This window comes from Gorilla gorilla, chromosome 21 (assembly GCF_029281585.2).
Source record: "Gorilla gorilla gorilla isolate KB3781 chromosome 21, NHGRI_mGorGor1-v2.1_pri, whole genome shotgun sequence".
NCBI lineage: Eukaryota > Metazoa > Chordata > Mammalia > Primates > Hominidae > Gorilla > Gorilla gorilla.
Genome location: NC_073245.2, coordinates 14,097,262 through 14,168,628, shown reverse-complemented (window position 1 = coordinate 14,168,628; position 71,367 = coordinate 14,097,262). Strand labels below are relative to the sequence as shown.

The 71,367-nt window shown below is 48.6% G+C and overlaps 1 protein-coding gene and 1 long non-coding RNA gene across 2 annotated transcripts in view; one reads left to right on the top strand and one right to left on the bottom strand.

The window, feature by feature from the left end:
* Positions 1–13,863: 13,863 nt before the first annotated feature.
* Positions 13,864–42,721, top strand: ADRA1D (adrenoceptor alpha 1D). The gene is made up of 2 exons (XM_031004928.3): positions 13,864–15,601; positions 41,205–42,721. Exons 1-2 carry the CDS (start codon positions 14,488–14,490, stop codon positions 41,810–41,812), a joined length of 1,722 nt encoding a protein of 573 aa, XP_030860788.1. The 5' UTR covers positions 13,864–14,487; the 3' UTR covers positions 41,813–42,721.
* A 27,540-nt stretch (positions 42,722–70,261) lies between these two features.
* LOC101134586 (uncharacterized) overlaps positions 70,262–71,367 on the bottom strand; it is a 2,865-nt gene continuing 1,759 nt past the window's right edge. The window contains exons 2-3 of the long non-coding RNA XR_176928.4: positions 70,837–70,933; positions 70,262–70,689 (exon numbers count right to left, since the gene is read on the bottom strand). This is a non-coding gene — a long non-coding RNA (uncharacterized lncRNA). The remainder of the gene's footprint in view (positions 70,690–70,836; positions 70,934–71,367) is intronic.

Genomic DNA, 71,367 nt, shown 5'->3' with positions numbered 1-71,367 from the left:
AATGATAGTTACTCCTACAGCCAACGTTTCAAGGAGAAGGAAATGCATTAAACAGCACAATGAAAGGAACAAAGCCCCCTTTCATTCCCACCATCTCCTCACACCCCTATCAACCTGAGAGATCTGCAGGTTGCAGCATCTCAATTCTTAACACAATGGCACAGGGGCAGTTCCGGCTTGTCAGAGGAGGGGAGTCTAAGAGCACCTTCCTGTGCAGGTGGGTTTATGCTTTCATCACACAGCAGGGAGAGAGTGCAAGCTGCAATTTCACCCTTGTCCCCTACTATCAAAGCCATGCCACTTCCTCCCCAACCTTAGACTATGCCTAAAAGAACTCCCCCAAGGGACCAGGCGCAGCTGGAGGAAGTTTCTTCATGCCAAAGGAAATGTTTGGAAAGTAGGAAGAGCATGACCTTAAATCAGAGCTGGTCAAAGACAGGGCTAACTGGGCCACGGTCACTGAGTCAGTCCTACATTGGTGACCTACCCTCTGAAAGAAGCTTCTGGCCAACCCCCTTGCCCTACTCTGACCACTCACCTATCCACAGCCCAACTCCTCACCTGAATACAGCCCAGCCCTCCTTCTACCTGCACCCTGACCCTCAGCCTGGCCTCATGCAGATGCCTGATCCCAGGAACAATCTTGATTTTGAGTGTACATCTCACTTTCTTACCCAGATTGTGAACTTTTTGGAACAATGCAACAATACCTCCTCAAGGACTTAACATACAAATCCACAATGGCCAGACTGTATACAACAATAGAGTCTGCAGCAACCAGCCCAGGAAGCCAAACCCCTGCAGTAATCAACCCGGAATCCTAGGCAGGAATTGGTCAATGACTTTCTTTTTCTTTTTCTTTTTTTTTTTTTTTCTTGAGACAGGGTTTCCCTCTGTCACTCAGGCTGGACTGTAGTGGCACAATCTCAGCTCACTGCAACCTCTGCCTCCCAGGCTCAAGCAATCCTCCCACTTCAGCCTCCTAAGTAGCTGGAACTAGAGGCATGCACCACCACGCCCAGCTAATTTTTGTATTTTTCATAGAGATGGGGTTTCACCACATTGCCCGGGCTGGTCTCAAAGCAATCCACTGGCCTCAGGCTCCCAGAGTGCTGGGATTACAGGCGTGAGCCACTGCACCTGGCCAGGAATTGGTCAATGACTTTCAGCTTCCCTATTTTTTGCCCCTGCTTCCAACTCAAGACCAATCAGAAAAAGTCAAATATGCTCCCCAGTCAACCACATAAGATGCCCTTCTTCCAGTTCGCCCACCTCTGGTGTCCCCATGCCAACAACCTCCAGTCACAGCATACCTGAAGCCTTCCCTTTTTTTTTCCACTGTGAAGTTTCCCAGTCTCTGCCTGTTTTTGAGTCCCTTCCAAATGCAAATGATGGCTGACTCCTTTGCAAGTTCTGAGTAAATAGCTTCTGTCTGTTCTCATGTGGGTGGTCTTCATTTATTTCCACAGTTTTCCTGGCGGTCCTGCTGAGATACAGTCTGCACTGCCCATCACCACGGACCTCAGCCTCTGTCCATGTGTGTGCGGTACTTGTAGAGGTTTCTTGTGCCTTGCCACCTGTGGCTTGTCAAATCCACACCAGTGTGGGAAGTCAGCACTAGGCCTGAACTCCACTCTCTTCGCGGTGAGTTCTCAGCTATTTATTATTAGTTTTGCCCCTGATTTTTATTATTCTTCCCATTTGTTTGCGTCTTTGGTACAATCAGACCATTCTTTTTCTTTTCTTTTGTTCTTCCATTTTCTGCTGTGCTGTCAAAATTATTGTTTGTCACAGAACAAGAATCACAGGGTAGAACACAGGCATATATCCCACAGGACTGTTGATCAAGTCAACCTCCTAGACTGGTGAGTTTGTGGTTCTTTCAGACAAACTTTGCTGTGAGTCACCAATAAACTTGGGTAAGGTTTGTCTGCCATCTTTTGTCCAGAGAGAATGTTCTCTCTGGTTTTCTGCAAGAAGTGCAAACTGTCAGGTCTCCCTTTGGAGACCATTAACCATCAGGCTGGGGACCCAAGACACAGGGTACCCAAGGGCTCTCATGGGGTCATCTGAATAAAAATCCTCTCCTCTTCCAGGAAAAAGTCCTGATTCTTACACAGGCCTTCGTTAGAATTCTAATTATCGTGCCTCATCTCTCTGTAAATAGCCTAACTCCATCAAGAGTCATTTGGATCTCCAGTGGCCACTGTGGAGAATGTGTGACTTGAACAAAATTGCTCATTTGAGAGGCGGCTTAAAAACAAAGAGAATAAGATACTTTGATCAGCGTGCAGAGGCCTGCAGATACAATTCTGATTTTAAAATTGCTTCACTGAAAGGTTCTCTGCCCAAAGGTAATGAGCAAGTTGAAAAACTCAACAGTAGACTAGACACATTTTCCTAGTCAATCTCCAGCTCCTTGTCCTCAAGTTCCTTCCCTGGATCCAGTCCTCCCTCTCCCCCGCTTATCCTTCTAATTGCTCTCCCTCTGCACTTCTGCTGACTCCTCCCTCCTCTTCCCTTATCCAGTTCCCAATCCTTTGTCAATAATTCCTAAGACCCTTAAATGCCAGGTGCCTCAAAGATACAACCCCTCCCATGAGCCAGACAGGCAAGCAACTGTAGAATTTAAACCTTGGGCCAGAATTGCATTAATAACCATAAGTACAGATTTTCCTAAACCCAGACAAGACCAGCAACTATTCACAGATAAATTTAGAATTATTTGGGGTGCATGCGACCCAGGGTTATCAGACCTCTATCAATTTTACACACGTTGGTCAGAACCTCAGATGCTAAATCCTACTACAAGTGATTGGACGGACCTGGATCCCTCTTTCCACAATAAACCTCGAGATAAAAAACAGGCCCAAAAAGTAGGGCAAAATCTCCTAAAAGCCCTACCTGAAATATTTCCAATAAAAATCTATTGGACTATAATCTCATCATGCAAAAAAAGAAAACCTAGGCTATGATACCCCATTGTTTGCTCAAACACTAGTCTAGATGTTGCTGTGAAGGTATTTTGTATTAATAGATGTGATTGACATCTCTAATCAGCTGACCTTAAGTAAAAGAGATTACCCTCCATTATGTGAGTGGGCCTCATCCAATCGGCTTAAGAGGCCCTAAGAGCACATACTGAGATTTTCCAGAGAGGAAGGAATTCTGCCTCAAAACTGTAACGGAAATTCTGCCTGAGTTTCCAGCCTGCAGCCTGCCCTACAGATTTCAGACTTGGCAGCCCCCACAATTGAGTGAGTCAATTCCTTAAAATACAGAAAAATAAAGAAAAAAATATCATATATATATATATATATCCCAGAGAAACAGACCCAGACCCAACAGGTATATATATATATATATATATATATATATATATATATATATATATATATACACACACACACATATATATCCTGTTGGTTCTGTTCCGCCAGGAGAGGGACAGTGGGAGAATCCAACTGTTACAGCCCTGCAGATCAAAGAGCTACAGATGGCTCACTTCCAAACTGGTCACCTGTACTAATGAGGATATATTTAGATATCATAAACAGAAGGGACCCTGGAAAAATCATCCCATTTGAAAAAAAAAAAAGTATCTCAATTTAGATGAATGAGGTTTCTCTAAGGAAAGAAAAACTGCTTGATAGCCTGCCTTACCCTTAAACATCTAAGGCAAATTAACTATTATAAATATAGATGGTCAACCTCATTGACTCCTGGTAGATATGGGTGCTACTCTTTCTGCAATGAATGCTGCCACCTTCGTTCAACCTCTTCCTTAAACACACCACACCGGTGGCAGATATGTCAAACAGCCCACAAAATTTCCCTATGTCTTAGCCCTTAAATGTAACCCTTGGGCCCTTCTTAAATGATGGCCCTGAATTAATGACTGCCAAGTGGGGGTGGAAATCTCTTAATTTCTTAATTTCTTAATTTAAGAAATCTCTTAAATCTCTTAATTAAGACATTAAGAAATCTCTTAATTTCTTGGTTCCCATATCCAGGTTGCTGAATCTTGTTAGAAAGCATCACAATTTCCTGGTCTCCAACCTCTCAGCTGGACTTTTGGAACTGTTTAGCAATCATATTTGCCCCTGGACAATCTTACTGGCCCCTTTCTCATTTCCCACAACGGTTATTACAAAATCTTATTATTCTTTTTAATTCCCCTAACTCCTCACCACCCACATCAGGCAGGACACTTCTGGATTTCTGACCCCAACAACCTACAAACATCTTCATCTTCCTACCCTCTGTTCTAGTTTTCTCTCTGAAGCAAACTCCTGCAACTGGGCTTAGAATACCACGCCCTGCTACCTATCGAACATCTTACTCCATCACTCCGCACCTCCTCCTGAACCTTCAACTTCTACCTCCTTATTGAATCTTTTCTCAAAGCTTATAAACACACTCAAACCTCTTCCATCAGAAAAAGTCCACTCCCATTTGTTCTTTCATCTCTTTTTGCATCCGCAACAACTTCCTGCCTCTACTTTCTCACTCCCATTCCCTCCTTGGCCTTCTGTGCTGTACTGGAGGACATCTGAGTTATTTCCAGGTTTAGTATTATGGCTGAAGCTGCTATGAATATTTTTATACATGTCTATGGGGGGACATAAGCTGAATGTCCCCCCCATAGACATTTCTAGATCACAGGCTATATGTATATTAAGCTTTAGTAACTGCTGCCTTGCAAATTTAAAGGCAGTAAATAATTTCCTCAACTGTCAATGTCAAAAAGCCTGAAATTTAAAAAACTCATTTTGCCTTGTATCAGTCAGCTTTTGCTACATAACAAACTCCGTTGATATCTCAATGACATGCAGCTAGAAACATTTATTTCTCGTTCATATGTCTGCAGATTGGTTGGCATAGCTTCACTGCAGATGTCTCATTTTGGTGTCTGACATGAAGATGCAATGGCAACCTGAAATATGGTATTTTTGTGGTGATGGCAGAAGCACAAGAACACGAACCCAATCACACAAGCAAATTCAAGCTCCTGCTTTTGTCACATCTGCCAACAACCCCTTGGCCAAAGCAAGTCATATGGCCAAGCTCCATGTCAAGGGGCAAAGACAATTATTGTTCCCACCATGAGGCTATGGAAGGGGTATGGATGTATAATATTACTACGGAGGAGTGAAATGTGGTCACCAATTATGCCGTCTTCATGCACTTATAGACCAATCTTTGCCTCCGCCACAGTTGCTTTGGAGAAAAAAATCCACCTACATAGTATGCGGCAGCATCTTCCTTGAGGTGAAAATCCAGTGTGCTAGGCTCCAAACTCTCTGCTAAATCCCAAGCCTGATGAGACATGAGCCTATTAACCGAGCCCCATGCTTAAGCAGATTTATTCACCCACTACCAGGCAACGCTATTCCTACACAGGTCCATCTACATGGAGGTAGGGACCGCCCCTAAGGAAGGGATTCCTAGGTAGGGCTCATGGCATACATCAGAGATAAGTTCTATTCCATGGGCCAGTCACCCCCACGTTGACAGCAGGGGCACGTACTCCTCTGATCCAGCTCCATGTTCGAGCCTCTCAAAGCGTTCCTCCTAGGAGAAAGGGCCCCACCCCTGCCCTAGACAGACTATGCTCCTTGGGATGAATGAAAGCCCTCTCCAATCATCTCTTGCAGAAGGGCTGACACCTTGGGACACAGACATATACTGTAACCCTCAGTGACACTCAGAGGTGCACAGTCCTTCAGGCATTCATTTGCTTACTCATTTGTTGATGCATGTTTTCATCCACTAACTCAACAAACATTCACTGAACCACTTCAAGAAGCGAGCACTGCGCTGGCCGCTGAGCATAAAAAGATAAATATGTTACAGCCACTGAAAAACCCAAGAAGTTCACTATCTCCAGATAGGAATAAGACCAGTAAGCAACTAAATTACCAAACACTACTCTACAGAGGAATAAATCAAAGACAATAGGGACACAAAGGAGAAGATAAATGGGAGCTTCACAGACACTTAATCCCCAAAGGGGGCAGGGTTATTATCACCATTTTACAAATAGGAAAATATAAGATCAGAAAGATTAAGTGACTAACTCACAGAGAAGAGAGGAAGGGAGAGTTGTAGGAGCCCAAATGATCAGGCATGGAGAACTCCAAAGTAGAGAAGGCCAGCCTCACTTCCTAACATTTTTCCTGGGACAGTTGGAATTTTTTGCTTTCTCCATCCTTCCATTTCTCCAGGGAATCATTATCAAGGGAAGTCCTTCTTCACTGTCTTCTCCAGAGATTGAATCTTGGCCCAGGAGAAAGGAAATGGAAAATGGCTCTGGGCCATCTTATTCATGAGCTGGAGGGTTGACATCCCAGCAGGAGTTGTCTCAGCCTCCCTAATTGGGATTGGAGTCATGCAACACTGCCTGGCCTCTAAAGTTGATTATAGGTCACTTCCTCTGAATGGACTGGCCTATTTTAATTCTGCGTTAGGAAATCTCCCTCATTAGCACTTGGGGCTCCATTTGGGAGCCAGAGCACTTGTCAGGTTAGCAAAGTTTATCCCTGGAACTTTCTCACCTTTCTTTCCATCACCACCGAATATCCCCATTGGATGACTTCCCTACTCCTCCTAGTTCACCATCCCACAATGGCTAAGCAGATCTAAGGGGCCAGAGGAGATAGTGACCTTGTATGTCACCTCTACTAGGAGATGAATTTAATATAATGAGAAACACACTGGTTCTTGGAGTTAGCAGACCCAGATTCAGGCACTGATAAAGGAAGGTAAGAGATTCCCATTGGCATGAGGTAGATTCTATAGGGAGGGATTGCTTACTCTCTATGAAGGTTAGAACAATGTTAGCTGAGCCCCTGTTGCCCACCTTAATTTTCCTATTGCATTCCCAGAGCTGAGTGAGTCGGAATTGTCACCAACTGTCACCAGCACATTCCCAAATGGCATTCCCAATTCTAGCCCTTTTTTAGCAAGCCATGGTGGAAATGTTCCTGTTGGGCCTGATCTGGAAGAAAGAGCAAACATGAAAAGTCATGGAAGCGTCCACTGGGCCTGGGTACAGTTCTAGTTGGGGGTTCAGGGCAGACAATCTCTCTGCTCTTTTCACAATGCATCTATAAGGCATTTCCTAGCCAAGACCCAAATTGAGTATTCCTAGGACTCTTGCTGTCCTGCAGTATAGACAGGCGGGACGGTTGCCAAACCCATTCCCTATTCCTAGGCACCTGGCTAAGCCACATTTCCCCCTTGCAAGTAAGTGAGGGTATGGGACTAATGGGCTTAGACACAACTGTTGTGCTTGATTTCTAAAATATCCATGTAATTCTCCACACTCTCCCTTTCTTCTTTGGATATCTTTTATAGACAATCCAGAAGAGATCTCCAGGACTCTGGAGCTTTCCAAGTCTCTAGAAAACAATGAATTCACACATCAAAAGGAGCCTAGATCCCTGAGTTGTCCCATAGAGAAGATCTGTCCAGGACAACTGTTCAATCAGGTACTTTCACATTGGCCTTTGAGTAAATGAGAAATGAAGTTTTATTGTGTTAAGTCACTGAAATGTGGGGGTTGCTCATTACAGGTTTTAACATATCCTGACAAATCTCTGCCCTGAGAGTTTTCCACTCCAGTGTGTCTTCCAACTTTGTTCACTATCCTGCTTCCCAGCTTATCTCCTCTCCTGAAGAAAGTAAAAAGAAACAAAAGAATATATCTTAGAAGCAGAAGCAAATACAGCTGCAAAGCAAAGAGCCACCCCAAGGGTCCCCAGAACAGTGGGCTGCTAGCCAGGTTCTGAGTGGGAATTTCATTTCATTGCTACCCGCTACCATTTCTATTAATTTCCAACTCTATTAATTTTAGGCAAATATTAGCACAAATCATCAAATCATAACTGGCTCAAGTTCCCTCCAGCCTCTGCTGACATAGGGATGGAGCTGAGAGGATGGACTACTCAGAAACTCCTTCCTGCAGAAACCACATTCTTTCTCCAGATACTCCCTGACCCATGACCGGTCCTGAGCACCAAACTTTGCTGTCCTGAAGGTATGGGAGGGTAGCACTGAGACCTTACCCTGTCACTCAGTGCCCTTGCTGACCACAGCATGGATCTAGGGAAGAATGGTCTAATTAAGGAAATCAGGAAGGTTTTGGGTCAGTCAGTATTATGGGTTAGGATGTAGCCAGGGTTAGGATCAGGCCATGGTAAGGTAAAAGGTCAGACCAGGGCTAGAGATCAATTCGCAGCTGAAGAATGGAACGGATGTCCATATTCTTCATAGGAGCTGATCCCAGGAACTGGCAGCTTTAACGAAGTCTTCCAATGACATGCATGAATTTGCACCCTTTGGTCTGGCAGTCAGCTCCCACTGCTATTCTAGGATGGGGAGGTACTGGAAAAGGGTTCTTTTAGATTTGGATTTTCTTTGGCGATTTCATTGCAAAGAATCTTCAAGACCCAGATATCAAACCCAGATAAAACTTTTGTCCATGGCAATGCGAAACTCTCCTCCTAACTCTTCTGGGTAGCACTCTCTGCCATTTGAATGCAAGTGCCAGGATGGCAGGGAATTTGCTTTATTTATCATGAGCTGAGCACAGTGGCTCATACCTGTAAAACCAGCACTTTGGAAGGCTGAGGCAGGAGGATAGCTTGAGCTCAGGAGTTGGAGACCAGCCTGGGCAACATAGCAAGGCCCTGTCTCTACAAAAAAAAAAAAAATTTTTAATTATCCGAGCATGGTGGCGCATGCCTGTTGTCCCAGCTACTCGGGAGGCTGAGGCAAGAGGATGGCTTGAGCCTGGGAGGTTGAGTTCAGAGTGAGCTGTGATCATGCCACTGCACTCCAGCCTAGGTAAACAGAGTGGGACCCTATCTCTCTCAAAAGAAAAAAAAAATATATATATATATATATATATCTACATATATATGTATATATATCTCCCCAGTGCCCAGAATAGTTCCTTGGCATATAGCTGGTGCTTAGTTAACTTGTGTTGAATGAACGAATAAAGGCTGCCCAGGCTTGATGAGGTGGGAGGAAACTGGGGGTTGACCAGCTGGTTCCCGCAAACAGGATACATCTGTCATGAATTTCTTCCCCACCACCATTGTCTCCCATTCGGCATCCTGACTCTGACAGTGCCAATCAATCTGTATCATCTTCACGAGCAAGGAGGCGGTCCAGAACTCCTCAATGCCTTCATGACCCCTTGCAGGGTTCCATCAAGCCTCCTCTTTAGGGGCTAGAGTCCAGGGTTTGTCAGCATAGGAGTTAACTTCTCAGTTGTAAGACAAACCACTCCTTTTTCTTTGCTGTCACTCTAAAGAGGTCTCATAAGGGAGAAGAGATAAATGCAGGTGCTTAGTCTTCCATCTAAACTGGGCGCCATACTGCCAAATCACAAAGAACCCACAGACCAACAGGGTCTCCAGGGCTCACTGGGCCGGCAATTTGCCCACAAGGCTTCTGGACTCACAAGGCCATGAGAATGCCTCAGGGAATAGGAGGCAGCATGAGAGGGAGGCCTCGAGGGTCTCAGGACTTTGCCTATGATCCAACCAAAGTTTCTCCACAAATATCTGCTAGTTTATATTGGGCTTCTTTTTTTTTTTTTTTTTTTTTTTTTTTTTTGAGACAGGGTCTCGCTCTGTCACCCAGGCTCAGTTCAGTGCTGCCATCGCGGCTCACTGCAGCCTCAACCTCCCAAGCTCAAGCGATCCTCCCACCTCAGCCTCCAGAGGAGCTGGGACTTCAGCTGCACACCACCATAGCCAGCTTTTTTTTTTTCTTTTTCTTTTTTTCTGGTAGGGACAAGGTCTCACTATATTGCCTGGGCTGGTCTTAAACTCCTGGGCTCAAGAAATCCTCCTGCCTTGGCCTCCCAAAGTGCTGAGATTACAGATGTGAGCTACCATCTCCAGCCTACATTGGGTTTCTATGAAGACTTCACTTAAAGAATTACCTTGCTTTGATCTCTGATCTAGTTCAATCCCATTTGCCACATTTTATAAAGGAGACAACTAGGTCCAAATATTTGCCAAAGACCATATAGGGAGGAAGCACAGAGCCAGAACACCAATGTTTGACTCTTAGGTAAGAGTTCCTACCAAAACTGCTGATGACTTCTCTGCTGCCCCAGGAAAGGCTCTGCATTTAGAAAACATACGGCCTGCTAGGGACTTGACTCTAATGGGGACAGCTGAGAGGATAGTTGATGGAGTAAGGGAGAGGAGTTCACATCATATCACAATACCACAATTGATGCTACCACCAGGCCCAACCATTCTTCCTCTACCACCTGTGGCAAATATTTTAACCAAAGGAATAAACCCAACAGTATCCTTCAGCCGAGAACATTGACAGATCATGCACACGGCAGTTTCAGAAAGCCTTCCAACATTTCTTTTTTTTTTTTTTTTTTTTGAGAGAGTCTCACTCTGTTGCCAGGCTGGAGTGGAGTGGCGCCATCTCAGCTCACTGCAACCTCTGCCTCCCGGGTTCAAGCAATTCTCCTGTCTCAGCCTGCCAAGTAGCTGGGACTACAGGCACACGCCTCCACGCCCAGCTAATTTTTGTATTTTTAGTAGAGATGGGCTTTCACCATGTTGGCCAGATGGTCTTGACCTCTTTACCTCGTGATCCGCCCACCTCAGCCTCCCAAAGTGCTGGGATTACAGACGTGAGCCACCGTGCCCAGCCCCAACATTTCTTTAGAGAAAGATGGTCCCACTTTCACAGGCCAGCCAAAGTAAGGAATGATGAAGGATGGAAGATAACTCTTGACCCAAAGGGTACTTAAGCTCTCCCTGAAATTCGCTTCCTCCAGGAAGCCCTTAAGGATGACTGGAGGGGACAGGCTCCAGACCAAAATGCTTTGGAGGCCGGGCGCCATGGTGGCTCATGCCTGTAACACCAGCACTTTGGGAGGTCAAGGTGGGAGGATCGCTTGAGCCCAGGAGTTTGAGACCAGCCTGGGCAACATAACAAGACCCTGTCACTACAAAAACTAACTAACTAACTAAATAAATAAATAAATAAATAAATAGACAAACAAACAAAATGCTGTAGATATGTGCCTGAGAGTCTTAGTTTCTGGACCTTGAGTTCAGGTAGGAAAGTTCTAGCCATTTTTCCAGAGGATGTCCCTCTGGACAGCATTCTATTCATGTATGAGATGCTAGAACACAAATCTCATGTAAGAATCATTTCAGGAACAAAAGCCTCTGACTCACATTCATTCATTATAATCCAAATAAATCCCAGGGTCCCATGTGGCCCAGTTTCAAAGCAGCATCCATTTTAAAGAAACAACCACCTCATCATGCTTCCTGCAAGTCACCTTCCAAACAACTTACTTTGCGCATTCCCCCACAAAAAAAAAAAAAAGGTAAGAAAAAGGAAAGAGTCCAGTCCCACAAGACTAAGTGTGCTATGAACTTAAAAGCACTGGTGAGTTATCAAAGAAATATTTTTAAAAGAGTAAAATGGTCATATTTAGGAAGGCCCATATAGCAACAGACAAGGAGGCATTATTGGAGTACGAATGAAAATCAGAGTGAGGCGTGATCAGGGCCTGACCTTAGGCAGAGACCTTGGAGAGAAGGGGATGGGTTCACAAAGTCAAGTAGGCAAACACAATCAACACCACTCTAGGACTGGCTAGATTTGGGGCGGAGAGTAAAACAGAAAGAGGAGTTTAGGTTTCTAACTGCAGCAATTGCATAGATGCTGGTTCCATTTTCATAAGTGAATACAGTAAGTTGAAGATTTTAGTGCCAGAGATGGTGAGTTTAACTTAGGAACATGCTTAATTTGAGGTCCTCATGAGGCATCCAAGCAAAGATCTGGGTGTGAATGGTGTGCTTGGGATGATATTGAGCTTTATCCCAGCCCTCCACTGCTAAAACCTCCCTTCAGAGAGAGATAGCTCTTTCTCTTGTTGCCCCTGCCACCAGCACGTTGTCCCCGCCCCTTCCCGGATTTCAGCATCTGATAAGCAGGTACAGGAAACTCACAACGATCTCACAACCACTGTCCTTCCATATTCATTCCCCAAGAGCTTCAGAACCTCTGGAATCATCTTGCAGACCTTATGACGACCACCAAGACCTGAAATGGGGAAAGACTTCCCCGTCTTCTTCCAGGCATTCTATCCCACAAGTCTTCCTACACTGCTGGCAAGGACACCTCCAGCCAGCCTTCTGCTGGCTCTCCACACCAGAATCAGGCACAGATCTCTATGTGACACCAGTCAAGTAGCCCCCAGCACCCCAGCCCCAGCCCCAGGTTTAACTTTGTCTCCTCTTCCCAGTCTTTGAAAACTGGCCAATCCCAGAATCAAATGGATTCCACCAGGGCTGCCCCTATCCCACACTATGTGATAGCAGCCAACCATGGACACTGACTTGCCATTTAACACCCCCCAGAGAGGAGCTCCTGGCCTCCCCTTTCAGTTCCCACTGTCCCTCCCCTCTCAGAAAGGAAGCCCAAACCCAAGATTTTACTTTTGGTCAGCTGCTAGCTAATCCCTAGAAGCCACGTTGCTTTCGTTTCAACTCACTATAGTAAGTTTCCAAAAACCAAAATAAAAGAAGATTTAATGGGGAAGGCCTTGGAAGAGCTGTTTCCAAGCTATGATTATAAAAGCCTTATCTTCCTGGACTGGGCAATGGGGAGGAGGGAGGCCACCCATCTCTAAACATTTCTGCAGTTTTTTACTTTTTCTCCAAAGCAGCTTCTCATCTAGAACTCAGACATCCTGCCCCTGTGTCAACCATAACCAGTGAACACTAGGGCTATGGGTTCTCTGTCCCCTCCCAGACACTTCTGCAAACGGGCCTTCATCTCCCTGGTAGGGCTCAAGCCCTCCTCATTCTGCAGCTATGAGAGGGCATTACCCTCCTTACAGTTAGTGTATCCAGCATGGTGCCTGCCACGTGCCAGCAGCCGGTATTTTTATGTTGGCTAACTGTATGATTTCTTTGTGCCTCTCCCTACCCAGTCCTGCTATTGCTCAAGAAGCTTCTCATACCCTCTCCCACATCTGCACCCGGGGTCCATACCAGCCCCACACCTCCTCGCCTTCCATCCTCCCTGTTAAAAGCCTGCCCTGAACAAGCCCTACTCCGCTGACATACCCAGGCACTGCTCTGGGGCCCTCACTCATATTTACTCAGTTAACCCTCAGGCCAGGAGGTAGACATCACTTCTTACTCTCATTTGACAGATGAGGAACTGAGGCACAAAGAGGTTCCACTGTTAATACGGGGCGGAGCCTGGATGCAGATGCGGAGCCAGACTGTCTCACACCCGCCCCGCTTAACCATCCTGCCAAGTGCCCTTTCCCACCCTCTGGCACTTAAACCCTCCCTCTTAAAAAGGCCAGAACAAGAACAAGGCCCCTTATTTAGGGTAGCTGTAGAAAGGTTTATTCCCGCATCTGATACAGGGAAAAGTAACAGTGGGAAAGTTGGTGTATGTAGACCAGCGTGTCTTGGGCAGGGTCCGAGGGCTGTAGCCACAGCCTCCTGCTCCTGAGCCCATCGTACCCAGCCTCAGCCCAGCACAGGCTTCCGACCCTTCCTGGGCTCTCTTCACGCCATCGCACTGGACAGAGTTGTCTGAAACCCTGCCCTGGCCAGTGGCGTGAGAAAAAGGAGGTGCGGCAGATCAATGCGGGCAGTCCCAGGAGGCAACCCGCAGCGGCACTGCGCCGTCCGGTCCGCAGTCCGCAGATCCCAGGCGCTTGCTGCTCTCTGGCGGCCAAAGCCGGGATCCCGAAGACCCGGGACTCACGCCTTCAACGCACCGCGCGCCCAAGGGCACCAGCGAGTGACCGAGAGACTCGGGGGAGAGGGCGGGAGGAAGAGGGACGCCGCTGAGGGCCAAGGGGGAGGGGGTCCGGGAGAGGAGCGGGAAGGAACGCAAAGGGCACCGCGAGGGGAGAGCGCGGGCTTGGGCACCTGCGGAGAGGCGTGGGTGGCTGCTGCGGGACCCGAGCGCGCGCCAGCGCCGCAGCCCCCCGGACCCCGACACAATCGCTTGTCCTGAGCGAAGGGTCCCTTCTCCCCTGGAGTGTGGCGCCCCTCTCTCGGCCCGGGTCGCCCCCTCCTCCTTCCTGGCGCTGCCCCTCCTCGGTCCCGCCCCCCGCGCCGAGTTGGGAGCGCCGCAGTGGCCGCTGCCTGCACCGCCCGGCCCCGGAGCCGCCGCTTTGCCCGCTTGCCGGGCACGCTCAGAGCGCCGAGCGCGTAGCGGGCCCCGGCTCTTCGGTGCTACTCCACGGCCGGCCTCGGGGAGCCCGGCCGCCGCCCGGGCCAGGCAGCTCCGCTCTCGGACAGCCGCGCTCCGCGTCACAGGAACTTGGGCAGGACCCCGACAGGACCCGTGCGCGGAGCTGCATCTGGAGCCCCGCGGCTATGCCCTGTGCTCCCCTCCCTGCCGGCCGCTCGTTCTGTGCCCCGGCCCGGCCACCGACGGCCGCGCGTTGAGATGACTTTCCGCGATCTCCTGAGCGTCAGTTTCGAGGGACCCCGCCCGGACAGCAGCGCAGGGGGCTCCAGCGCGGGCGGCGGCGGGGGCAGCGCGGGCGGCGCGGCCCCCTCGGAGGGCCCGGCGGTGGGCGGCGTGCCGGGGGGCGCGGGCGGCGGCGGCGGCGGCGTGGTGGGCGCAGGCAGCGGCGAGGACAACCGGAGCTCCGCGGGGGAGCCGGGGAGCGCGGGCGCGGGCGGCGACGTGAATGGCACGGCGGCCGTCGGGGGACTGGTGGTGAGCGCGCAGGGCGTGGGCGTGGGCGTCTTCCTGGCAGCCTTCATCCTTATGGCCGTGGCAGGTAACCTGCTTGTCATCCTCTCAGTGGCCTGCAACCGCCACCTGCAGACCGTCACCAACTATTTCATCGTGAACCTGGCCGTGGCCGACCTGCTGCTGAGCGCCACCGTACTGCCCTTCTCGGCCACCATGGAGGTTCTGGGCTTCTGGGCCTTTGGCCGCGCCTTCTGCGACGTATGGGCCGCCGTGGACGTGCTGTGCTGCACGGCCTCCATCCTCAGCCTCTGCACCATCTCCGTGGACCGGTACGTGGGCGTGCGCCACTCACTCAAGTACCCAGCCATCATGACCGAGCGCAAGGCGGCCGCTATCCTGGCGCTGCTCTGGGTCGTAGCCCTGGTGGTGTCCGTAGGGCCCCTGCTGGGCTGGAAGGAGCCCGTGCCCCCTGACGAGCGCTTCTGCGGTATCACCGAGGAGGCGGGCTACGCTGTCTTCTCCTCCGTGTGCTCCTTCTACCTGCCCATGGCGGTCATCGTGGTCATGTACTGCCGCGTGTACGTGGTCGCGCGCAGCACCACGCGCAGCCTCGAGGCGGGCGTCAAGCGCGAGCGAGGCAAGGCCTCCGAGGTGGTGCTGCGCATCCACTGTCGCGGCGCGGCCACGGGCGCCGACGGGGCGCACGGCATGCGCAGCGCCAAGGGCCACACCTTCCGCAGCTCGCTCTCCGTGCGCCTGCTCAAGTTCTCCCGTGAGAAGAAAGCGGCCAAGACTCTGGCCATCGTCGTGGGTGTCTTCGTGCTCTGCTGGTTCCCTTTCTTCTTTGTCCTGCCGCTCGGTGAGTGACCCCTCTCCCACCGGCCCCTCCTGTTCTCCCTGAGCCTATGGCGGTGCCCTCCTGGCACCCAGACTTGGGCGACCCCCACCTGAACCTAGAAGGTTGACTTAGCAAGTCCTGAGTCTCCTAAGAGGCAGGTGTGCATGCACCATTTTGTGGAGTGCCAAGGAACGGTTCTTCATCCTCGCCAGGTTCGTTTCACAGGCTTCTAACTTTTCTGTCCTTCCCTTCTTCTTTTCCAAGCCTTGGGCTTATGCTGCTGGCCCCTCTAAAAATAAAACGTCTGTGAAAATCTGGGCGGGCATCTGCCCATATGTGGTCGGCAGTGTATGTGTCCCCCTACAGATCCCCCTCCCGGGAGGTGGGTGCACAGAGTGGGTGGGCCTACATGTGTTCATTCATGGGCAGCAAGCCCTGGCCAGTCAGCAGGTACATCAGCAGATGCCAGAAGCCACCCGCTTTTCCCCAGCACTCATTCAGTTTGGAAGCTGGCCCCATTTGGGACCCTCCCCAGCTGTGTTTCTGAGTGCCCTGAGTTTTCATTTCTGAGATCCCCTCTTGGAAAGGAAGGAGGCTGTGTGGCGATGAGAAGCACAGGGATAGGGATAAATTATCAAATGGAAAGTTCATATTGTTAATCGTTATTTCTTGAGCTTACTGAGTCCTTGAGCTCTTCCGGGGAACTTTCCTGCTTCTTTCACAAGCTGCCCTGCAGTCCTGGGAGGTAGGCAGCTGTCTTCAGAGGCCGCCTCCTACTCCTTGAGGCCTCTCTTGGAAGCCCTGGGTCTGGGACTGGAGGCTGGACCAGTGCAAGGAGTAGTGGGGGAACAGCATCTCTGGGGATGAATTTGCCCGGAGTCAGATCCACCCGTGGCTGCAACCTCCACAGGCCCAAGCCGGGCCTTCTCTGCCTTTCCCAGGCCTGGACCCTTCCACACTGCCAGGCTGAGTCAGGAAAGAGACAATGGCCTCCTTCCTGTGCCCCCGAAAGCCCTTTCCACACTGCAGCCACAGTGAACTTTATATATTATAAATTAGATGTGTCACTCTCCTATTAAAAGCCCTCAATGCTTTCCCACTGTCCTGAGAACAAAATCCAAACTCTCTATCATCACCTATGAGAGGGTGACCTTCAAATATATTATTGTCCAAACCAAAATAGGACACTATGAATATTTACACTGGACCACAGGCTGGAACTGGGGCCATGCAGACATGTGGTCCCCCTTCCTACAGTGGAGATCTCAAATGAGAGCCGTCTCCCTCTCTGCCCTCCCCTTCTCTGCCGTCATGGTCTTGCCACTTCCCTCTGCTCTGGGCTTCTCCCCTCTGACCCTTTCTGGTTTCTTGCTGGAGCCCATGCCTGTCCTCAGGCCTTTGCACTTGCTGTTCTCTCTGACTTCACTGTCCTTCCCAATCCCTCCTGGCCAACTCTATCCTTTAGGTCTTGGCTTAAATGTTCCCTCTTCAGAGGGACCTTCTTGGACCCGTGACCCTCAGTCGTGTCCTTGTTTTCTCCCTTGAAGCACAAGGTTCGCCTCCTTCACTGGATCATTGGTTGTAATTACATCTGTGTGCTGCTTGGTTTGTTTCTGGGACTGGCCCAGAAGCTGTGTGAGGGCAGGGCTGTGTCACCTGGGTCATCACTGAGTCCACGGCTCTCAGCATGGGCCTGGTATGTGGGGAGCAAAAGAGAGCACTGCAGTGAGGACCACAGGCTCTGGCGCCAATCCCAGCTCTGCCTCTCTCCCGCTAGCTGTGTAACCATGGGCAAATCCCTTAACCCCTCTCTGCTGGCTTTTTTATCTATAAAATAGAGATGGGGTGATGGTAATCATGCCTATCTATAAGGCCATCGTGGAACTGTAGCTTTTGTAGTGGATACTCAATATAGGGTAAGGAATGAATAAGTAACCCTTGAAAATCATCCGGCCAAAGGTTGTTGCAGGGATGGGGCAAGCAGCGGACCCTAAGCAACACACTAGGAGAAGGAGGCAAGTAAGCAGGGAAGAGAAAGTTGGTGCCCGCCCCTTTAGACACCCAAGCCCATCCCCTTGCCCAGCTGTGCTGGGCTCCTGGGTACCCTCATTCAACCCCTGCCCCTTGGTTCACACTGGGCCCCTGTAGGGAACGCCCAACCTGTGTAGAATGCCAGCTCCCTGTTTTTTTTTCCCTTTTAACTTCCTTTAAAATTTTAGTTTAATGCACAAATAAGGAGAAAACAATAAAACAAGCACCCACATGCCTGTAATCACCTATACTGAACAGATGTTAACATTTCGCCATATTTGCCTCAGACCCTTCCCCTCTCTTTTCGAATAAATAGAACAAGCCATAACTAGATCCCCTCCTCCTGTCCCTTCCTCTTTCTCTCCCTGCCTCGGCAAAGATAAATCTGGAGTTTATCACTCTTATACAGATGTTCATACTCTTACTACAAACATCTGTATCCATAATAATATATTGTTTTGTTTGTCTTTGAGATTTATATGAATGGCACCTTGCCATGCATAGCACCGTTCTTCAATTTGCCATTTCACCCAACATTATGTGGCTGAGATTTATCCACGCTGGGCCATTTTCACAGCAGTACATTTGAGAGTATTCCACAGTGCGTTGATCCTGCTGAATGTTAGGTTTTTCTAACTCTTCCTTGTTCCAATCAACACTGCAAAAGGCCACTGCTTTCTTTGAGGTCCACATCACATGACTCCCTCTTCCAGGAAGTCATCCCTTAATTTCCATGACCTTTGCTCCTTGCTGGCACGCACAGCTCTTTCTCAATCCTTACATTTCTGCTGCGCCTCACATGTGGTGTAGGGAATTGGCGGGTGGAGGAGGCCCTAAATCCTCCTTCCTAATGGTCTGTGCTGCACCAGGCTTCTCAGGGCACCTTTCCGAGTGCCTCAGAGCAGAGCCCAGGGACACTGGTGGAGCTGAATTGAGTTGAATCTGGCAATGATGAGCAAACAGGACAGAGGCCAAACAAGGAAACAAAATATTCCGATCTGCCCCAGTATGGCTTGGAGGGCAGAAGCAGCAGAGAGGGAGGGCAGAGCCCATTTGGAGCAGGAGGGGTCTGGAGGCTGTGCAGGAAGGAGAGGGGGCCAGGAGGTCCTGACACCCCCAGCATGAGGCCCAGGCCTGGGAGGAGGGAGATACCTTTGAAGGAACAGGGAACACTGAGCAGCAATTTTTGGGGGGAATGTGGACCCCCAGGGGCTGGTATATGTTGGTGTGGAGGTACCAGGTGTGTGGTAGGGGATAGAGAACATTGGAAACTTGGATGCAGGGATGAAAGATGGGGATGGTTGCAGGAGCATGGAGTGCAGTCTCCCAGAAAGAGGAGGAGAGAGAAAAGAGGATCTCAGGACAGAGCTTTGGGGAGCATTGACGTTGAAAGACCCAAAGGAGGCAGAAAAAGAGGCAGCCAGGAGGAGCAGGATGGCTGTTGAGGTGGCACCTGCCTCCTCCCAGGTCCTGGTCACCACACCAGCCGTGACGAGCACCAGAGACGGAGAGATTGAGAAACAATGTATATGCCAGCAAGGAATGGGCCCACATAGGCCCTGGAAGTAAAGGCACCCAATAGGGCCACAGCAGACCTGGGGTGCCCTCACTCACACTTCCGCACACAAAGCCAGGTGGTAGCAGCAGCCACAGCGGCCTGGAGGACATCAAGGGTCTCAGGGAAGGGCCCGGAGTTCCAGAGGAACATTGGCACTGTGAGCCATGGGCTGTCACCTGTAAACCTGGAATGCTGTGGTCAGGCCAGAGAGGCAGCACCACAGGAGGGCCGTCCTGAACTGTGGGGGCATCTAAGGACCCAAGTCACTGGCTGGGAGACACTGGGACACAGATGTGGGCACCTAAAATCCAGAGAATCCCAGAGAGTAGCTGGGGATCATCCCCTACACTTCCAGCTGCCCCACTTTCCCTGTGAGGAACAACTGCAGAGCATGTCCCCAAGGCAGGCAGAGGGTCAACGAGCTCATTAGACCTCAGGTGCCCCGATGCTGCGATTTCAGGGAGCAAGGCTGGGGAGGGCAGCACCAGCTCCTCTGGGACCCCCAGGAAGCTGCTGGTGCCAGAGGTACGGAGGTGCGTGTAGAACGCCCCTCACCGAGAGAGAGGGCAGGGCACCCTCCTGCCCACGTTCCGTGGTGATGCCCAGTTGAGCTGCCTGCTCCGTGCATAGTGACCCAGGACAGTCCTGTTCCTTGCCTGTGACCAGTGGGATAGCTAGTAGTGCTCCCCTTTCAGTCAGAGATGCTCCACTTTGGAGATAGAACGTAGTGACACCAATCCCTGGGGCCTGTGAAGGAGGTGCTCTTGGCAGCCCCGCCCATGCCAGGTACAATCCCCTACCCTCACCGCAGCAAGCTGGTGCGGGCTGGGTGCCACGGAAAATCACAGGGAATTGTCTAAATCTGCCCTCCTCATCGGGATCCTTCAGCCGGATGCCCGAGGAGCCCAGATTTGTAGAGTGAGTGTGGGAGGGGCCGCAGTGAGAGCCTGCTGCCTGCGGACTTCCAGAGAGGACCCAGAGAGAGGGGGCGTGGCTGGGGCGGGGCTGCGTCGTTGGGACAGGTGGGTAGGTTGGAAAAGTCCCTGATAAAAGCCTCTGAAGCCTCTGCGCTGAGACGCTTCGTGCAAGAATCCCCTGACCCTAGAGGTCTAGGCCAATTGTGTAGAATGCAGATCATCCTCCCTGCGGGTGTGAGGGGTACCGGAGGGGCTGGGGAAACCCTGCCCCAGGCAAGCACCCAACTGCAGAAAAGCTTCCTCCTCTCCCGGGAGCCTCCAGAGGCCCGTGTCCCTCCTGCGTGTTTTCATGGCGGCAGCATCTCACTGCGTTTGGGTTTGGGCTGCCTGGCAAGTGTCCCCCAGCCACGCCCAGAGGTGGACTGTCTGCCGAGACCTACATACACACACAAACACACACACACACACAACAGCCCCACCCCTGTCATTCCTAGTGACCACTCACAGCCCCCAGGCTTTCAATCCCAGCTCTCTCTTGTTGGGCAGATCACCGAGCATCACTGACCTCCACCCTCCAAATGCCATCCACTCAAAGCAGCCCAGGGCCCCCCTCAAATGCACCTCAAGGCATACCAGCTGGGCAGAGGCTCTGATATCAGAAGTCCCAGGACAGCCCAGCCAATGTCCCACTCCAGCCATCTGTGAGCCACACCTGAGCCTCTCTCCTATCTTGTGAGTCTGTGCTCTGTGATAGTGCCTGTGTCCCTGGCCACCCCCAGACTTAGATGTCCTATGTGCTTCTGAAACACTCTGCATGTACTTTTATCACGATGCACTGTAATTGTCAATATTCAGATATGTATCATGAAGTGTGAGGGCAAAGGGAACGACACACACGTAGGCGCAGGAGTAGCAGTATTGCTGGGTTGCTCTGTGGTTTGGGAGACATAAAATGTGTAGCCTATGAGAAGAGGGGTCAAGAGATGAGGCCAGATGCCATCTGCAGGAGAATGGATAAATAAACCATGTATCCATAGACTGGACCACAGTACAAGGAAAAATAGCAAACTACTGATGCACACATGGATGAATTTCATGGATGTTACACTGGGCAAAATAAGCCAGGTCTGAAACTAAAAGTGTACACACCTTTTGATTCTGTGTAGATGAAGTTCAAAAACAGGGGAAACTTATCAATGGTGATAAAATCCAGGATAGTGGTTACCCATCTGTGTGTGTGCAGTGAGTGTACTAACTGGAAGAGAATGCTAGAAAACTTTCTGAAGGGCTGGGACAGTTCCATACCTTGACCTGGGTAGTGATGACATTGGTGCATGCATATGCAGAGCCATCAGGCTGTGTGCTTCAGAAACACACGCTTTCTAAATTTGACTGTCTACATGTTATGCCTTTGTTACAGTGAGAGAGAAGGCAGGAGGAGGCAGGAGGGAGGCTGTAAGCCCTGCTTAGTAATTGGTGTCCAGGCTGGAAGGCATACTTTGGTGGCCCCGTGTGGAGAGTGGATTATGCATATGTCTGAGAGTCGGCCAGGTGCTAAAGGACTCATCTCCACAGGCTGCCTGAGGTTGTGCAGGGGTCTGTGGATGAAGGGGAGAGGCAAGGGATGCTTTGTGGTAGGTCTTCAGTCATGGCATCATTGTCTCCCGGCCCAAAAGCCTGAAGAAAGGGCTGGCATTACATCTCCTACCTGTGCTTTGTGGCACCTGGAACATAATAGGTGCTCAGTAAATGTGTGCAGAAGAAGGAAACGGTAGAACCCATGTTCTATTCCCATCCTGCCACACCAAGGCTCTGGGTGGCAAAGCACAGCCCTCCATTTATTTATTATTTTAATTTTCTTTTATTGTGGCAAGAGCATATAGCATGAGCTCTACCCTCTTAACACACTTTTAAGTGTAAATATCATATCATTAACTACATATCATTAACTATGGATACATATCATGTGATACCGTTGCACATCAGACCCCTAGAACTCATCTATCTTGCCAAACTGAAACTTTATGCCCATTGATTAACAATTCCCAATTTCGTAGCGCCCTTTCTCCCTGGAAACCACCATCCCACTCTTTGAGTCTACGCATTTGAGTATTTTAGAGACCCCCATGTAAGTGGAATCATGCAGTATTTCTCCTTCTGTGACTGGCTTATTTCGCTTAGCATAACAGCCCTCTATTTAAAGTCAACTCTCCTTACCTGTTGTGGGTTGGGGGTGAGTCCCCATTTTTGTGGCCTAAAAAGAAAATCTTTAACCGAACAGTTAATATTTATTGAGTGATTACTATGAATAAGCAATGAGCTAGGGTTGGGTTTTTTTCATGTTTTTAACATGGAAAGTTTCAAACACATACATTGATAGAGAGAACCCTGTTAGTATAATGAACCCCTGTGTACCTGTGACCCAGCTTCACCCCAAAGCTAACCTAGCTTCTTTCCATCCTCACCCACTTTCCCATCACTGTAGATTATTTTGGATTTTTTTTGTTTGTTTTTTGAGATGGAGTCTCTCTGTCTCCCAGTCTGGAGTGCAGTGGCGCAATCTCAGCTTACTGCAACCTCCACCTCCCGGGTTCAAGTGATTCTCGTGCCTCAACCTCCCAAGTAGCTGGGATTATAGGTGTGCACCACCATGCCCAGCTAATTTTTGTATTTTTAGTAGAGACAGGGTTTCACCATGTTGGTCAGGCTGATATCAAACTCCTGACCTCAGGTGATCCACCCGCCTCGGCCTCCCAAAGTGCTGGGATTACAGGCATGAACCACTGCACCCGGCCACTGTAGATTATTTTGAAGAACATCCAGATACAGTATCCCTTCATCTGTAAATCCTTCAATATATAGTTCTAGAAGATAATAACTGTAAAAAAAAAAAAGCCCACAATCCATTATAACACATAAAATCATTTAATATCATCAAATATCTACTTAGTGTTGAAATGTTGCTGGCTGCCTCATAAATTTTTGGTTGGTTTGTTTGAAGCAGAATCCACAGAAGGAGCACACGTTGCATATGGTCGATTTGCCTATTAGGTTTCTTTACTCGGTAAGCCTCCACTGCTTTTTTTTCTTTCCGTTTATTTAGTGAAGACACCAGATTGTCCCCAGGTGTATCCTGCAGTTTGGAGTTTGCATCTCCACAGTGCCATTTAACGTGTCCCTCTGTTCCCTGTACTTCCTGGGTGCAGATTTGGCCTGGAAAGAATTCTTCTCTTTCGTGGTGTCAAGATTGACCAGAATTCATGTGCTGTCAGCCTGCCCTGTCCATTACAAAGTGACCCATCAGCCTTTCACCTGCTGGTTTTGGCAGCCATTGACCATGGCCTGGACCATTATATCACTGGGGCTTGAAGTGGGGATATTCTAATCCTATCATACCTCCTTCATTTATTCACTAGCATTCTAAAATGATTTCACCACTAGCTGTTTGGTTAAATAGAATCTGTACAGCAAAGGCAGGGAAGATGTTCAATATTCCTCTTTATTTATCAGAGGAAGAGTCAGTTCTCTTTCCAGACGTGACCACTGAGGCTGTTTGAGTACCATGGTAATGTCATTATTTTTAGACATCCTTGCTGTTCCAACACATCACAGACATCATTGTTTTGGCCTTGGCCAGTGGGTACTCCTTCTAGTTGGCTTCTGAGATCTTTGGCAGAACCTGGAGCATCTTGAGCTCTTCTTTGCTTTCTGATCTGATAAGATGCTTCAGGCTCAGCTTGCATTTTTTCTGCCCTAGACCTGGAATTAGCCATTTCCCTAAAGAGCCCTAGTCTCTTTCAATGGAAGATGACTGTCTGAGCTGTTCATTGATACTGAGTTGGTCACTGATTCAATGGACAGATCCAGGAAGTACATTTTATTTTCAGTAGAAGAAAAACACAACACTGATGGGGACTTCTGTCATTGGACATATATTCCTCCTCCCCCTCCCCTGAAGATCTTGTCCTCTGCCCAGCTCCTGCTGATATGTTTGTCCCAAACATCTGACGAACAGTTGATCACCCTGCTCCATTCATTAAAGATCTGGGCATCGGAATCACACTGTTTTTTCCCCACTCCCACCCCTACCCTGGTCATCGGTGTGACTCCACTGTACTGAGGCTGACCCATGATGACACTCTGGCCTTGAGACTACAATGACCTTCCCCTCCTCCCCTCCTCCAAGGCCTATGCCCTGGTCCATGTGCCCATTTTACTCTCCCTCCCCCAGAATCCTCAGTGAAGCTCTTCCTCCTGAGTCCATCTGCTCCTGTCCTCCCTGCTTGGTTCCCATTACACCTGCTCATCAACCCCAGCCTTGACCAAGCCTTCACCTCCCTGCCCTCACCTTGTCTCCCAGTCGATTACACATCCCTTCCTTAGTCAGCTAGCCCCAGAGGATGATCTGTCGCTTCATCCTCTCTTGCCATCTTTAATTCCCTCACTTCCTCCTATTTCTGTGAGCCCCAGATCCTGAATTAGACCATTCCTCCCTATGATGTCCTGGTAAATGTTACACAATTGGCTCTGGGATGGAGGCTGATTTATAGCATCTGCCTATTTTCATGGTGTAAATATTCCAAAGAGAGCTCACAGCATTTCTGAAATTGTAGCAAGCTAGTGCAAACCAGGGTCTAGCTGAGCACTTGCTGTAGAAAAGTCACACTTTCCATAGTCAGGTTGCTGCCTCGAGGCAGCCCTCAGGGTCTCCCCATAAGTCCTGCAGATCCTCTGTGAGCTCTGACTCTCTCTCAACCCTTTTTCCTTTCTAAGGAGCCTTACTCTTTCAGTTACTCCTCAACCCTCTTTGTCTCCTACCTCTCTTCTGTCCACACATATAGCACATCGACATGTCCAGAGCTTTCTTAAAGATTCTCCCTCAATCCCGTGGACCCTTTTGTCCTCAGCCTTCCCCCACTTAGCACTGTAGTCTTTTCCTCCCTTTCACCTACTTGTAAGCATATTCTTTGCTACTTACCCTCTTAACTCTTTTTTTTAAAGATTAGTAGCTGCTTTATTTTATTTGTTTTTTATTTTTTGAGACAGGGTCTTGCTCTGTCACCCAGGTTGGAGTGCAGTGGCATGATCTCCGCTCACTGCAACCTCCGCCTCCCACGTTCAAGTGATTCTCCTACCTCAGCCTCCCAAGTAGCTGAGACTACAGGCACCCACCACCATGCCGGGCTAATTTTTTTTATTTTTAGTAGAGACGGGGTTTCACCATGTTGGCCAGGCTGGTCTCAAACTCCTGACCTCAAGTGATCCGCCTGCCTCGGCCTCCCAAAGTGCTGGGATTACAGGTTTGAGCCACTGCACCCAGCCAACCTTCTTAACTCTTAAAAGAATATCCTCTCAGGCTGGGCACGGTGGCTTAGGTCAGGATTTCGAGACCAGCCTGGCCAACATGGTGAAACCCCGTCTCTACTAAATAAATAAATAAATAAATAAATAAATAAATAAATAAATACAAAAATTAGCCAGGAATGGTGGCATGTGCCTGTAGTCCCAGCTATTTGGGAGGCTGAGGCAGGAGAATCGCTTGAACCTGGGAGGCAGAGGTTGCAGTGCAGTGAGCCGAGATGGAGCCATTGCACTCCAACCTGGGTGACACAGCAAGACTCCATCTCAAAAAAAAAAAAAAAAAAAAATCCTGACATTAGTCTTGATTAGGACACCTTTTCCCACCTGCCACATGCATCAGCCCTACTCAGGGTAGCTCCTGCCATTCTCACACCTGCCCCAGGGCTAAGGGCACACACTTCCCTGGATCTGCCTTGGCACTGTCACCGGAGGCTGCCAGATCTTCACATTCAGAGGGCTCTTTTTTCTTTCTTTTTTTTTTTTTTTCAAGAGACGGAGTCTCTCAGAGCAGAATAATGGAGTGAAAATTTTGTTTTAATTGTTTTTAAAGAAAGAGACAGGGTCTTACTCTGTTGCCCAGGCTGGGGTGCAGTCGTGTGATCACAGCTCACTGCAGCCTCCAACTCCTGGGCTCAAGCAATTCCCCACATGTCAGCCTCCCCAGTAGCTGAGACCACATCTGGCTAGGGGTCTCTTTTAAGTCCTTTCATTCACTCCTATATGTCAGTTTGTCCCTCTCTCCTTTCTTCTTATGACCCTTAATATCTCTCTCCCATCTCTCTCCTGGTCCTCTGGCTGCTCCTTCTCAGCCTTCCTCGGAGACCCCTCTCCCCTTCAGATCCACATTTCCAGACAAGCCCTCTTCAGCTCCAGCCCCAAGTCCAGCTGCTAAGGTCCCAGCAGCCCCTCAGACGGCCTGTATTCATTTCCTGTTCCTGCTATAACAAATTACCATAAACTGAGTGACTTCAAAGAATATATTACCTCCCAGTTCTGAAGGCCAGAAGTCCTAACATCCAAGCCTCAGCAAGCTGCATTTCCTCTGGAGGCTCAGGGAGAATTCTCTCCCCGGCCCCTTCCACCTTCTAGAGGCCACTGGATGCCTTGGCTCATGGCCCTGCCTCCATCTATCCGCAGAATGGTCCGACTGCTGCTTCTGTTGCCACGTCTCCCTCTCTGGCTCTGAGCCTCCTGCCTCCCTCCTTCCTGTCTGAGGAGTCTTGTCATTAATTTATGCCCACCTGGATTCTCCAGAGCAATCTGCCCATCTCAGGACCCCTGTGCAGGTGACATTCACAGGTCTGGACATCTTGGGGGCATTATTCCATCTACCACACTTCCATGCCCCAGCCACAGGGGCTCGGTCCTCTCCTAGGCCCACCTTTCTGCTTCTCCCAGGCCCACCTTTCTGCTTCTCCCCTCGAGCCTGCCACTTCCCCCAAATTCTTCATCTTGGCAAGTGGCATCTCTGTCTGTCCTCTGGAGTCCAAGCCAGGAACCTGAGCATCAGTCTCAGTTCCTCCTCACACCCCACTCAGACACTCCAACCTCCCAAACCTCCCTCAGTCTGTTCTGTTTTCCCATTCCCACTCTCCCACCTTAATTAACTAATTAATCACAAACCCATATATCCTGTGTGCCAGGTGCTGTTCAAATCATTGTATCCGCCTAACAGTCCTGTGAGGTAGATGCTATTAGCAGCCCCATTTACAGAGGAGAAAACTGAGGCACCAGAGAGGTTGAGTAATATGACCAAAGTCCCCCCAGTTTATAAGTGTCAGAGCCGACATTGGAACCCAACTACTTTGGTCCCAGAGTCCATGTTATTTCTTGCCTGGGTCAGAGGTCGGGCTGGGGCCAGGGTTAAGGGCCATAGTTGGAAGCCATGTTTTCAGCTTTCCATCCCACCGAAGCCCTCAGCCCCTACACACATCCCCCAGGCTCACTTCCATGTCTTGGATACTGGCCAAGAGGGGATCTTGAGGACTGCCATGGGACATGGCCCCTTCCTGCATGGCTCGATCCTCTCCCAGACCCTGGCAGACCCCCAGAGTCCCTGAGGAAGTCTCTGAGTCCCTAAGCCCATCTCTGCCCCCACCTGAGCCCAGGCCTGCCGTGCACCCCCCAGCCCCGCCATGCACCCTGAGCACACTGGAGGGTAGGACTTCCCTCACTTTGCAAGTGGCCACCTAGGAGAACAGGGTCTTGAGTCTCTGAAAGCCAGTGTGGAGCCCAGTGGGCAAAGCCCAGGCGGCTCAATGCTGGGACTCCCGGACAGCACGGCCACTGCCTGGGAACCTTCTCTCCCCTGGTATTAGTGCTGCTCTGCTCACACCCAGGAGCCGTTTGTCAGTGTGGCCCCAGAGCCGAGAGGCTCATGCTTGGATCAGGGGCCAGCCTGGCCATGGGGCAGAACTGCAACCTTGGTCACTAAGAGCTTGGGGTGTGGCCATTCCAAGACCACAAATCAGGAAATAAGTGAGTTAAGAAGTGACAACAAAGAGGAGAAAGAAGGGGGAGGAAGAGGGAATGTGGGAAGAGAGAAGGGAGAAGAGGAGGGAAAAAAGAGTCAAAGAGAAATGGGTGGGGCCTGGTGGAGGCCTAGAGGAGGCAAGAGGATGCAGGACAGGCCTATGGCTCATCTCCCTAAACCTGGGCTCCACCAGGCAGCCTCCGTTGCTCTAGGAGCTGCCCTCTCTTCACCTGCCCCTCAGCTACAGAAGGGAGTCCGGGGCCAGCCCCAGGTAGTTCAAGGATCCTGAAGCAAACACGAGGGCACAGAAGGACTTCTGACCTACACCTGGTGCATCTCAAGTGAGAGGACCCTGTCAGTTACCTCTCACCACAGAAAATTGGTGATGCAAGGAATGTGAGAGACTTGGCTTGATATAGCAGGCCCATGGTGCCCTCGACTCACCCCTTCGAGTCTTCACAATCCATCTGAGATCTGGATCATATCCAGGTCACCTCTTCCTGACAGGCTTCCATGATTGTGTCCCCTTCAAAATGGCCTTATCTCTTACCACTCTCCTCCTCCCCTTCTCCACTTTGGCGGTCCTAACTTCCCGGGTGTCTCTCCAACTTGTCAGGTACCCTGCTGCCTCAGGGCCTTTGCACATGCTCTTCCCTCTGCCTGGAATTTTCTTTCCTCAAATACATGCATGGCTCACTCCCTCACAGGGTCTTCAGGTCTTGGCTCAAGTGTACTGTATTAGAGAGGCTTGCTGACCCTTTATAATGTAGCGAAGAGGCCTGTGAGGGGCAGAGGTCCCAGCCTCTCCTGGGGAAGGCTGCTACTGAGCTCCAAGGTTAGGGCCATTGCGTGAGCAGCTGAGCAAACTGGGGGAGAGGAAGAGAGTCTGGGGCTGGGAATTCCTTCTCTCCTAGCCCTGCTGGCAGGGTGGGAGGAGACTGAATATCTAGAAGGATGGGGTATTTTTACTCCTGTGTATCTCTGTGGACAGGGGAATGGCTTACTATGGATAGAAAAGTCCCAGTGGAGGACAGGGTAGGAAGATGGGGGAGGCTGGGGTGCAGCCTGATATTTCATGGTCGTCTACAAGTTATGAGCAAGGCTGGCTGTGAATTCTGATAATCTGCCAAGAACAAGTTCCTTCTGGTGATGCCAAAAGAGTGCTATTAATCACACAGTCCGCCCCTTGACTTCAGCGCCGTCTGTCCTCAGCAAGGCTTGGCCAGTCAGTTGCTCGGCTCCAGCCATGTCCCTCCCTGCCTTAGCAGCGTCTCAGCAGCTCCTGCAGGCCTGGCCATTCCTGTTCCTTAGGAAAATGGACTGGCTTATGATAATCTGGGCTGTAAACAAACCCCCTGCTTCAGTTTCCCCAACAATATATGGGCCAGGCTGGCCCAGCCAACACGCCAGAGAGTGGCTTTTCTTGCTGACACAGGAGAGGCCTCACCTCTTCTGACCAGAGGATGCCCAGTCCCCCAAACGTTAGGTTAGACTCCTGACATGGGCACCCCAATACAGGGAATGGGGAAGGCAGGCTGGAGCAGCCCAGCCAGCTGGATGGCGACTCAGCACATGGGAGAACAAGAACAAGAAACAGAGAGGAGCGGGCAGGAGTTCTGTTTTTGGCCATCTCCTCCCTGCGTCCTTACTGGGTCTCCTCAGAGGTGGGTTCATGCAGCCACACTCACCCCCCCCCACCCCACTGCAAGCCTCCTGTTAAATGGGGAGCAATGAACACAAACATGCACACTCAGGCCCCACCTTTCCCAGCAGGGGGCAGAAGAGTGATGATGGCCACTAAGGGCTAATCCCTGGTCCCAAGGTTTTGGGGACCACGAAAAGCACTTGAAGACGTGACAATGCACTGACAAAGAATGTCCTGGGTCGGGTTCCCTAGAAGCAGCGTTTGAGATAGGGGTTCTTCTTGAAGGATTTTTTTTTCTAACAGATCTCATGGTGCTAGGTGATCTGTTCTCTTGTTGAGACAGGGTCTCAAAAAAAAGGCAGGTACATGCAGCCACCATGCATGTACCCACCTCTGTTGCCCAGACTGGAGTGCAGTGATGCAATCATAGCTCATTGCAGCCTCAACCTCACACGTTCAAGTGATCCTCCCACCTCAGTCTCCCAAGTAGCTGGGGCTACAGGTGTGCACCACCACACCTAGCTAATTTTTATATTTTTTATAGAGATGGAGTTTTACCATGTTACCCAGGCTAGTCTGGAACTCCTGGGCTGAAGAGATTCACCTACTTCGGCTTCCCAAAGTGCTGGGATTTATATGCATGAGCCACCACACCCAGCCTGGATGATTTTTTAAAAAATAAATATTTTATTTTATTTTTTAGAGTCAGGGTTTCCCTAAATTGCCCAGGCTAGGTTTGAACTCCTGGGCTTAAGCAGTCCTCTCGCCTCAGCCTCCCAAGTAGCTAGGACGGCAGACATGCATCACTGTGCCCAGTTAGGAATTTTTTGAAAAAGGAATTTCAGGAGACACCTGTGAGGGAGGGCGGGAAGCCAGAGGGGAAGAGCTAAAGCCAGGGTGTGGTTGAGGCAAAGCTTGGCCTTAGCCTGAACCCACAGGGATCCCTGGGGCAAGAAAGGCAGAACTGGACTGTGCTGAGGCAAGGGGGCTAGCCTTCTCTATCACCACATCAGTCTGTCATTGGCTGCAGGCTGTCCCCTTGGGAAGCAGGTGTCATGGACCCAGTTGAAGCAGCTCCCATTGACTGAGGGCAGTTGTCCAGAGAAGGGGCAACAGCTAGCCTCTGACTGCCAACACAGCACCTGGGGACCCCTGGGCAGGGCACCAACATCATCTGACTTCAAGCCTGAAAGGGACTTTGTGAGCAAAGACTTGAAGGAGTTGAAAGAGATGGCCAAGCAGCTCTTTAGGGTTTCTCCCAGGAGTTTGGGGTCATTCTGATACTCTCTCCAGCTAGCAAGCCCCACCCCAGCCCTTCTGAGCAGTCTGGATGGATGGACGTGGAGCTGAACCTGATGTGGCATGCCCGGCAAGGCACCCTTGAGGACATACAGGCCAGCAAATGCCACACGGCCTGGTGTAAGCAGAATGAAGCATGCTCCGAGCACGCACACTCCAGAAGCCGCTATCACCCCTCAAACCCCAGTGGAGCAGGCAATCACAGGAACACCTTTGGAGAAGGTTCTAGGCTGAGTTGAGGCTGAGCTCCAGGGGAAATGCCCCCTGTGGAGAGAGGAGGAGGACTAGCCTCCTCGCCAGACCAGCCTTGTGAAAACCCAGAGGCTGCCGGACGCAGTGGCGCATGCCTGTAATCCCAGCATTTTAGGAAGCCGAGGCGGGTGGATCACCTGAGGTCAGGAGTTTAAGACCAACCTGGCCAACATGGTGAAGCCCCGTCTCTACTAAAAATACAGAAAATTAGCCAGGCGTGGTTGTGGGCGCCTGTAGTCCCAGCTACTTGGGAGGCTGAGGCAGGAGAATTGCTTGAACCTGGGAGGCAGAGGTTGCAGTGAGCCAGGATCACGCCATTGCACTCCAGCCTGGGCAAGAGAGCGATACTCTGTCTCAAAAAAAAGAAAAAAGAAAAAGAAAACCCAGAGGTGGGATGGGCTCACTGCTGGTGGGGCAGCTGCCAGGAAGAACAAAGGGAGTGGCTGTGCCTCCTGAACCCAGTGCCCCTAGAAGCCCAAGGGGAGTTCTGTTTCTCTGTTTAAGTGATGTCAGGAGAGGACCAGGAGCTTTAGGACTAGACCAACTCAGATGCATGTCCTGACCCTAAGGGCTACTTGCTCTCTGGGTAACTAGAATCATTCTGCAAAGCGGGATGCCATGAGGATTCATTGAGAACTACATAAAAGGCCCAGCATGGTGCCTAGAAGGTACTGAACACTGGGAAAGCGTCAGCTCCCTTTTCCTTCCTCTGCACATTAGAGGCCACCTATTCAAGTGCCATTTACTTGTTCATTCAACAGATATTTCAGAGTCCCTGCTTCGTTCGAGTCAGGCACTTGTGCTAGAGGCTGGGATAAAAAGAAAAACATATTGAACAGTGCAAAAACATGCCTTTTAGAAAATTTCTCAGGCCAGACATGGTGTCTTACTCCTGGAATCCCAGCACTTTGGGAGGCTGAAGCAGGAGGATCATTTGAGGCCAGGGGTTCAAGACCAGCCTAGGAAACAGAGCAAGACCCTGTCTTTACAAAAATAATAATAATAACAATTAGCCAGGTGTAGTGGCATATGCCTGTAGTCCCAACTAATTGGGAGGCTGAAGCAAGAGGCTCACTTGAGCCCAGGAGTTCGGTGAGCCATGATTGCACCACTGCACTCCAACCTGGGTGACAGCAAGACCCAGTCTCTAAAAACAGAAAGAGAGAAAGAAAGAAGAGAGAGAGAGAGGGAGAGAGAAAGAGACAGAAAGAAAGAAAGAAAGAAAGAAAGAAAGAAAGAAAGAAAGAAAGAAAGAAAGAGGAAAGAAAGACAGACAGACAGAAAGAAAGAAAGAAAGAAAGAAAGAAAGAAAGAAAGAAAGAAAGAAAGAGAAAGAAAGAAAGAAAGGGAAAGAGAAAAGAAAGCAAGGAAGGAAAGAAAGAATCCCATACCTGCCTTCAAGAAACCAAGAGTCACATAGAGTAGATGGAGCAATAGCAAATTGTATGAACCTGTAGTTGCACAGGAAAGGACAGCTGAGCCAGGCTGGGTGGGGAGACACCTGACCTGGGGCTGCAGGGACTGGGGGAGGAGGCTCCTGGGAGCAGCAAGTCCTGGCAGAAAGGCAGAAGGAGCCCAGCTGTGTGGAAGGATCTGCTTGGGGCTTAACGTGGCTGAATTTGGAGGAAGGCAAGACAAAGACAGCACTGGCCCTAGAAACGCTGTGTTTCCTTGTGAGCAGCACCATGTTTCGATTGATTCCTCTGAGCCACAGGAAGCCACTGACAGTTTTCAGAAGGGAAAGGAGAGAAACCAACTTTTAAGGAAAAGTCTCCCAGCAGCTGTGTGCAGAGTGGAGAGGATATGGGTTGAGGCCAGGGGCTGTGAGGCCAGGGGCTGTCAGGGGCTGCTGCCGCCACCTAAGCAAAATGAAATGACAGAGCAAGCCAAGGCTTAACAAACACAGTGAAGTGCAGGGGACCTGCTAAAAAGGACATCTACTGCACAGGACGTGGTGACCAGTTGGATGTGCAGGATACAGAGGAGGGATTCATTCAGCAAACTCAGCAAGTGTTATGCACCTGCTGTGTGCTTGATATGCCTGTGAGGTCTTCTTGGCAATGGGAATGCAGCACCAAGCAAAACAGACCCTGGCCCCACCCCAGGGATGTTCATTGCAGGGAGATAGACGATAGACAAATGCATCGTGACTCAAATAGGACAGAAGGTGACAAGTACCATGAGGCACAACAGAGCAAGCTGAGCCAGACAGGGAGCACAGAATTAGGGGATATTACAATTGTAAATACGAAGTCAGTGTGATCTCATCACAAAGGTGAGGGTGTGAGCCACATGGATATTGGAGGAAGAAAATTCTGGGGAAAAAGTGCAAAGGTCCAAGGTGGGTGTGCATCTGGCATGTCCAAAAAGCAACAGGGAAGGTAGTGTGGCTGGAACAGAGTAGGCGAGGGAAGGAGAGGAGAGGAGAGGAGAGATTTGGGGGGACATGTTGAGCTGTGTAGGTCATAGGCTCTTGCTAGGAGGAGGCAGAGGAGCTGTTGGAGGGTTCTGAGCAGAGGAGTGACGTGACCAGTCTTTTCAGTCTTTCTAGCTGCCAGGTTGAGAAAAGATTCAGGGGGCAGGGGCACAAGCAGTGAGGGGGCTGCTGGATTCATCAAGGCAAGTGATGATGGTGTCTCAGACAGGGTGGGAGGGCGCATTGAGGGTGGGTGGTGGAGTTCCAACCTCGTCTCCTTCCTCTCTGCCCTCAATCACTGCATTCTGTCCACACCAACCTCGTCATCGTTCTACAAACATACCGGAGCCACCTCAGGGCCTTTGCACTTGCCGTTTCCTCTGCTGGAATGTTCCTCCCCAGATCTCCACACACCTCATTCACTCACTTCATTCAGCTCTTTACTCAAATGTCACATTCTCATCGGGACTTTCCCGGCCACCTTATCCAGAATTTATACCACCATCCCTAGCCACATATCACAGGCACACTCGCCTCCTATCTTCCTTCCTGCTTCATTTTTTTCTCCTTAGTATACCTTTACTCTTTGATACCTTTACATTTTCCTTGTTTATCCTGTTTATTTCCTGTCTTCCCCAGTGAAATGTAAGCTTCATGAGGACAGGATAAGTGTGAGATCCACTAGACTCCCAAGTGGAGATGTCTAGGAGGCAGCTGGATCTATGAGTCTGGAATTAAGGAGAGAGGTCTGAGCTGTAAAGTCAATCAATATTTAACACCATGAGCCTGGATGACATTGATAGGAGAATGCAAAGACAGGAAACTGCGAGACTAAATGAGGCGCTCCTACATTTAGCAGTGAGGATGTGAGGAAGGAGCAGCAAGGAAACTGACAAGGAGTAGGAAAAACCAAGAGACTGTCATCCAGGAAGCCACAGATGAGATGAGCGGCACCCAGGAGGATGAGGGCAGTGTCCACAGGTTGAGGGCCTGGGAGGGGTGGAACATGTGCGGCAAAGCAGCAGAGCAGAGTGAGGTCAGGTGGGGACGAGGAGACTGTAGGTGAGGGCTGGAGACGTGGAGAGAAGGTGGTAGCCAGGGAGCCAGCAAAGAGGCAGCAGCTGTAACCAAGGCAGGCTTGTAGGTGGCTTAAGGATCGAGGGCTCCACCACACAAGAAGGGACACTAACCTTGGGTAGGAGGAGAGATCCCTTCCTTACCAAAGAAGGTAAGAGGTGCGGAAGGCTGGGCGAGTGCCTAGTTTCTGTGGCCTCTACTTTCCCTGTGAAACAGGAGGTAAGATCAACTGCTCCGGAGAAGAAGGGGCAGGCTGCAAGGCTTGGAAAGAGGGGTAAAGATTTGGTATAGGAAAGGTTACACTGTAGGTAACTATATGTTCCCTCTCTATTTCACCTTTTAAGGCTAAACTCCTCACACCGTGCTTGGCACGTAGTAGGTGCCTCATACATTCTTGGACTCTTTGTATCACACCTTGCACCTCATCCATTACCAACTCCTTTAGGCTGCCAAATCCCCCCAACTTTGCACCACCTCCTTAATGCCACCTTGATCAACACTCCCATCATTGTCTACCTGCGACGCAGTAAAGAGCCGGTAAAGGAAAAGGCAGAGAGCTGGCAGAGGACAGGAGCCTAGATCACTGGAAATATGGGACATAGAGCTGAGGTCAAAGACCCCAAGCGTGTTCAGGGAGCGATTAAATTGCTCCAGAGTCAGGATCTGGCTGGATGAGTCTCCCTACATCCAGAAGGATGAGGGGGTTGGTGGAAAAGAGAACAGTTAAGGTGCTGGTGAGTAGGAGTCTCAGCTAAGCAGAGAAGGAGGAATCCAAGGAGCTGGCAGGAGGTCAAAGTACAGATAAGGAAGAGAGAGAAAAGACAGGAAGTTGCACTCAGTGGCTAATGGATTTTAAGTGAAGAAATGAAATGCTCAGGCTTATATTTTAAAAGGATCCCCAGCTGTGTATAGAGAGCAAGCTTCGGAGCCGGGGGCGGGCACAAGGCAGGAGCCGGAAGGCCGCTTAGAAAGGCACTGCAGGGGCCAGGAGCAGTGGTTCAAGCCTGTAATCCCAGCACTTTGGGAGGCTGAGGCAGGCAGATCACCTGAGGTCAGGAGTTCAAGACCAGCCTGGCCAACATGGTGAAACCCCAATGTCAAAAAAAAAGAAAGAAAGAGAAGAAAGAGAGAGAGAGAAGAAGGAAGGAAGGAGGGAGGGAGGGAGGGAGGGAAGGAAGGAAGGAAGGAGGGAAGGAAGGAAAGAAAGGCACTGCAGGTAGACAACGATGGTAGCCTGGACCAAGGTAGTAACATGAAGGTGATACAAAGCAAGTCGAGGGGACTTAGGGGCCAACAGGAGTTGGTGATGGATGAGCTGCAAGGTGCGATACACAGAAAAGAGTCCAAGAATGTATCAGGTACCTACTAGATGCCAAGTGGTAGGAAGAGCTTAGCCTTTAAAGGTGAAATAGACAGGAAATTGATCGTTACCTATAGTGCTCTAGGCACTTAAAAGGGAGACTGATGTGCTGCGGGTGGGAGGAGAGTAAAATAGCTCAGCTGGGTCAGGAGCGGGTGGTGTAAGAGAGACTTCAGAAGGAGATGCCACTGGAGCTAGCACTACCAGATATAGAGGAAGGGCATTCCAGGATAATCATGTGCAAGAGCCCAGAGGCAAGACTGGGGAGCCCCTTGTGGCCAGAGTGCAAAGTGAGTCAGCCTGGCCACTTGGCTGTGGCACGTGAAGACAGAGGACTGCAGAGAGACATTGGAGCCACAAAAGAACAAGGCCTGTGAGCCAAGTGCCCATGCTCAGGGGTCTTGGGGCAGTTCCCCATTTCACACTCATGGTATGCCATGGAGAGGAAAATGCCCAGTTGTCTTTCTGACTTCCAGAGATCCCTGCATGAGGCTGTGGGCCCATGAGAGAATGCTGAGGGGTGCAGCCAAGAGAGTGGGCAAGTGCAGGGAGGTATAGGTGGTGGATTGGAGCACTGTGGGCAGAGGCAGGTGTGAAATTCAAACCTGCATCTGTGAGCGGAACAGAAGTCTCTTGAGAGCCGCTGCCTGTGGAATCTGGAGCCCAAATGCACAGATTGTTTGTATTTCCAGGCAACATGTCTGCATGCAGTGGGCAGAGAACACGTAAAACAAAGTTGTGGCAGATGCCACTGGTTCCCCACCCATCTCCCCCAGAGCTTTAGTGCATGAGGGCCAAATTCTGTTGAAGCACTTGCCTGCATTTCTTTGCCCAGGGACTTTCTCTGCACACTCATGTGGCAGAAAGGAAGTGTGGAAAATTAACACCCAGAGGGAGCAGCCCAAACAGTGACTGATGGGAATGGGCGTATAAATACCCCACCTCCCTCACTCTACTGGTGTGAGAACACTGAGGTTTGTGCTCTTCATAGCCATCCAGAGCTCCCCCCATTGCCCATAGTGATCAGTAACTTGATAACACACTTTATTGGCTTCCTTCTCTTCCCTGATTCTTTTTCCCACTCCACTCAAGCTGTTTCATTTACCTCCCAAATTAAAAACTTGTATTTCTATTCTTGTCAGTCTGCTCTGGGAGAGCCCAAAGTAAGACAAAACCTCAACAGGATACAGTGGGAAAACCTTGGGGCTGAAAGGCTGAGTTTGTATTACAGCTCCTTCTCGTGTAAGGACTTCCCAGCTCACAGCAGACTTCAGGTTGGTTGAGCATAAATTACCATATTAATGTTTACAACATGACCTGGCCATACTACAATATACCATGTTGCCCACCAGTCTGAATAAAAACCATGCAATAACAATGCCCTTTGGCCAGCTTCAGGCTCACCACTGAAAAGCATAGTCCACTGATTTGTCATCCTGGGCTAAATATAAAAGAATTGTAGCCTGAGTCAGAAGGCTATTTTCAGCACTCTGTCTTACTTCGCAGCCATTGAGCGATGCTGTTCTTGAGGGCCACTTTCCTGGAGGCTGAGGTCAACACTAGTGGCCCCCACATTCCAGGGATGGCCCAACCTCTCTCCCAGGGAAAATAATCTCTTTCACACATCCTGACTAATGTGCCAGTGGCCCCTAAACCCACTAGGTCTCAGCTGCTGTTTCTGGCCACTCTCCAGAGCTAGAAACTGGGTCCCTTCCCAGATCTGAGGTCTCTTCACTCAAAAGCCACAGAAATGGAGGTAAGTAATAGATACTAATAAACCAGGCACGGTGGCTCACACCTGTAATCCCAGCACTTTGGGAGGCTGAGGCAGGCGGATCACTTGAGGTCAGTAGTTCAAGACCAGCCTGGCCAACATGGCAAAACACTACTACAAATACAAAAAGTAGCCGAATATGATGGTGCACCCCTGTAGTCCCAGCTACTCAGGAGGCAAGGGGATCACTTGAGCCCAGGAGGTGGAGGTTGTAGTGAGCCAAGAGCGTGCCACTGAAGTCCAGCCTGGGTGATGGGAGAGAAACCCTGTCTCAAAAAAAAAAAAAAAGAAAGAAAGAAAAAAAAAGTTATAGGTACCAATACTTTTTAAGAGCCTGCTAAGTGCTGGGACCTAAAATATATGAATCTTCACAAAATTCCTTCTAGAAAAATAATATTAAAAGGAAAGTAAGACTTAGATGGGCCAGGCACGGTAGCTCACACTTGTAATCCCAACACTTTGGGAGGCTGAGGCGGGCAGATCACGAGGTCAGGAGTTGGAGACCAGCCTGACCAACATGGTGAAACCCCGTCTCTACTAAAAATACAAAAATTAGCTGGGCATGGTGGCGCGTGCCTGTAATCCCAGCTACTCAGGAGGCTAAGGCAGGAGAATTGCTTGAACCCAGGAGGAAGAGGTTGCAGTGAGCCGAGATCGCATCATTGCACTCCAGCCTGGACCATCTATTTAAAAAAAAAACAAAAAAAAACTTAGATGGCCACATAACTTGCTTAGGGCCACATGACCAAGGTTTGAGAAGCCTGTGCCATATGATGCTATGGGACCCTCCTCTTCCCCTGCGGTGTCTCTTAGCACCAGAAACTGTCTCTGTATGGTGGGAGGAGGGGTGATAAGCAAAGCCGATATTCCCCAGGTCAAAGAGAGGGGAATGGTGCCTCTGCCTCCTCAGTAGGGATCCCTGCTCTTTTTCCTTTGAAGGCAAGAGGAAGAGAGAGAAGGTCCCATAATTTGTTAAGGACCCCACCACCCCTGGCCTGCTTGGTCTCACAGGCACCTGCAGCCTCTATCCAGGATGGAACACCCCTGGCCCCCTGCTCTCTTGCCCCTACTGCTGCTGAGGGTGAATGAGGATGAAAGAGTGGCCTCTGCTGCCTGGATTGTGCCTTTGCATTTGGTCATGTGCCTTTCTGGAAAAATGACCTTTTCTGGGTCCATGGTAGGGATGTCAGGGGAGATGTTTGTGGAAAGGAGGGTCTTCCTGGCACAGCTCAGATCCTAGTGTCCCTGCCCCATCCTCCCTGGCACTCTCCTTTTTCAAAGCCATCCCAGAAGCCTTTCCTGACCACTTCCACTGGAACAGCCCCACTGCCCTGCGTTTCAACAGCCCATGAGCAGTGTGTTTATGGAGGCTTAATTCCAGGCTCTATCTCTCACCTGCTTAAAAATATTCGCGGCCCCTAAGCATCCACAAAATAAAAGCTGAACTTCACAGCATGTAAGCCCCTTCACTATTTGTCCCAAATGAGATTTTCTGCGTTTATCCTGTAGGATATTCCCAGGACCCAAACTTGGTATTTTCTTGCCCGCCTGTCCTTTCCACCTGTAATACCCTCTGCCCTGCCTCATCCTGGCTGACCCCCCTAAGCTGTCTCTGAGCCTGTGGCTGCCACCCTACATGCACACACAGCTGCAGTGGGGAGCTACAGTGGGAATTATGTCCTGTTAAACCTGTTGTAAATGGAAAATATCATAGGTCAAAATGCATTTAATACATATAACCTACCGAACATCATAGCTTACCCTGGTCTACCTTAAACATGCTCAGAATACTTACATTCACCTACAGTTGGGTAAAATCATCTAGCACAAGGCCTATTTTATAATAAAGTGTTGCATATCTCATGTAATTTATTAACTACTATATTGAAAGTGAAAAACAGGATGGTTCTTTGGGTACTTGAAGTATGGTTTCTACTGAACACGTATCACTTTTGCACCATTGTAAAGTCAAAAAATTAAGTCGAACCATCAAAAGTCAAGGACTGTCTACACTGAGCACCACCATCATCACCCCACCTGCATCTCAAAGATATTTATTCACATTCTAGCTAGGAAATAAGGGCCATGTGTAATGCCTCCTCGTGTGTGTGAGCCCAGCACAGCACCTGGCAGGGAGCAAACCTTGGCCAACATTTAATTCGAGGGTTCTTACCCCTTTTTGTTACAGACTCCTTAGGCACCTGGGGAAGCGTATGGGTCCCTTCTCAGAGTCACGCTTTCAAAAGCATAAAACAAAATACAAAAGATTACAAATGAAACTGATTTTATTGGAAAAGCCATCAAAATATTTTTACAGGAAATGCGTGACTTGCTAATGAATATGCTTCTGCATTAAGGTATTACATAACAAGATCTAGTTCAATTGTTCTAGGACCATTTGCTGAAAAGACAAATGAAAAGACTCCCCTTTCTCTATTGAATTATCTTTGTACCTTTATCAAAAATAAATTGACTCTGTGGGTCAAAAAAAAAACACAAGATCTAGTGGTGCATTCTAATGACTGTCATTTCCCAAAAGTGAGGAGCGTAGAGAATATTTCAAAACATCTGCAACAACTGGAAGTGATAGGAAAATATCTGTGGGGACAGCTAATGTTCGTTTGAATCATATTATCAATTAAAGAAAACAAAGCTTTTAAAAAATTAACATTAGTTTTATTTAGAAGTCTTATTGAGGACTATAGACTAAGCCCTGTAGCCCAGCCCTTCAGAGAGGTTATATCAGACTGCTCCAGCACAGTATTTTAATCTACTGTTTATATATAGGTAGCGGGGGTTCCACATGTACAAAATTATATTGAATTTGCTCAGCAATTCTATTAAAGCAGAATTATATTGAGTTTTGGGTGTAAGAGTATATCTGTTCATAGCAGCATAATTACTAACCTGGTCAGACGTTATCTTCTGTGTAGGAAGAGGCAAGGACTAGGGTCATTTATCATTTCAGGAAAATAATGACTCAGACAGGAGATGTGGCAGGGAGGCGGGGGCATATGTTCTATCCTATTTTATCTTCAAAGCATCTTTCCAGAGAGCCGTACTTTGTCACAGAGTCGGGGACTTTGTGAAATTATGCTGGCACGCAGAAATGAGCAAACATGGCTATGTTTGCTACTTTGTCTCATAATACGAAACTGCCAATATTGCACCGGTTTTGAGCTACAAAAACAGCAATTGCACGTGGTTTTGTCTAACTCTACTCTGGTTTGTTGCCTACATTCATTGAAGGTAATCCTCAATCTCAGGTAGAGGTGAGTGAAAACAATTATTATTTTTCTCTATCCAAGTTCATGGACCTCCTGATTTACAGCACGGATCCCTTGAGAACTCCTAGTCAGTGACTCAGCCAAGGCTACTGAAGGGTCTCCCCTTTGCGCCCAGAGCCGCCTGGCCTCCCCCTCCCCAAGCAGCTAACCAGTATCGGTCTCTGCTCCCTACAGGCTCCTTGTTCCCGCAGCTGAAGCCATCGGAGGGCGTCTTCAAGGTCATCTTCTGGCTCGGCTACTTCAACAGCTGCGTGAACCCGCTCATCTACCCCTGTTCCAGCCGCGAGTTCAAACGCGCCTTCCTCCGTCTCCTGCGCTGCCAGTGCCGTCGTCGCCGGCGCCGCCGCCCTCTCTGGCGTGTCTACGGCCACCACTGGCGGGCCTCCACCAGCGGCCTGCGCCAGGATTGCGCCCCGAGCTCGGGCGACGCGCCCCCCGGAGCGCCGCTGGCCCTCACCGCGCTCCCCGACCCCGACCCCGAACCCCCAGGCACGCCCGAGATGCAGGCTCCGGTCGCCAGCCGTCGAAAGCCACCCAGCGCCTTCCGCGAGTGGAGGCTGCTGGGGCCGTTCCGGAGACCCACGACCCAGCTGCGCGCCAAAGTCTCCAGCCTGTCGCACAAGATCCGCGCCGGGGGCGCGCAGCGCGCAGAGGCAGCGTGCGCCCAGCGCTCAGAGGTGGAGGCTGTGTCCCTAGGCGTCCCACACGAGGTGGCCGAGGGCGCCACCTGCCAGGCCTACGAATTGGCCGACTACAGCAACCTACGGGAGACTGATATTTAAGGACCCCAGAGCTAGGCCGCGGAGTGTGCTGGGCTTGGGGGTAAGGGGGACTAGAGAGGCAGGCTGGCGTTGTTCTAAGAGCCCCCGTGCAAATCGGAGACCCGGAAACTGATCAGGGCAGCTGCTCTGTGGCATCCCTGAGGAACTGGGCAGAGCTTGAGGCTGGAGCCCTTGAAAGGTGAAAAGTAATGGGGCCCCCTGCTGGACTCAGGTGCCCAGAACTCTTTTCTTAGAAGGGAGAGGCTGCGGGCTCCGTGGGGCCTTTTGCTCCCAATCCCTATTTGAGAAACACTGCCCCATCCTCCATGCCCTGAACCCTGAGTAGACAGCCCCAAGCATGGCCAGGAAGGCCTGCCCCTCCTCTTCTGGGAAATAGGCACAGAAGCTTTGGCCGGCTACCCCAGTGCCTCCCTTAGGGAAAAAGTCAGTGGGACCAGGGCTCCTCAATGGACAAATTTCTCCTTCTTACTGCCGACTGGAGGAACCCAGTGGACCTACCACCACCCACAAGCTTTGGTGGCAGATCGTATAGCCGTCATACAAGCCTGCTGTATTTATCCATGGGCCCGCTGTCCGCCACCCAGGCTCCTCCGTGCACACCCCATCACCTGGCCCCTACCCCTTATTACTTCCCCTCAAGGGCCTTACTGTTTACACTCTGTACATAGCTCATCGTGCCTGTGCCCATCACTTCTTGCTGGGATTCCAAGCCACCAATTGGAGAGCTTTATTTGTCATTTTGAGACATATTTATTGGTAAGAATACTTCTATTTTATCCAAACTGTGCAACTGTCCCTCTTTAGCCCATAACCCATTAAAAAAAAAAAAAAAAAAAAAAACTACTTTTTCCCCTAAAGTCTGTCAAGAACTAAAGGCCCGCAACAGAATAGATTGGGTCTACATTTGCCTTTCTAGTTTCAACTTAACTGACTCTTTAACTGATGGCTGCTGTCTGTTGGGAGTTTTAGCATGACCAAAGGACCTGGGGGGGGTTGTTAGGTTTTAAAACTCACATGATCGGTCTTGTGAACCAAATAGTGATCCTAAGCACAAATTGTCCCTTTGTCAGTCTCCCCAGATGCTTATGTAATGCTCTGAGGGCCTCAGTGAGGAAGGCGGCCATCAGGTAAATGGGTGAAACATAAGTTTACAGGAAAAGATATACAAGCCCAAGTAGACAGCTGTACATGGCTAGGAAAAGAACCCATACCTAGGAACCATGCTTGTTAGCTTTGTGTAAAATGTCATATTCCTACTTGTCATATTCCCATGAGATTGCAAGCATTTCAGTCTTCAGCTGGATAGTATCAACCACATACTTCCAACCAGCATGGGGGTGATGGCTGCGTTCCAGTGGACCCTTGGGAGGACAGTGGGTTAGACAATACACTGGGGTGTCTGGGGGTGCTCTGAACTGGATGACCCAGCTGCTGGGGCCACATAGACCAGTATTTTGAGCCCAAAGTTTCCATTCTTTACTAGGCAGGTAGTCTATCTAAAAGGTCACCCACAATTTCAGGCATCTCACCCAAGTTTTACAGAGTTAAAAAGGCAGCCAGTATCAGGGCTTGGAGCAGACATTTCACACGGTGAGTCTACAGCAGGTTCTGAGCTTTCAGGCCTGGCCTCCCTGGAGGCACAGGAAGGAAAGTTTATGGGTGGGAGTATGTTGGGTGCTGACAGAATGTTGCATACTCCAAAGAGGGCTCCACTTTGCAGCACATTGGCTGCCCCAAAGCTGGGGACACCAGAAGACAGCCCTGTCTTCTGGCAGAGGTAGGGGCCATCTGTCAAATCAGTGGTCAGTAAGGGGGCAGACCGCAGTGTCAAAGAATTGAACATTGGCCTCTGGGACAGGGGTGAGCAAGACCTGTTTCAACAGCAGCCTTGGGTTTGCAGAGGGTCTCTAAGCAGAGTGAAAGTTGTTCCTGTTACCAGAAAGGGGTCCCTATCGAGACCCCAAGAGAGGGTTCTTGGGTCTTATGCAAGAAAGAATTCAGGGCAAGTCCATACAGTAAAGTGAAGGCAAGTTTATTAAGAAAGTAAAGGAATAGGCTGGGCACAGTGGCTCACACCTGTAATCCCAGCACTTTGAGAGACCAAGGCGGGTGAATCACCTGAGGTCAGGAGTTCGAGACCAGCCTAGCCAACATGGTGAAACCCCATCTCTACTAAAAATATAAAAAAATTAGCCGGGTGTGGTGGCAGGTGCCTGTGATCCCAGCTACTCAGGAGGCTGAGGCAGAAGAATCGCTTGAACCCGGGAGGCAGAGCTTGCAGTGAGCCAAGATCATGCCATTGCACTCCAGCCTGGGCAACTCCATCTCAAAAAAAAAAAAAAAAACAGTAAAGGAATAAAAGTGGCTACTCCATAGGCAGAGCAGAAGCATGGGCTGCTCAGCTGCTCATACTTATTTTTACTTCTTGATTATATGCTAAACAAGTGGTGGACTATTCATGAGTTTTCCAGGAAAGAGGTGGGTAATTCCCAGAACTGATGGTTCCTCCCCTTTATAGACTGTATAGGGTAACTTCCTTGGGTTGCCATGGCATTTATAAACTGTCATGGTGCTGGTGGGAGTGTATTTTAACCGGCTAATACATTATAATTAGCATGTAATGAGCAGTGAGGACAATCAGAGGCCACTTTCTTCCCCATCGTGGTTTTGGTGAGTTTTGATCGGATTCTTTCCTGCAACCTGTTTTATCAGCAAGGTCTTTATGGCTTGTATTTTGTGTCCACCTCATGTCTCATCCTGTGACTAAAAATGCCTAATCTCCTGGGAATGCGGCCCGGTAGGTCTCAGCCTCATTTTACCCAGCCCCTATTTAAGATGGAGTAACTCTGGTTCCAATACCTCTGACAGTCCCACATGCCAGGGCAGCTGATCCCACAGAAAGTCAACAGTGGGGGCAAAAGGGGAGGGTGGGAAGGGAGCCTTCATCAGGAGGATTTGTGGGCCTCCCTGCCCCGGTTAACCCAGTGGGAGTGGAGGCAGGAAGGCCAGTGGCTTGCCCTGTACTTGCTCTAGGCATGGTAATCAATCTGGAAAATATGTCTGATGTTTGAGCCTCAGCCTGTCTCTGGGACACAGGGGCCCCCTGCACACAGCTACTTCCTCCTCCTGTGTCCCTGCACCAGGTTGTGAGCCTACAGGAGGTGCAGGAGGGCTTAAGAGCCCCTAGATAGATCATGCCACAGCAAGGGCATCCAGGTACCTTGTTCTAATCATCAGTAAAGCACTGTGCTGCTGACCTTGGTTCTGGGACATGGCAAAGGGTCATAGAGTGGCCAAGAGGATGGGAGAAAACAGCAACAGCCTCTTGCTCCTCTTGGAGGAGGCAGCCTCTTGCTAGTGATTTGGAGACCATCTGAAAGAAGTGCATTCACTGTACCATTTCCTGGGTCCTCAGGTACTCAGATCCCCAGCCCAGCCCACACATCTGATTAGAGAGACTGTCCCTGAGATGCATGTAAAAAAAAAACAAAAATGGGGCCATTGTCTCCAGCGAGTAGGAATTTCTTTACATGATCCTCAAGGGATGGGGTGAGACCTGAGGGAGTTTGTGAATGAGAAAGGGATGGTCCTGTGAGATGTGACAGGGACAGAAGCAAGCCTCCGAGGACACTAGCATTCACCCAAGTGCCCACTCCCCATCCTTAAAGAGCCTCATTCCTGCTTCCCACTCAAGGACCCCATCTCCAGTCTGCTCTCCTTCTCCAGCTGGGCTCTCACTGCCCACCTTGCTTTCTTCCCACACTCTTCCCGGGACCTCTGTCCCCAGCATCCCCAGGGCTGCTTTTGCAAGTCACCTGGGACCTTCCATTTCCCTGGTCTCCTCCCCGCCTTCTCTGCTCCAGTCCACACTGGTGGCCACTCCCTGATTCCTGGAATGTTCCCTCCCTGCCTCTGAGCCGCGCCTCTGGGATCTCTTCTGACCTGCTGACCCTACTCTCTCTCTGCCTCCTCCACAGCCTTCTCTCTCCACTCTTAAATGCTCCCTAGGGTTTTATTCCTCTTTTTCTCAACTCTTCACACAATTTTATCCACTCCATGTCATCTCAATGACCACTTGTACAGAAATGACTCCCAAGAGGCTGTCTCTAGCTCCAGATGTTAGTGTTCACCCTTCCAGATGTTAGTGTTCACACCCCAAATACAAGCCCCAAGGCCACTCGCCTACTGCAGTATCTCCTATCTCCTCTACTCTCTTTGGGCATGATGACGCCCCTGACCCTGCTGGCCCTCTCCACTCCCTATCTTCCAGAGTCTTCATCTTCCTCCTGCCATACACAGATCCTTTGCCAAGCCCTGCACTTTTTGCAGCCTCCCTCATAGCTCACACCCAGTCATCCTGGGTTGCGATAGAATCTGCACCTGCATCCACCACAGGGGAGAGGGCTCTGTCCCCAGGGCTGCTTGGGGCTGGGCTTAAGTGTTTACTAAATACTGGATCTTGGGAGTTCGCCCACTGACCCTTCTCTGAGACACTGCCCGGTTGCCGTCTGGCGGCTGGCTCACCATCACCAACCTTGCAAGGCCCTCACCCCCGCTGGTCCCACCCATCCTCTGGGGGCTACAGGCTGCAAGGAACCAGCTGCGCCCTCCATGGCACCCTCCAGGTCACCTAACCCTCCCATCTGGAGCCCCACCCTGCCCCCAAAGGCTCCTGACTGTCATGCTGCAAGCCAGCCCCTTAATCCCTCCTCCAACGGGTACCAACAGGTCCTGGAGAAAGTTTTGGGACCTCAGTCACCCTCCCTCAGTGACCTGTCAGAGCTTTAACTCCTCAGAGCACCCCTCACCCTGTTTCTATTCCCATCCTACTACACCCCCAGGGGTTGCATGTTCACCGTCCACTTGGAAAAACTTTGCTTTTTTCTTTTTTTTTTTTTTTTTGTGGCTTCAGGAAAGCATAAAACCAGATGCTTGTAAAGGATAAACTGGTCCCGCAGCCTCTCTGCTCAGAATGGCTCTCGGGAGCCCAGTGGACCCATGCTCCCTCTGCCCAAGTGGTGCTGGGGCCTTTAGGCAGGGGGGCATTGCACTGCTGTCAAGGGTCTGGCCAGGACTTTCTTCCCTTCCCTAATCCCCAGCCCTTTTGGGAAGCAGTGAAACAAAGGGAATGCTGAGCAGGATGCTGGCCTACATTCTAAAATTGCCGTGGTCTGGGGAGGAACTAAGTGGAACTTGCAAGATATGCTTGGAATCAAGAAGAAATCCAGGAGCTAGGGCCACAACAGGCTGAGCTTTCAGAGCTGGGAGTTGGAGGTAAGGATGCATCAGAAGCATTTGCAGATACCTCAGCCATGACATTTGTGGATGTTTCTTCCAGGATTCACCACTCACGTGACTCCATCATATTGTTTTGGTCCACCTCCTTCTGTCCTGCCAGAACCCGAAAAAGGAATCTCAGTTCCTTTTCCCGAGAGAGGGAATCAGCTCGGTCCCATTCATCCACTGAGCCAAGCCACAAAGGCCGACTTATGGATTGGCTAACTTTGGGTCAGGTCTGAACAGTGAGGGCGGGCACATGGGAGTGAGCGAGATGGATCACGTGGAGCAAAACACAGCCATCTGGGCACCAGCATCTGAGGGTGGGGGCGGGGCAGATAATGATGACATCCCTAGCACACCGGATCAGCTAAGAGCACAGCTGCAGGCAATAAGGAAGTGGATCAATAGCTGCATAAACCTGGGGCATTATTTTTCTCACTTGGCAAGTTATAGGACAGGTGGTTGCTGGTATTGCCAGTCAAGAACCCAAGCTCTTTCTTTTTTTTTTTTTTTTTTTTTTTTTTTTTGAGACAGAGTCTCGCTCTGTTGCCCAGGCTGGAGTGCAGTGGTGCCATCTCGGCTCACTGCAACCGTTGCCTCCCGGATTCAAGCGATTCTCTTGCCTCAGCCTTCAGCCTTCCAAGTAGCTGGGATTACAGGCATGAACCACCACGCCTGGCTAATTTTTTTTTTTTTTTTTTTTTTTTTTTTTTTTTGAGACGGAGTCTCGCTCTGTCACCCAGGCTGGAGTGCAGTGGTGCTAACTCGGCTCACTGCAAGCTCCGCCTCCTGGTTTCACGCCATTCTCCTGCCTCAGCGGCGTCCCAAGTAGCTGGGACTACAGGCACCTGCCACCATGCCCGGCTAATTTTTTTGTATTTTTAGTAGAGATGGGGTTTCACCCTGTTAGCCAGGATGGTCTCGATCTCCTGACCTTGTGATCTGCCCTCCTCAGCCTCCCAAAGTGCTGGGATTACAGGCGTGAGCCACTGCACCCGGCCAGTTTTGTATTTTTAGTAGAGACAGGGTTTCACCATGTTGGCCAGGCTGGTCTCAAACTCCTGACCTCAAGTGATCCACCTGCCTCGGCCTCCCGAAGTGCTGGGATTACAGGCATAAGCCACTGCGCCTGGCCTGAATTTTACATTTTTAAATGATTGGAGGGGAAAGTCAAAACAATAATATTTCATGACACACTAAAATTGTATGAACATTACTACATAATATTCTCAAATTTGCCTCCTGGCTCACAAAGCCTAAATTTTACTCTCTTGCCCTTCACAGAAAAAGTTTGTCAACCCTCGCTTTAGGATGATTGAGGATCATTGCCAAAATCAGGATTCTGGCAGCAAGAAGAAACAGAGAATAGATTTCAGGTGGGCATTCCTGGTGTCTGCTACACAGTCCGTCAACACATTTCAAGCCTGTATCCAGTTATCTAATTTGCAAGCAACATAAGAGGTCCCCTCTCACCAAGAACCTAGCAAAAACAAGTTATCCCAGAAGCCATCTGCTTCAAGGATATCTTCCCAGATTAACCAAATGTTTAGGTTTTGGGGTTTTGGTTTTTGTTTTCTTTTTTTGAGACGGAGTCTCGCTCTCCCAGACTGAAGTGCAGTGGCCCAACCTCGGCTCACTGCAACCTCCCCCTCTAGGGTTCAAGCAATTCTCTTGCCTCAGCCTCCCAAGTAGCTGGGACTATAGGCACATGCCACCATACCTGGCTAATTTTGTATTTTTAATAGAGAGAGGGTTTCGCCATGTTGGCCAGGCTGGTCTCGAACTCCTGACCTCAGGTGATCCACCTGCCTCATCCTCCCAAAGTGCTGAGATTACAGGCATGAGCCACAGCCCTGGCCAAATGTTTAGGATTTTGAAAGACAGCTAGCCAGGCGCAGTGGCTCACGCCTGTAATCCCAGCACTTTGGGAGGCCGAGGCGGATGGATCACAAGGTCAAGAGATCAAGAGCATCGTGGCTAACATGGTGAAACCTCGTCTCTACTAAAAATAAAAAAAAGCAGCCAGGTGCGGTGGCATGGGCCTGTAGTCCCAGCTACTCGGGAGGGCGAGACAGGAGAATCGCTTGAACCCAGGAGGTGGAGGTTGCAGTGAGCAGAGATCGTGCCACTGCACTCCAGCTTGGGCAACAGAGCGAGACTCAGTCTCAAAAAAAAAAAAAAGAAAGAAAGAAAAAGAAAGAAAGACAGCTGTGAAAAGGAAAGGGGGACACCAGGAAATCCCTGGCTAGCCGCATCCCAAAAGACTGCAGTATTATTTGCTCGGTGAACTTGCCCCCAGCCAGTCATTTATCTATTCTTCAGTATTACAGGTCCAGAAAGCAGATCTGGTGACCAGTCTCATATAAGCTGACATGGACTTCCTAACTCACTAGGAAGTAAAGTTTGTAAGCCCAAGGCCAATATGCTAATTTTTAGTGGGATATATAACTTAACCATCGACAAGCCAATGTATTTATGACAATAAATGAGCTTGATGGGAAGCCAGTCCATGGTCTGAAAGCTGCTTCATGAGCTCACGGGCAAAGCTGAGGAGTTAGTGAACAGTTATTTATTTAGTGTACCAAGCACAGGACTTGATCCCTGGGCCAGGGTTCCACCTCCTGGTGCCTCCTGCCTCTGTTTCCAATACATCCCTCTCCATCCTCCCATCTGACTCATGCTTCATTCATAGCCTTTAATTTTGCTCTGTGCCTTTAAGTTCACATTGCTTTTCTCTAATCTCCTCCATTGTGGGTCCATTTCAGAGTAGAACTCTCAGAAGACAATCTTCAGAACTTTTCTTTCCAAGCTCTTAGGGGGCATCTTACAGTCACCCTAGTGGACAAGCCTACGATGCCTACCACATGGGCTTCATACAGGTTAGGTAGTCGGTGTCCACCTGACTCCAGCTATGAACTGCACCTTCACAGGTGGGGCATAGGGGCCCTCTGACACCCTTCAACCAGCCAGTACTCTCCAGCCATCAACGAATGGCCAGGTGAGGTCATCAAATGCATGCATTCGGTAGTATTTACTGAACACCTACTATCTGCGCAGTAGATGGGGATGCATCAGTGTGCAAAAGAAAAGAAACCTGCCACCATGGAGTTCTTGTTCTAGGACAGGGTGATAGGTAATAAACAACATATATGGCAGGTTAGATGGTGATAAGCAAAAGAAATATAACAGGAAATGTTGGGGATGGGGAAATTGTGCTTTTAGATCCAACACTCAGGGAAGTTCTCAGCTAGGTGATGTGTGAAGACGGTAAGGGAGTGAGCCACGCAGATCCCTGAGGAGAGCATCCAAGGCAGAGGAGACAGCAAGTGCAAAAGTCCTGCCATAAGAGGATAACTGGCATAGTCAAAAATTAGCAAGGATGCCATTTACTGTGGCAACTGCAACAGTCCAGGCAAGAGATGATGGTGGCTTTGCCAGAGGAATGGGGGTGGGAGTGAAGAGAACAGGTGGAGAGATTCTGGAGATGAAGATTTTGGAGCTAAGCTAGCATTTCCATGCACTCAACCCATACTTAGCACACCCTTCCCAAGCTACCCTCTAGAACTGCCTGCCTTATTAGGAGCCCTCAGGAAATTTCTTTCTTTTTTTTTTTTTTTCTGAGATGGAGTTTCGCTCTTGTTACCCAGGCTGGAGTGCAATGGCATGATCTCGCCACAACCTCCGCCTCCTGGGTTCAAGCGATTCTCCTGCCTCAGGCTCCCAGGTAGCTGGGATTACAAGTGCCTGCCACCACGCTCAGCTAATTTTTTTGTATTTTTAGTAGAAATGGGATTTCTGCATGTTGGTCAGGCTGGTCTCAAACTCCCAAACTCAGGTGATCCACCTGCCTTGGCCTCCCAAAGTACTGGGATTACAGGCGTGAGGCACTGCACCCAGCCAATATTTTTTTTAATCAAACACAGACACTACCAACTCAACTTGGTATTGAAGTCCTTTATAAGACCCCTCCCCTTAAAATACCAATGAAGAGCTAAAAAGAGGATAAAAATTCAAAACAGGCCTTTAAAAATGAGGATATCAGCCAGCCATCTGCAAACAGTTGGGACTCCAGAGTTAACGAAGCTGAATTAAAAGACTCAGAGCTCTTGCCAGAGTGTTACCCTGTGCATCAAAGGCACCCCTGGCCAGAGGTGGGGAAGGAAAAGGCTCAGCCCTCTCCACTGCATATACCCCACCCTTAACTCCAAGAAGAGTCCATCCAATCATCAAACCTCCAGCCACTGTCCTGCTGCCCACACATTGCTTTCTGAGTAGCTGAGGACAGAGTCGTGATCCTCCATTCTCCTGATCCCCTTCAGGAACTTTCTTTTTTGTTGTTTATTGTTTGTGGGAGATAGGGTCTTGCTCTGTTGCCCAAGCTAGAGTGCAGTGGTGTGATCATAGCTCACAGCAGCCTTGAACTCCTGGGCTCAAGCGATTCTCTCACCTCAGGCTCCCCAGTAGCTGGGACTACAGGTGCATGCCACCATGCCCTGCTCATTTTTAAATTTTTGTAGAGACAGGGCCTCACTATGTTTCCCAGGCTGGTCTTGAACTCCTGGACTCAAGTGATCCTCTCATCTCAGCCTCCCAAAGTGCTGGGATAGCAGGTGTGAGCCACCAAACCCAGCCCCTTTCAGGAACTTTCTACATCCAGTGAAGACTTCATGCCCACTGGACTGTACCAGTTTGTGGGTTGGGAATCAGAAGGGATCTTGAGAGCAGGGTAAGACACCACAGTTTTTCAGGTCTTCATCTAATGGAAGAGAAGTAGCCAGCAGCTCTGAATTATTTTTAATTTTTTTATATATCTATTTTTTTAGAGACGGTGTCTATGTTGCCAGGCTGGACTCCTGGGTTCAAGCAATCCTCTTGCTTCAGCCTCCTGAGTAGCTGGGACTACAGGTGCGTGCTACCGCGCCCAGCTAGCTCTGAATATTTAGAATAAAGTTCTTCCTCATCAGCCAAGAATTGGGCAGTGGGGACAGAAGATCTTTCCTCAATCTCGTAGATTAGAACTAAAAGAATGCCCACTGGCTTCTATTCCCTACAGCCCCTTGGGCTAGAATCAAGCCATGAAATGCATCCTCCCCAGGTCCCTGAAGCCCTTGACCTACTCCTGTCAGGCCCCTTTGCTAGACCTGAGTCACAATAAGGGTAGCTTCCCATTCTGTGGATCCATGGCTCACTCGATCACCAGTGCCCAGAAAGCTCCCTCTTGGCCTGGATGACTCCCCCAAAGAAAGGTGTATTAGTCAGCTATAGCCACAGTAACGCTACAAAACAAGCCACCCCTTAATTCACAGGTTACAATAGCAAGCATTTATTGTTCTTGCTTAGGCGTCTGTCTGCAGATTCTAGGTTTGGTTCTAGGCTTTTATGGCTCAAATCCATTCCCCTTTTCTCTGTATTCTCCTTGAACCATCTGCTGTCTGGGGCATATTCTTCCCATGATTAATGACAAATACGTGAAGCTTTAGAGCTTCTGTTCCTAACGCATCATATCTATCCACATTTCACTGGCCAAAGCAAGTCATATGGCCAAGCCCAAAGCCAGTGGGGCAGGGAAATATACTCTGCTCCAAGGAGAGGAAAGTGACTGAATATTTGCCAAAAATTTTCCAAGGCATCACAAGAGGACTGGCTCTTCTGGCAAAATTTCCTTCTACCCTTCTCTAGCCACCAACCAGGAGACCCCAGGGTGCAACTCATGACCAGCCCAGGAATATCCTAAGGGACCTGGACTCTACAACTGATGAGTGTTGGCCTCCTTTCAGCAAGCAAGGGTTCCTAAATTAAGGTGGACCACAGGCAGGGACAGTTGATATAATATCTGGGATAACTTCCCCATGTAGATAAGCAAGGTATAACTGGGAGGGCGGGATTCATATTCTGAGGGTGGATACACTTCTGGCAGGCAGTCTGGACACCATATTTCTGAGTCTCTGAATCTCTTTTTTTTTTTTTTTTTTTTTTTTTTGACATGGAGTCTCGTTCTGTCACCCAGGCTGGAGTGCAGAGGCACGATCTCGGCTCACTGCAACCTCCACCTCCTGGGTTCAAGCGATTCTCCTGCCTCAGTCTCCCAAGTAGCTGGGACTACAGGTGCACGCCACCACACCCAGCTATTTTGTTGTATTTGAAGTAGTGACGGTGTTTCACCATGTTGGCCAGGATGGTCTCAAACTCCTGACCTCAGGTGATCCACCTGCCTCAGCCTCCCAAAGTGCTGGGATTACAGGTGTAAGCCACTGTACCTGGCCCTGAACCTCTTCTCTTCAGTCTATATACTTCTCTGGGCCTGGGCCCCTTGGCTTTCACTCTAGGCTCCACCTTCTTCAACTACTCCTTTGACTCAAACTTTTAGGCAGCAACTGGGTCCCTGCAACCTCAGCCCAGGCCCCAGTACCCTTTTGACATCCTCTGAGGCTGGCCAGGCAGGCACAGGGAAGTGCAACTCCCTTCTGTTACCACAATGATGCTGCATAACCACCAACCACAAAATCTCCGTGTCCAGCAAAAATAACATATACTGCTCACATATCTGGGGTCATCTGGGCTTGGTTAGGCAGCTCTGCTGATCTCGGCTGGGCTCACCTACACATCTAAAGGCTGGCTGGCTGCTTGCTGATCTGGACTGGCCTTGCATAGAAAGACTGGTATGACCGGAGTGAATCAGCTCGGCTCCACATGTCTCTCATGCTCCAGCAGCCTAACCCAAGCATGTTGTCACGGTGATGACGGAAGTGCAAGAGCACAGTTGAACAGGCAAGGCCTATAGGCACGCACATCGCTTCTGCTTCCTTCTTGACTGGAGCAAGTCACACGGCCGAGCCCAGATTCAAGTGGGGGAATAGACTCCAGCTCTGGGTTAGTTTGCTAGGGTTGCCATAACACAGTATCATAGACTGGGTGGTTAAACAACAGATTTATTTTTTCACAATTCTAGAGGCAGGAAGTCCAAGATCAAAGAGTCAGCAGGGTTGGTTTCTCCTGAGGTCTCTCTCCTTGGCTTGTAAGTAGCCATCTTCTCCCTGTGTCTCGCATGGCTTTCCCTCTGTATGTATCTGTGTCTTAATCTCCTCTTCTTATAAAGGCACCAGTCACACTGAATTAGGGCCCACCCTAATGACCTCATTTTACTTAACTCCCTCTTTAAAGATCCTGTCTCCAATACAGTCACATTCTGAGGTACTGGGAGTTAGGACTTCAGTGAGTTGGGCAGGGGTTGTGGGGGATGCAATCCAGTCTACAGCAATCTCACAATCTCTTTAGTGGGAGCAGATACAAAGTCACATGGAGAAGCAGGCAGACACAGGGAGGAGAGAGGCACTGAGGTCACTTTTGCCATCTACCTTCCACAAGTGACAATAGCAATCTAGCTCTATCTCTGAGCTAAGACAGTGCAGATTGGGCCACCCTCTCCTGTGGCCTGGATCAGGACCCTGCCCTGCCAAGCCCTGGGTTTTCACCTTTTTTTGTGAGAATCGAATGAGATGCTGTTGTACACATGCTTTGAAAAGCAGAGAAGGCTATAAGGAAAGACCATGATTTTCTTAACTAAACTAAATACGGTAATTCAGGAAGAAAGGCAAGACGCAGATATTCTCAAACATGAATGAATCTTTCTTCTAAAAAAGTACCCTAGAGCAAACAGCATACTCATTAGAAGCATTAGAAGCATTCCTGGCCGGGCGCGGTGGCTTACGCCTGTAATCCCAGCACTTTGGGTGGCCGAGGCGGGTGGATCACGAGGTCAGGAGTTCAATACCAGCCTGGCCAAGATGGTGAAACCCCGTCTCTACTAAAAATACAAACAATTAGCCGGGCGCGGTGGCAGGTGCCTGTAATCCCAGCTACTCAGGAGGCTGAGGCAGGAGAATCGCTTGAACCCGGGAGGCGGAGGTTGCAGTGAGCTGAGCTCATGCCACGGCACTCCAGCCTGGGTGACAGAGTGAGACTCCATCTCAAAAAAAAAAAAGCATTCCCATGAGAGTCAGGAATGGGCTATGATCTCATTTCACTCTTACTCAACACTGTACCAGTAGCCATAGTTAATGAAATAAGAAATGGGGTAAAGAAACAATAGGTTTATTGAAAGTAAAGAAATATGACCATCAAAATGTGCAGATAATATGTACAAAATAAAGCTGTAAGAACTATTTAAAAATGTAGAATAATGTCTTTCTTACTTGGTATATAAATGCATATTCTTAAACAGGAAACAATAAGCACAAACCATTAAAGGGAAAGATTGGTTAATTTGTTAATTTCAGAATTTAAAACTTCTGTATATCAAAAGACCCCATAAACAAAGCAGCTGACTGGGGGAAACTTTGCAATTCATATAACAGACAAAAAGATCACTATCCTTAATATATTTTTTTAATGCCTACAAATCACTAAGAAAACGACAACACAAAAATATGGGCAAAAGGAGAAAACAGACAATCCACAATGAAGGAAAAAAACTGAATGGCTAATAATCATCAGAAAAAAATACTAGTTGGGAAATGCAAATTAAAACAAAAATGAGACATCCTGTTCCACCTAGCTGCTGACCAAAGAAACGATTTTTTTTTTTTTTTTTTTTTGAGACGGAGTCTCACTCTGTCACCCAGGCTGGAGTGCAGTGGCGCGACCTCGGCTCACTGCAACCTGTGCCTTCCAGGTTCAAGTGATTCTCCTGTCTCAGCCTCCCAAGTAGCTGGAACTATAAGTGCATGCCACCACGCCCAGCTAATTTTTGTATTTTTAGTAGAGATGGGGTTTCACCGTGTTGGTCAGGCTGGTCTCAAACTCTTGACCTCAGGTGATCCACCTGCCTTGGCCTCCCAAAGTACTGGGATTACAGGCATGAGCACCGGCCAAAAACAACGATTTTCATTTTTTTTTTTTTTTTAGACAGTGTCTCACTCTGTTGCCCAGGCTGGAGTGCAGTGGTGTGATCTCGGCTCACCGCAACCTCCGCCTTCCGGGTTCAAGTGATTCTCCTGCCTCAGCCTCCTGAGTAGCTGGGATTACAGGTGCCCACCACCACGCCCAGCTAATTTTTGTATTTTTAGTAAAGACAGGGTTTCACCATGTTGGTCAGGCTGGTCTCGAACTCCTGACCTCGTGATCCGCCCGCCTTGGCCTCCCAAAGTGCTGGGATTTCAGGTGTGAGCCACAGCACCCGGCCAAAAAAACAACGGTTTTTTATTACACTGAGAAATGGCAAAGTTGTACAGATGCCGGTGCTCTCATACCCTAGCGGTGGGCATGTAAATAGGTAAACCTCTTCCCAAGGTAATTTGAGAGTGTCACCATGCGTCTTAGGTGGCTCACACTGATTTTAGGTTGTGTCTTACATCCCTGAGGAGTTTACATCTATAATAGGGGTACAAAAAATGTTTATTAAATGAAAGACAATAGTATCATTGCTGGAAAATGCAAGCTTTTTAAAATTAATATTTACTGACACAAATAGGCTTAAAAACATTCCTTGGGGGAAAAACAGAAACTTTAAGGCTGGGCATGGTGGCTCACGCCTGTAATCCCAGCACTTTCAGAGGACAAGGCAGGCGGATCACTTGAGGTTAGCAGTTTGAGAACAGCCTGGCCTACATGGCCAAACCTTATCTCCACTAAAAATACAAAAATTAGCCAGGTGTGGCGGCACACACTTGTAATCCCAGCTGCTCGGGAGGCTGAAGCAGGAGAATCGCTTGAACCTGGGAGGCAGAGGTTCGTTGTGTGACCATACTTCATATAGGTATCCACTGCGTATAGCATGGAAAGGAAGGAAAAAAGCGTAACTTTACAGGGGAGAAACCTGATAAACACTACTTTAGCCAGTTGATCAAGTTCAACATCAACAGTCATGAATCACATCAATAGTATGCATCCTTGATATAAGATGAAAATGGCACTTTACCTCTGTGAGCTTCCTTCCAAAAAACCTCATTACCCAAGTCTAATTATGAGAAAAACACAGAAAAGGTGGGGTACAGTGGCTCACACCTGTAATCCCAGCACTTTGGGAGGCCAAGGTGAGTGGATCACCTGAGGTCAGGAGTTCAAGACCAGCCTGGCCAACATGGTGAAACCTCATCTCTACTAAAAATACAAAATTATCCAGGCATGGAGGCGCATGCCTGTAATCCCAGCTATTTGGGAGGCTGAAGCAGGAGAATTGTTTGAACCTGGGAGGTGGAGGTTGCAATGAGCCGAGATCGTGCCATTGCACTCCAGCCTGGGCAAGAAGAGTGAAACTCTGTCTCAAAAAAAAAAAAAAAAAAAAATCAGAAAAAAATCCAGTAGAGGGAGATCCTATAGTATACCTGACTACTACTCCTCAAAAATTTCAAGGTCATCAAAAAAAAGGAAAGCCTTAAAAAAGGTCATAGCCAAGAGAAACAAAAACAGTTTGTTTTTTCTCTCTACTCACATTCAACACAGAACACTTCTGTGATCAGATATGGTGGGCTTCCCTCCACATCAAGCAATTCTTCAGCAGACACCAACTGGTGTCTGTAATTCAGTTCCACTCTGGCACTACCTACCTGAGATGGTGTCAGATCCTACAGGTCAAGGGCTCAGTCCCGCAAGATGCCTCCACTTCAGACACCAATTGCAAGTCCCAGGCTGAGACCCATGTTTCTGACTGACTGGCTATAAATCAGGGTTCCCACAACCTCGTGCCTCAGGTTCAACACTTTTTTTTTTTTTTTTTTTTTTGAGATGGAATCTCGCTCTGTCGCCCAGGAAAGAATGCAGTGGTGCAATCTCGGCTCACTGCAACCTCTGCCTCCCAGGTTCAAGCGATTCTCTTGACTCAGCCTTCAGAGTAGCTGAGACTACAGGCATGTGCCACCACACCCAGCTAATTTTTGTATTTTTAGTAGAGACAGGGTTTCACCATGTTGACCAGGCTGGTCTTAAACTCCTGACCTCAGGTGATCTGCCCACCTCAGCCTCCCAAAGTGCTGGGATTACAGGTGTGAGCCACCGCACCCAGCCTCAATAATTTCTTAAAATGGCACACAGGACTCAGGGAAACACTTTACTTAAGTTTATCAGTTTATTATAAAGGATACAGATGAACAGCCAGATAAAGAGATGGATGGACAGGGCAAGGTGTGGGTGGACGCGGAGCTTCCACGCCTCCTCTGGGTGTGCCACTCTCCCAGCACCTCCACATGTTCAGCAACCCAGAAGCTCATGAGAGCTTGTTGTTCAAGAGGGGGTTTTTTGGTTTTTGTTTTGAGACCATGGTCTAACTCCGTCACCCAGGTTGGAGTATAATGGCACGAACATGGCTCACTGCATCCTCAACCTCCCAGGCTCAGGTGATCCTCCCACCTCAGCTTCAACCTCCTGGGTAGCAGGGACTACAGGCACACGCCACTATGCCCAGCTAATTTTTTCTATTTTTTATAAACATGGGGGTCTTGCTATATTGCCCAGGCTGGCCTCAAACTCCTGGATTCAAGCAGTCCTCCAACCTGAGCCTGCCAAAGTGCTGGGATTACAGATGCAAGCCACCATGCCCAACCCAAGAGTTGTAATACAGCTTAATCTCTAGCCACCCTGCTTCCCAAAAATTCGTGGGTGGGGATAAAAATTCCAACCCTCTAATCCTCTAATTACTTGGTCTTTCTGGTGACTGTCCCCATTCTGAGGTTATCTAGGGGACCAACCCTAAGTCACCTCATTAGCATTAACTCAGGTATGATCAAAAGGGGCTTATTATGAATAACACAGGACACTGCAATCATTCAGGAAATCCCAAGGGTTTTAGTAGCTCTGTGACAGGAACCAGGGACAAAGACAAAATACTGTGTATATTTCCTATTATACCACAGAACCTAAGGAGACAAGACAACTAAATATAATGTGGTATTCTAGAAGAGAAAAAGGACATTAGGGAAAATATAAGGAAAGCTGCATAAATGATGGAGTTTAGTTAATAATAAGGTATCAATATTGGTTCATTAATTATGACAAATGTATTATACTAATGTAAAATGTTCATAATAAGGGAAATTGGGGGGATGGGAGACTATCTTCTTGCTTCTTTAAGTTTAAAACTGTTTTAAAAATAAAGTTTATTAATATAAGAAACAGAACTGAAAGACAAAAATAAACAAATACACAGTTATAGCTGGAGACTTCAACACTATTCTCTCAACAACTGATAGAACTAAACTGAAAATCAGCAAGGATATAGAAGAATTCAACACCATCATCAGTCAACAGTATCTAATCAACATCTATAAAACACTCCACCCAGCAAAAACAGAAGACATATTATTCTTTTCAAGCACCTATGGCTTGTGTACCAAGATCACGTAAACCAAAAAGTTTCTGAGACAGGCATCGATCAATTTAGAAGTTTATTTTGCCAAGGTTAAGGACATGCCCAGAAGAAGTAAACTCAGAATCACAGAAACAGTCTGTGGTCTGTGCCTTTCTCTAAAGATGAATTTAAGGGCATCAGTATTTAAAGGGGAAAAGTGGGCTGGAGAGGAACAGTCATCCACATGTCGCAAGAGAAAAGGAGCAAGTAGAGAAAGAGTCAATTATGTATTCGTCTCATGCTCAGCAAGTCGTTAAGGTAAGGGGAACACGGAGTAGCTACCTCTGGGGATAATTTAACCTGTTATCTGTAGCTGTCTGCTTAGGAACAAAATGAAAGGCAGCTTCTTGCATGATTCGGCTCTCAGCTTAATTTTTTTCTTTTGGCCTGGTGAATTGGGGTCCCGAGTTTTTATTTTCCTTTCATAATCATATACCATACCCTGGGCCATAAAACAAACCTGAACGAATTTAAAGGAATTGAAATCATGCCAAGTGTGTTCCCCAACCCTTGTGGAATCGAACTAGAAATCAATCAGAAAGGTCACAAGAAAATCTCCAAAAACTATGAAACTAAAAAACACACTTCTAAATAATCCCTGAGTCGCAGAGAAGTCTCAAGAGAAATCAAAACATTTATTCAACTGAGTGAAAATGAAAACACATCTAAATTTGTGGGATGCAGCTTAAACAGTGGTGAGAGGGAAATTTAGGACACTAAATGCTTACATCAGAAAAGAAGAAATGTCCCAAATCAATAATCTGACCTCACATCTGTGAAACTGATATAGGAGTTTAAAAAGGAATTAATTTAGCAGATAGTAAAGGTAAGGAAGTCCTCGGTAAGGTTTCCCTTTTAATACAAAGCAGCCCCCAAATCATTCCTTTTTTTTCTTGAAACGGAGTTTCACTCTTGTTGCCCAGGCTGGAGTGCAACGGCGCGATCTCGGCTCACTGCAACCTCTGCCTCCCGGGTTCAAGCGATTCTCCTGCCTCACCCTCCCAAGTAGCTGGAATTACAGGCGCCCACCACCACGCCAGGCTAATTTTATATTTTTAATAGAGACAGAGTTTTGCCATGTTGGTCAGGCTAGTCTCGAACTCCTGACCTCAGGTGATCCACCAGCCTCAGCCTCCCAAAGTGCCGGGATTACAGTTGTGAGCCACCGCACCCAGTCAATCATTTTCTTTTCTAACAAATAACAGCCTGTAAAGTCGAGCTGCAGACATAAAAATGTGCACGAGTGCATGCTGGCAGCTGTGCCAATAGGAAAGGGGCTACCTGGGGGCTAGGCATGTTCAACATGGCGGCTCCATCTTCCTTTTCTTTGCCAACCACGTGTACAGTGAGGAGAAGACAACATGGCACCGGCCAAGTAACAACTCCATTTGCATAATAGAAGATTAGGATGGGGTCACCAGCTTCCTCGCATGCTATGTAGACGTCAAACCTGGTCCAACCAATCTTTGACCCCTATAAATCAGACAGCGCCTCCTCAAGCCAGCCTATAAAATCCAGAGCACTTGCTGCAGGCTGGAAGCCCCACTCAGGAGCCCTTCTCTCTGGCAGGAGAGAGTGCTATTCTAGTCTCCTTTCTCTTTCTTTTGCCTATTAAACCTCAACTCCTAAACCCACTTCCTGTGTGTCCACATACTCAATTTTCCTTGTTGTGAGACAACAAACCTCAGGTATTTACCCAGACAACGACACTGCTTCAAAACTAGAAAATAGAAGAGCAAATTAAACTCAAAGCAAACAGAAGGCAGGAAATACTAAAGATAATAGTAGAAATCAGTGACATGGAAAACAGGAAAACTGGAGAAAAATAAGTGAAACAAAAAGCTGGTTCTTTGAAAAAAAATCATAAAAGTAATGAACCTCTAGTAAGGTGAACAAAAGGAAAGAGAAGGCCCAAATTACCAATATCAAGACTGAAACAGGACATCACTACAGATTCTGCAGACATTAAAACTTATGGGAGGAAGTCAAGGCCATGATTAAAGGAAAATTCATAGCTTTAAAGGCACATGTTAGAAAGGAGGAAAGCCAAAATTAAGAAGCACCCACCTCAGAAAGAAAAAGAACGTACATTAAGCCTAAACAAAGTAGAAAAAAGAAAATAATAAAGATAAGAACAGAAGTTAATAAAATTAAGAATATACTTACAAAAGAGAGGATCATGAAGCCAAAAGTTGTTTCCTGTGAAACAGAAAAAAAAAAAGAAAGAAAAGAAAAGAAAATATGAATAATCCTATAATAAATAAATTAAATCTGCAACTTAAAAAATTTTCCAAGACTAAATGGCTTCACCTGTGAATGCCATACACACATCTAAGGATGCAAGAACACCAATTTTATTTTATTTTATTTTATTTTATTTTATTTTATTTTATTTTTATTTTTATTTATTTGAGACGGAGTTTTGCTCTTCTCACCCAGGCTGGAGTGCAATGGTGTGATCTCAGCTCACTGCAACCTCTGCCTCCCGGGAGGAACACCAATTTTAAACAAACTCTTACAAAGACTAAAAAAAGAGCGAACACTTCCAATTCATTTTATGAGGCCAGAAAAACCTTGATACTAAAATCAGACAAGGACATTCCAAGAAAGGATGGGGAACAACTGGAAGTCTCATACCTGCTCCATGTGCCCCAGGCAGCTTTCCTGAGCCTTGGATGACCAGCTCACAATTCTTATATCCCAGGTAAGTTTTACATCCCAGAGCCACATGATTCACTGGACTAATGTATTGAAGGACATCCGGTTTCTGAAGGGGACTAGAACAGAGTCCAGACAGTTTTATACCTGCTGGAGGGTATGTCCATTGGTACAACCACTTTGGGAAGCTGGTTCATATTATCACCTGAAGTTGATGTGACTTTATGAGCCATCAGTTCCACCTCCAGGCACATACCAATCAAAATGTGTTCACGTGTCCACCATGTGACAAGCATGCTCATTGCAATATTTATTCATAATAGCCACAAACTAGAAACAACCCAAATGTCGCGGTGGCTCATGCCTGTAATCCCAGCACTTTGGGAGGCTGAGGTGGGTGGATCACCTGAGATCAGGAGTTCAAGACCAGCCTGGCCAACATGGCGAAACCCCATCTCTACTAAAAATACAAAAATTAGCTGGGCATGATGGTGTGTGCCTATAATCCCAGCTACTCGGGAGGCTGAGGCAGGAGAATTGCATGAAACCAGGAGGCGGAGGTTGCAGTGAGCCAAGATCGCGCAACTTCACAGCAGCCTGGGAGAAAGAGCGAAACTCTGTCTCAAAAAAAAACAAGAATAACAACACCCCAAATGTCCATCAAAAAAAGAGCAAATAAGGCTGGGCATGGTGGCTCATGCTTGTAATCCCAGCACTTTGGGAGGCCGAGGCGGGCGGATCACTTGAGGCCAGGAGCTCAAGACCAGCCTGGCCAACATGGGGAAACCCCGTCTCTACTCAAAATACAAAAAAATTAGCCGGGCATGGTGGCAGGTGCCTGTATTCCCAGCTACTCAGGAGGCTCAGGCAGGAGAATCGCGTGAAACCAGGAGGCGGAGGTTGCAGTAAGCCAAGATCAGGCCGTTGCAATCCAGCCTTGGCAACAAGAGCAAAACTCCGTCTCAAAAAAAAAAAAAAAAAAATTAAAATTAAAATTAAAAAAAAGATCAGATAAGAAAAACGTATTATATATAAAAATGCATGAGCTACTACCGCATACAACAACATAATGCATCTCATGAATATAATGCTTCACAAAAGAAGCCAAGCTTCAAAGAACACATTCTGTGAGATTCCAAATATGGACAGTTCGTGATAGGCAAACAAATTAAAAATGATAGTGTTAGAAGTCAAGTCCTTTTGAAAGTGGAAGGAACTTATGTTTCATGAAAGGGGCTTTGGTAGTGCTGGCCATGTCTCATTTCTTTACCTGCCTCATGGCACAAAGCTGTTCACTCTGATAATTCATCACACATTTATATTTTGAGTAATTATCTCCGTGAAGCAGGTTCACTGTGCACTTAGTTGCCAACTTGTCTGAGTCCAGTGAGACAAAACACCCACATATGCAACAAGTTACATGAAGAGGATCTATTACTTACAGATAGGCACCAAGGGATAACAGAAGCCTAGGGTTCATTGTGAGCTGGTCACCTAAGGCTCAGGAAAGCAGCCTGGAGCAGATGGAGTCTCAACTGTGCATGCCCCACTTGCACTGCAACTGAGGGCTCCCAAGAAGCAGCCCACCTGGGCTTTATACCCCAGGGATACATGATTCACTGGACTAAAGTGTTGAAGGACATCCTGTTTCTTTTTTTTTTTTTTTTTTCTTGAGACAGAGTCTCATTCTGTGGTCAAGACTGGAGTGCAGTGGCACGATCTCGGCTCACTACAACCTCCGCCTCCCAGGTTCAAGCGATTTCCCTGCCTGGCCTCCTAAGTAGCTGGGATTACAGGAGTCCAACATCACACCAGGCTAATTTTTTGTATTTTAGTAGAGACGGGGTTTCACCATGTTGGCCAGGTTGGTCTTGAACTCCTGACCTCAGGTTATTCATCCACCTCAGCCTCCCAAAGTGCTGGGATTACAGGCGTGAGCCACCGAGCCCAGCCAGGACATCCTGTTTCTGACAAGGACTGGAACAGAGCGTAGGCAGTTGCAGCCAATCCCTCCTTATCACAGGATGTTACATTCCCAGCACATTCTACAGTTATTTTGAGAACTACAAGCAAGAAAGGGGGAAGAGCTGGGTTGGTCCAAGGCCACCAGGGGAACTGTCCTGCACTCTGTATGCTATGTTTCAGTATACAAAGTTGAAGAAAGGCCAGGTGCAGTGTCTCATGCCTGTAATCCTGACACTTTGGGAGGCCAAATCAGGAGGACTGCTTGAGCCCAGGAGTTCAAAGTGGAAGCCTGGGCAACATAGTGAGACCTTCACTCTAGAAATAATTTTAAAAATTAGCTAGGTGTGGTGGTGCGTGCCTGTGGCCCCAGCTACTCAGGAGGCTGAGGTGGGAGGATGGCTTGAGCCCAGAAGATTGAGGCTGCAGTGAGCCATGATCACACCACTGCACTCCAGACTGGGGGACAGAGCAACAGCCTGTCTGGAAAAAAAAAAATTTTTTTTTGAAGTAAAAATGAGAAAGAATCATAGACCAAAGAGACTTAGGATATAGCAATGGTTCCTAATCAAATCTGTCTATGATGATTCAGGCTGGGCACGGTGGCTCACACCTATAATCCCATCACTTCGGGAGACAGAGGGGGGCGGACAACTTGAGGTCAGGAGTTCCAGACCAGCCTGGCCAACATGATGAAACCCTATCCCTACTAAAAATACAAAAAAAAAAAAAAAAAAAAAAGCCAGGCATAGTGCAGCGTGCCTGTAATCCCAGCTACTCCCAGAGGCTAAGGCAGGAGAATCACTTGAACCCGGGAGGCAGAGGTTGCAGTGAGCCAAAATAGGCCACTGCACTCCAGCCTGGGTGACAGAGTGAGACTCCATTTAAAAAAAAAAAGAAAGAAAGAAAGAAAGAAAAAAACATCTCTCTTTGATGACTCAGAAGGTAATCTTCATGCCTCACAGGCATTGCTAAGCTTTTTTATTGAATCCTGGCAGTGTGAAAATTTGATGGTGGAGAATATATTGTAACATAATAACTGTGCAGGGACATAAAATGGCAAGTTTAAGAAAATAGACGTGCGGACAAATTGTCCAAAAAGTTATTCCTAAAATATGGCATACCCCGTGAAATTGATTAATCTGGGTAAGTTCACTGTCCCAGAACCTCTTGAATAAAAGGAAGGCTGGGTACACTTGCCCCACATGCTTTGTTTTGTAAACATCTTCGTTCTACAAAAGTATCTGTGTGATTGTTCACTAGGTAGGAAAAAAAACCTTTCAGAGATTAAAAAACACTGATCACAGTGGGGGCCACGTAGCTAGTAAGTTAATGGAGCTTTGACCGAAGGCTGTCTTGCAGTAGCCCAAGAAATCTGAACCCCTGCAGGGTTAGTTCCCCAGTTCCTGCCTGAAGAGCAAAGGCAGATATCCTTGGCAACAGTCAAGCTCATCTCTTTGGCCCCCTGACTTGTGAAATGAAAGCCATTATGGTAGGAAAAGGTGGCCCCTGATGGAATTAGAGGCAGGAGTTGCTGCCTACATTGAAGAACACAGGGGAAAGACCAATTCAAACCAGTTCTAGGGGTAGCCCTGGGCATCCATGGCTTTTCTTTTTTTCTTTTTTTTTTTTTTTTTGCTCTTATCACCCAAGCTGGTAGTGCAATTGCGCGATCTTGGCTCACTGCAACCTCCACCTCCTGGGTTCAAGTGGTTCTCCTGCCTCAGCCTCCTGAGTAGCTGGGATTACAGGCATGCGCACCACACCCAGCTAATTTTTTTTTTTTTTTTTTGGAGACGGAGTTTCGCACTTGTTGCCCAGGCTGGAGTGCAATGGCACAGCCTCCGCTCACTGCAACCTCCACCCCACGGGTTCAAGCGATCATCCTCCCTCAGTCTCCTGAGTAGCTGGGATTACAGGCTCCCACTACCACGCCCAGCTAATTTGTTGTATTTTTTTAGTAGAGACGGGGTTTCACCATGTTGGCCAGGCTGGTCTTGAACTCCAAACCTCAGAAGATCCACCCACTTGGGCCTCCCAAAGTGCTGGGATTACAGGCGTGAGCCACTGTGCCTGGCCTAATTTTTACATTTTTAGTAGAGACGGGGGTTTCACCATGTTGGCCAGGCTAGTCTCGAACTCCTGACCTTAGGTGGTTTGTCCACCTCAGCCTCCCAAAGTGCTGGGATCACAGGCATGAGCCACTGCGCCTGGTCACCCATGGCTTTTAAAGCTCCCAAGTGATTGAATGTGCAGTCAAGGGCAGGAAGCACAACTCTGAGTTAAGCCAGGAACACTGAGTTGTTGGTTTCTTAAATCTCCCCAAATGATCCTTATGCCAAGATGAGGAACCAGCGGTGTAAACAGCACATCTGAAACTTGACTGTGCAATCAACTCACCTGGAGCTCGTGCTGGAAAAAAACTCAGGTTCTGATTGAGGTAGGATGTGGGACTTGACTCCACAGGTGGGGCTAGGACACCACACCAAACTGAGAACTAGCTGAAACAGGAAGAGACAAAAGCATCCCTCTATAAGACATGTCCATCAGTGTGCCATGTCAGTTTACCATTGCCATGGCAACACCTGAAAGTTACCACCCCTTTCCATGGCAACCACCCAACGATCCAGAAGTTACCACCTTTTTCCTAAAAATGTCTGCAAAATCCACCCCCTTAATTTGCATGTAGTTAAAAGTAGGTATAAATATGACTGCAGGCTGGGCGTGGTGGCTCACGCTTGTAATCCCAGCACTTTGGGAGGCCGAGGCGGGCGGATCACGAGGTCAGGAGATCGAGACCATCCTGGCTAACATGGTGAAACCTCATCTCTACTGAAAATACAAAAAATTAGCCGGGCATGGTGGTGGGCGCCTGTAGTCCCAGCGACTCGGGAGGCTGAGGCCGGAGAATGGCGTGAACCCGGGAGGCGGAGCTTGCAGTGAGCCGAGATTGTGCCATTGCACTCCAGCCTCGGCGACAGAGAGAGATTCCGTCTCAAAAAAAAAAAAAAAAAAGACTGCAGAACTGCCTCTGAGCTGCTCCTCTGGGCACACTGCCTGTGGGGTAGCCCTGCCCCACAAGGAACTGTGCCTTTGCTGCTGCTGTGCACTGCCACTTCAGTAAAAGTCGCTGTCTAACACCACCAGCTCACCCTTGAATTCTTTCCTGGGCAAAGCCAAAAACTCATAATGCAGGGCAGCTAAGCCCCAGTTTGGGAGCTCACCTGCCCTGCTTTATGATCCAGCAGGTCTGAGGATGGAGCCTGGGATTCTGATGCTCTAAAAGGCTCCCAGGTGAGGCCAATGCTGCTGATCCACTGAACACACTTAGAAGAGCAAGGCTCTAGACAGGCAAAAGAAATGGAAGGCCACCGCAGCACTGGAACACTCACAGGCCGTGGGGAAGCCCTAACACCTGCCTGCAAAATAACTTAAAGATGGGCAAACTCTCCCTGGGAGGTGAGCTCTAGAAATGTACGACAAGGGGCATGAGGGAGGGAGGGATGTAAGGAGATTATTAACCCCTGCTGTCTGAAAAGCATGAGGCACAGCTGAGCCTCACTATTAGTGCGGTATTATAGTTAGCACAGATCGACCCAAATGTGCACACAAATCACCTGGAGACCTTGTTAAAATGCAGATTCTGATTCAGGTCAGAAGAGGAGCCTGATATTCTGCATTTCTACTGAGCTCCTGGGAGATGCTGATGCTGCTGGTCAGGGGACCACACTTGGAAAAACAACAGTGTAGACAAAAAGCAAGGAGGACCAGACTGGAGGACGGAAAGTCAACTTAACCCAACTGGGAATGGACAGGGCCTGGCAGCCAGCCCTGGAATAGCCCAGGGCCTCTGCTCACTGAGCCTTGGCAACTGAGACTTGTGCTGGCTGCCCTGGTATCTGTGGTGGCCCCAAGAACCTTCCAAAGATGCTTTGATAGAAATGAGGGCTGCAGAACCCCCAGACACCAGCTGTGGTGAGATTAACTAGAAGGAGGCTCAGGTGAATTTTCTCAGGGAGAAGAGAACTAAGATGCATAATGACTCAGTGTCAATAGCCTTGGAGGAGAACCAGGGAGAAATCTACACTTCCTGCTAGTGTGGAATGTGGGAGCTTGGAGCCATTATACCTTGAACTCCCAAAGCTAAACCACTCCTACTCTGTGACCCGTCCGTTCTTCTCCTAGGTATAGATCCAATAGAAATGTATATATAGGCCAGGCACGGTGGCTCACGCCTGTAATCCCAGCACTTTGAGAGGCCGAGACAGGCATATCACTTGAGGTCAGGAGTTCGAGACCAGCCTGGCCATCATGGTGAAACCCAGTCTCTACTAAAAATACAAAAATTAGCTGGGCATGGTGGTGGGCACCCATTATCCCAGCTGCTCGGGAGGCTGTGGCAGGAGAATTGCTTGAACCCGGGAGGCAGAGGTTGCAGTGAGCCAAGATTGCACCACTGCAGTCCAGCCTGGGCGACAGAGCAAGACTCCATCTCAAAAAAGAAAAGAAAAGAAAAAAAGAAATGCACATATATATACACATATATGTATATTCACCAGAAGACTAACACTAGAATGTTGGTAGCTGCACTGTTTTTTGTTTTGTTTTGTTTTTTTGTTTTTTTAGACAGAGTCTCCCTCTGTCGCCCAGACTGGAGTGCAGTGGCGTGATCTCTGCTTACTGCGATCTCCGCCTCCAGGGTTCAAACAATTATTCTGCCTCAGCCTCCTGAGTAGCTGGGACTACAAGCACATGCCACCACACCCAGCTAATTTCTGTATTTTTAGTAGAGACGGGGTTTCACCATATTGGCCAGGCTGGTCTTGAACTCCTGACCTCGTGATCGGCCCACCTCAGCCTCCCAAAGTGCTGGGATTACAGGCATGAGCCACCGCACTCAGCTAGCTACACTGCTTTTAATAGCCAAAACTTGAAACAATTCCAGTGTCCATCACCAGGAGAAACGATACACAAATCATGGCATATCACACAATGGAAATATGATCCAGCAGTAAGCATGAACAAATGCTTGCTACATGAAACAACATGGATGGAGCTCACAGACACAAGCTAAAGAAACCAAATAAAGAAACCAGGTAAGATAAAGAAACCAAATGGGTCATGTTTACATGAAGTACAAAAATGGGCACAAGTTAAACTAAAGCATTAGAAGTCAACATAATGGTAGCCCTTGGGAGGAGAGGGCTTGTGGCAGGAGGAACAAAGGGATACTTCTGTTTCCTGATCTGGGTGCCAGTTACATAGGTAGGTTCAAAATTTATAAAGCTGTACACTCGTGATCCATGTATTTTTATTTATTTATTTATTTATTTATTTATTTATTTATTTTTGACACGGAATGGCACAATCTCGGCTCACTGCAACCTCTGCCTCTCGGATTCAATCCATTCTCCTGCCTCAGCCTCCCAAGTAGCTGGGATTACAGGCATGCGCCACCATGCCTGGCTAATTATTTTTCTATTTAGTAGAGATGGGGTTTTACCATGGGTCAGGCTGTTCTCCAACTCCTGACCTCAGGTGATCCACTCGCCTCCACCTCCCAAAGTGCTGGGATTACAGGCGTGAGCCACCACACCCGGCCTCGTGATCAGTGTATTATTGTACACAATTATACTTCCAGTAAATATGTTTACTAATTTTTTAAATGAGACCTTATTTTGTTCGCATTAGGAAGCCAGATTTAACAGGACACATAAGATATATCCACACCTATGACTTATTCCTCACACCCACATTACTTAACCCGCACACACAACTATTACAAATACAACCTGTAAGTCCAGCTTCCCTTAGGGAACAAACTAAGGACACATTTCTTATTTATTTACTAAACTTATGTCTTAAAGCATAGTGAAGCTTTTTTTTAGCATGTAGCCTGGCATACAAAAGGAAATCATTAAAAGTCTGACAGATGAACAAAAGAATGACTGAACAATTGAACAAAAGTAAATATCTCATCTTGGGGGCCACCAGCCCTCTTTTTTTTTTTTTTTTTTTTTGAGGCAGAGTTTCGCTCTTTTTGCCCAGGCTGGAGTGCAATGTCACAATCTCGGCTCACTGCAACTTCCACCTCCCGGGTTCAAGTGATTCTCCTGCCTCTGCCTCCCGAGTAGCTGGGATTACAGGCGTGAGCCACCGCGCCCAGCCAACAAGCCCGCTTTATAATGTTAAGAACGAAAAATAAATGATACTGTAGAATATTATAATCTTATTTTATTCACTTATTCAACATTAATTAAAGGCACTCCCATGATTTTATGTTGTTTGTTTTAATTCAGAAAAGCTCACGGAGAATCCAGGACACACATTTTCTTGGTGCAGCAAGAGGGCTGTGTCCCCATCTGGGCAGCAGATGGCGCCAGAGGCTGTGGATCAGCCCTTGAGGTTGTCCTTGCTTCCAGAGATCCTGGAAGCCGGGGTACCCCCTACCCTGCCCAGCCACAGTGAGAAGGGGAGCCAGTCCAGCCCTTCCCATGTCTCCATCTGCAGCCTGAAGAACCTCACCAACAACTGCTAGTGCATGACAGTGAGGACGCCTCCAGAGCAAGTGTAGAAAATGCTGCTGTGCAGCATGACTGAAGGAGAGGCCCAGGAAGGTGGTTCCCGAGGAAGGTGGCTGATGGAAAAGACATGAGCATAGTGAAATGTGGGTAGAAAGGATGAAGTAGAACGATAGGGGACGGAAAGGACGAGGCGACGTCCCTGCACTTGAGGCATGGGAAGCACAGGTGGAGGGTCAGCCTAGGAGAGGCAGAAGCCTTACCTGCCACTGTCTGCAGGGAAGCTCCAAAGGACAGGCATGAAGGCTGGTGAGCTTGTCGATGGGTGAGGAAGTTGCCTCCAGGTGGTTTCTATTTTGTCTATGAAGCAAGAGACCAAATTGCCTATTGACAAATGATGGTGGAGAGGGGTGTCCTCCGGATTTCCACCATTTATCTTGGCTTCTTCAATCCCTTGCTTATTCATTCTGCAAATATTTATTGATAACCTATTATGCTAGGCACTATTTTGGACTCATTGGACGTGCAGAAGTGAACATAGAACTTACATTCAGGGGTTGAGGGAAAATAGATAAACACATAAACATCAAAACCAAAAACATCGGGGAAAGAGAAGGACTATGAAGAAACAGGCAGGATGAGAGAGCAGAGAGCGCGGGAGGCTGTGGAAACAAGGTGCTCAAGGAAGTCTTTTGCTCAGGAAGTCTTCCCAAAGAAGTGACATCTGAGTAGAGATCTGAAGGCAGCAGCAAAGAGCCTTGCAAATATCTGGGGTACGGGGGCATTTCAGTTAA

Excerpts from the sequence above, each read along its gene's own strand:
- ADRA1D (XM_031004928.3), top strand. The coding sequence starts at position 14,488 with ATGACTTTCCGCGATCTCCTGAGCGTCAGTTTCGAGGGACCCCGCCCG. Across the intron at positions 15,602-41,204 it reads CTTCTTTGTCCTGCCGCTCG|GCTCCTTGTTCCCGCAGCTG; the intron begins GTGAGTGACCCC and ends TGCTCCCTACAG.